Here is a 71,882-nt window from a genome sequence, read left to right as displayed (position 1 = left end):
TGGTGGAGCTTTGTTGAGTCTCTAATATGTTCAACCATGTTTCATCAGTTATTTCAATGTTAAGTTCCTCCTCCCATTTCTTTTTAATATAGTTTGTAGAATGTTTCTTTGAGGATTGAATACCCAAGTAGAGATTTGAAATCGTTTTTTTGTTACTCCCCAAGTTGTATGCGTTAGTGAATACTTGGATTAATTTTGGAGGTGCTCGAGGGTCAGTCACTTTTATCTCCCTTAAGAAATAGTGTCGGACTTGTAGGTATCTGTAAAAATCTTGTTTATCCAAGCCATGTTTTTTTACTTAAGTCCTGGAAGTTATCTGGGTTCCCATTCCTTATAATTGTACTGAATGATGTGATGCCTTTCTGCGTCCATTGTTTAAATCTGCTGTCCTGAGTTGCAGGGATGAAACTGGGGTCGTATGCGGGCCAACTCAGCAGTTTGATCTCTCTGTCTAAATTATTTTGCTTAACTACCCTAAACCATGTCTTCAGAGAGAAATTAATCCACTGATTTTGTCTATTTCTTTTACCATGTCCTTATTTCCCAAAACTGACTGTATGGGTATCCCTGTCAAAGTAGTCTCGATGTCTTTCCATTTGGATTCGTATTCTGAATTGCACCAACAAACCAGGGGTCTCAATTGGGCTGACACATAATAATCTTTTAGGTTTGGTAAGGCCATTTTTGGTAATTGTAATGTTGTATATCTAGTTCTTGGTCTCTTACTGTTCCAGATAAACCTTGATATCCGTTTATCCCATTCCCTAAACTGTTTAGGTGGGATTTCTATGGGCAGTGATTGGAACAAATACAATAACCACGGCAGGATGTTCATTTTGATTGTTTCAATTCTACTACTAAGATCAAAGGGAGGTGAGTTCCACCTGTCTAGGTCATCATATATTTTCTTGTTGATGTGATCGTAATTCATGCAATAGAGTTTGGCTGTATCTTTTGGTAGGTATACTCCAAGATATTTAATGGATCAAGAGGTCCAGGTGAAGTTATACCTATTCTTCAGCTCTTCCTGTGGGGTATAATTATATACTAGGGCTTGGGTCTTGTGTACGTTAAGCACATACCCTGAATATGTTCCAAATGTTTGTAGAACATCCATCAATCTAGGTACGCTTGAGCCTGGGTCTTTAAGGAATAACAGAACGTCATCCGCATACATGCATATCTTATGTTCACTGTCTCTTATTGTTATTCCCTCTAAGGTTGGGTCCTGTCTTATTGCCTGTGCTAATGGTTCGAGGTACAAGGAGAAGAGCGTGGGTGAAAGATTACAGCCTTGTCTTGCCCCTCGCTCTAATTTTATCGTTCGTGTCAAATGTCCATTTATCTTTATTCTAGCGGTCGGACATGAATACAGTGTTTTGATGCACTGTATCACTTCTTTGTTGAAACCAAATCTTTCCATAATTTAGAATAGGTAATCCCATCCCACTGAATCAAATGCTTTTTCTGCATCTAGACTGATTAATATTGCACTTGTCTTATTCTGAGTAATGTGGTCCATGACATGTAGTGTTCTCCTTATATTGTCTTGTGTCTGCCTATTTTGTATGAAACCCGTTTTATCTCCGTCAATCAATTCTGGGATTATGTTCTCCATTCTTTTGGCTATTATTGATGCATATAGTTTATAATCTGTGTTAAGAATTGCGATAGGTCTATATGAACTGCATTCTTTCTTATCTTTACCCTCTTTTGGGATTACAGATATGATGGCCTCTCTCCATGACGGTGGGAGACCACCCTCCCTCAGAGTTCAGTTAAAACAGGCCTTAAGTAGAGGTGTTAGTTGTTCTCTGAAGGTCTTGAACCATTCTGAAGGGAAGCCATCAGTGCCTGGAGACTTGTTAACTTTTTGTTGAGATATTGCTTTATTAATTTCTTCGGTGGATATTTCTAAAGTTAGTCTATCATTTTGCTCTGTCCCAATTGAGGGGATATCAAGTGAGTTCAAAAAGTGCTCTATTGTCTGTGCATCTGCCTTCTCTGGTTGCTTGTACAGATTTGTGTAATATGATTCTAATGCATTCTGTATTTCATCTAATTTGCATGTGATCTTTTTTTGTTTTGGGGTCTTTTATTTTAAAAATGGTATTCTGTGCTTGTTGTTTCCTGAGTCTCCATGCTAGTAATTTGGTTGCCTTTGAGCCTGCTTCATAATATCGTTGTTTCAGGAACCTAAGCTTTTTCTCTACTTCTTCTCTATAAATCTGGTCAATTTCCTGTTTTACCTTTTGAATCTCTCGTAATATAAGAGGGTCTTTGTATTGACTATGAGATCGTTCTAAGTTTCTTAGGGTTTCCTGTAATTTCAGCAGTTTCTGTGCTTTAATCCTTTTCTTGAGAGACGTTGTGGCTATGATTTTTCCTCTAATAACCGCCTTAGCTGCATCCCACAATATAGCAGGAGATACTTCCACATTATCATTATTCTCCAGATAGATGTTCAATTCTGTCTTTATTGATTCCTTGAATGCTGGATCATTCAGCATGCTTGTATTAAGTCTCCATGTAGTATTTCTTGGTTTGCTATCAAGGTGTAGAGTGAGGTAAACTCCATTATGATCTGATAAGTCGCTCTGCCCGATCCTACAATCCTTAAGCCTGTGTCTATCTGCACTGTACATAAAAAAGTAGTCTAACCTAGTAAAAAGTATATTCCTTATCGGTCTTGTGGGTGTCACGCCATACATCGAGCAGTCCTAGATCCTGCAGTATCCTATTGATCTTTTTGTCAACTATGCTCATTTTCCTATTTTGATTTGTGCTGTCCAATTTTGAGTTTAGAATTGTGTTAAAATCCCCTCCACAGATAAGAGTGCCAGTGTGTCACGTTCCTGACCTATTTCTGTTAATTTGTTATATGTGTTAGTTGGTCAGGACGTGAGTTTGGGTGGGCATTCTATGTTTTCTGTTTCTGTGTTGGTTTTGGGTTGCCTGGTATGGCTCTTAATTAGAGGCAGGTGTTTGGCGTTCCTCTAATTAAGAGTCATATTTAGGTAGGCGTTGTCACAGTGTTCGTTGTGGGTGATTGTCTTCCGTGTCTGTGTATATGTAATCACCATGCGGGACTGTTTACGGTTTGTTCGGTTTATGTAGTCTGTTCCCTATTCGTGCGTTCTTCTTGTTTTATGTGAGTTCGTCGTCTAGGTCTGTCTATGTTAAACGTTTGTAGCCTGTGTGTGCACATCGTTTATTTAGCTTCACGATCGTTTATTGTTTTGGTTAGTTCGTAAGTGTGTTTGTTTCGTTTGCCTTCATCAATAAAAAGGAGATGGCTTATTTTCCTAATGCTGCGTTTTGGTCCGTCAATCCTCCAAACGATCGTGACAGAACTACTCACCAATACAGAATCACCCACCAAATCTCCAGAACCAAGCAGTGGAGTAAACGGAGTAAGGGACAGGAAAAGGAGGAATGGACTTGGGACGATATATTGGACGGGAAAGGTTGCTACACATGGGAGGAGATCCTGGCTGGTAGGGATCGCCTTCCATGGGAACAGCTGGAGGCACTGAGGAGAGCAGAGGCTACCGGAGAGAGGAACCGGAGTTATGAGGGAACGAGTCTTGCACGGAAGCCCAAAAAGCCCGTGAGTAACACCCAAAAATTTCTTGGGGGGGGGGCTAAGAGGTAGTGGGCCAAGAGGTAGTGGGCCAAGGGCAGGTAGGAGACCTGCGCCCACTTCCCAGGCTAACCGTGGAGAGCGGGAGTACGGGCAGACGCCGTGTTACGCAGTAGAGCGCACGGTGTCTCCTGTACGAGTGCATAGCCCAGTGCGGGTTATTCCACCTCCCCGCACTGGTAGGGCTAGATTGGGCATTGAGCCAGGTGTCATGAGACCGGCTCAACGTGTCTGGTCTCCAGTGCGTCTCCTCGGGCCGGCATACATGGCACCTGCCTTACGCATGGTTTCCCCGGTTCGCCTACATAGGCCGGTGCGGGTTATTCCACCTCCCAGCACTGGTCTGGCGACCGGGAGCATTCAACCAGGTAAGGTTGGGCAGGCTCGAGCCAGTACGCCTCCGCCTCCACGGTCAGGTATTTCCGGCGCCACCTCCCCGCCCCAGCCTAGTACCTACAGTGCCTACACTACGCACTAGGCTACCAGTGCGTCTCCTGAGCCCAGTTCCTCCTCCACGCACTCTCCCTGTAGTGCGTGTATCCAGTTCGGTGCCTCCAGTTCCGGCACCACGCACTAAGCCTCCTGTGCGTCTCCAGAGCCCTGTACACACTGTTTCTTCTCCCCCTACTAATCCTGATGTGCTTGTCCTCAGCCCGGTGTCACCAGTGCCGGTACCACGCACCAGGTATAGAGTGGGCTTTGAGAGTACAGTGTGCCCTGTCCCTGCTCCCCGCACTAGTATGAAGGTGCGTGTCCTTAGCCCGGTGCCTCCAGTTCCGGCACCACGCACCAGGTCTACAGTGTGCCTTATCCGGCCAGAGCCATCCGTCTCCCCAGCGCCATCTGAGCCATCCGTCTCCCCAGCGCCATCTGAGCCATCCGTCTCCCCAGCGCCATCTGAGCCATCCGTCTCCCCAGCGCCATCTGAGCCATCCGTCTCCCCAGCGCCATCTGAGCCATCCGTCTCCCCAGCGCCGTCTGAGCCATCCGTCTCCCCAGCGCCGTCTGAGCCATCCGTCTGCAATGAGCCTGCAAAGCCGCCCGTCTGCCATGAGCCTGCAAAGCCGCCCGTCTGCCATGAGCCTACAGAGCCGCCCGTCTGCCATGAGCCTACAGAGCCGTCCGCCAGACAGGAGCCGCTAGAGCCGCCCGCCAGACAGGAGCCGCTAGAGCCGCCCGCCAGACAGGATCCGCCAGAGCCGCCAACCAGACAGGATCCGCCAGAGCCGCCAACCAGACAGGATCTGCCAGAGCCGCCAACCAGACAGGATCTGCCAGAGCCGCCAGCCAGACAGGATCTGCCAGAGCCGCCAGCCAGACAGGATCTGCGAGAGCCGCCAGCCAGCCATGAGCGTCGAGAGCCGCCAGCCAGCCATGAGCGTCGAGAGCCGCCAGCCAGCCATGAGCGTCGAGAGCCGCCAGCCAGCCATGAGAGCCGCCAGCCAGCCATGAGCGTCGAGAGCCGCCAGCCAGCCATGAGCGTCGAGAGCCGCCAGCCAGCCATGAGCGTCGAGAGCCGTCAGCCTGCCATGAGCGTCGAGAGCCGTCAGCCTGCCATGAGCGTCGAGAGCCGTGGGGGTATTTTGTGGGGGTAAATTGAGGGTGGACATTTTTAGGGGGAGAGGGAGGTTAGGATTGATTATGGTGGGGTGGGGACCTCGCCCGGAGCCTGAGCCACCACCGTGGTCAGATGCCCACCCAGACCCTCCCCTAGACTTTGTGCTGGTGCGCCCAGAGTTCGCACCTTATGGGGGGGGTTATGTCACGTTCCTGACCTATTTCTGTTAATTTGTTATATGTGTTAGTTGGTCAGGACGTGAGTTTGGGTGGGCATTCTATGTTTTCTGTTTCTGTGTTGGTTTTGGGTTGCCTGGTATGGCTCTTAATTAGAGGCAGGTGTTTGGCGTTCCTCTAATTAAGAGTCATATTTAGGTAGGCGTTGTCACAGTGTTCGTTGTGGGTGATTGTCTTCCGTGTCTGTGTATATGTAATCACCACGCGGGACTGTTTACGGTTTGTTCGGTTTATGTAGTCTGTTCCCTATTCGTGCGTTCTTCTTGTTTTATGTGAGTTCGTCGTCTAGGTCTGTCTACACCGTTTGTTGTTTTGTTAGTTTAGTTAAGTTCGTGTTTTCTTTAATAAATTATGTGTTCAAACTCCGCTGCGCCTTGGTTCGATCAATACTCCTCCTTTTCGGGCGAAGAGGAGGAGGACCGCCGTTACACAGTGGTTTCTGTGGCAATTAAATCAAACACCTTCCTATAGAAGACCATGTCACTCCCTGGGGGTGCGTATACATTAAATAATGTAACTTCCTTGTTATCCAGTTTACATTTAACAAGTATAAATCTACCCTCCTAGCCTTTTATTTCTGACTTAAACTCAAAATTAACTGAATTTGGGATCAAGATTGCAACTCCCCTTCTACCCATTTGTAAGAAGAAAAAAAAGTGTTCCTATATCCCATTTTCTTGAGTTTCTCGTGTTCAGGTGTGGATAAGTGAGTTTCCTGCCAGAATAGTATGTCAACTCTCTCCCGTTTCATCTTTGCTATTACCTTACTTCTCTTGATGGCACTCCCCGGTCCGTTTACATTGAGACTTATGACCTTAAATTCCCGATGATGCATCGATATAAATAAAAAAAGCTGTGCACCATATCTGCCTGCTTATCATGAACCTAACAATGAACGAAAATTCAAGAACGATAATAAAGTAAACCAAAGTGGGAAAGTACTTTGGTATTTGGACTCCCATGTCAGAGGACTATCTCTTGCCTCTGGGGTTTGAGGGGATGAGCCTGTCCGCAGGATGGGCCCCTCGCTCAGATATGAAAATGCGTGACGTAGTCACAAACAAGACCTGGTGGAAGCGAAAATAATAGGGACGCCTATTTCGTCGCTTATACACATCGGTTAATTACAAGTGAAAACTATATCGGTCATGCGTGCATATCATGAATCCTCCCCTTGATATGCCCTTCTGTCGCCCCGTTGTCAATGTGTCATTAATCCTTAGCTAATATATATGTTATTAACGTGACGCTACTTAATGTGTTCATAAAGAACACATGCTTTTTGGTACTCAACCTTGTTCAGCATTGGGGGGAAATAGGGGGGATATTTTATCTATTGCAATGTCAACCGTAACAACCCAAAGTCTTAACAACTGCGGTAACTATTAATTCTGTTAAATCCGATTCAGTGTCTTTCATCTTCCCGTTGGAAATGCCTGAGTCTCTCTCGGATGTGAACGTCCTCTCGCCGAGATGGTTTCCCTCTTTCTCCATGACCTTGCTTGTTGACAACGATCCCTGGGAGAGCCTGCTCGAGTCTTTCCGCTGGTGATGTCGCCTTTCTCCTGGCGGTATACTCCACTGGGAAGCCCCTTGACTTCAGGTCCTCAGCCTGCTCGTATGTAACCGGGCCATTTTTCAGAAATACACGCATTTTTGCCGGGTATGGTGTTTGGAAGCGAATACCCTTCTCTTTAAGTGCTTTCTTAATGGGGGTGTATTCTTTCCTTCTTTTCAGTATCTCTCCCGCATAGTCATGATCAAAGAACACTCGTTGGCCTTGGAAGTTAACAGGTTTTTTCCAGGTAGCATGTAAAACTTTCTCTTTGACTGAGAATTTTAGGAACCGTATTACTATGGATCTTGGTGGGGCGCCGCTGGGGGGTTTTGAGGCCAGAGCTCGGTGTGCTCTCTCGATTCCCAGGTCAGTGTCTTCGTCAAGTATGTCCTTGAATAGACCCTCCACGAAGTTGGGCATAGAGTCTTTTTCTGCGCCCTCTACTACGTTATAAAGTCTAATGTTGTTTCGACGTGAGAAACCTTCGAGTTATGTCACTTTTGCCTGTAGTGCATGTTGGCTTTTCAGTGACTGTTCAAGTATTTCCTTGACTGCGAAGTTCCATGTGTCCGTTTCCCCAATGCGCTGTTCTGCGTCCCCCATTCTTGTAGATATGCTGTGAAGTTCTAATTTGTTTTCTTCCAGTTTCTGGTTAATGTCCTTCTTGAACTCATTTAGTTCTTTTCTTACATCTTCTCGAAGTTCCTCTCGTAAGCCTGTGAGCGCCTCGCGCAATTCCTCCTTCATCACCTCACGGAATGAGGGTTCTTTTGCTGCTGCTATCTTATTTGCGCTAGCATTAGCCATTTCGGGTTCTTCGACGATTATATCTTCTGCTGTCTTGTTACGGGCTGTTGTTGTAGCTCCACGACCTTTTCCTGTTTTCACCTTTTCCATTTTGCGTAAGTTATTATAATGCTCAGAGTAAATACTTGAATTTGGGGGGGAAATTCCCAACCGATGTGCAGTACGAAAAACTAGGCAGCCATTTCCTAAGTTGCGTCACCGGAAGCCTCTACGCTGTATTTCTGATCAATTTGATGTTATAATGGACAAAAAGTGCTTAAACGGTAGTGTATATATTGAACAAAAATACAGTGGCAAGAAAAAGTTTGAACCCTTTGGAATTACCTGGTTTCCTGCATAAATGTGTCATATAATGTGATCTGATCTTCATCTACGTCACAACAACAGACAAACACAGTCTGCTTAAACTAATAACACAAACAACTATACATTTTCATGTCTTTATTGAACACACCATGTAAACAATCACAGTTCAGGTTGGAAAAAGTATGTGAACCCTTGGATTTAATAACTGGTTGACCCTCCTTTGGCAGAAATAACCTCAACCAAACATTTTTTGTAGTTGCAGATCAGACAACGGTCAGGAGGAATTTCGGACCATTCCTTATTACAAAACTGTTTCAGTTCAGCAATATTCTTGGGATGTCTGGTGTGAACCACTCTTGAGGTCTTGCCACAGCATCTCAATCGAGTTGAGGTCAGGACTCTGACTGGGCCACTCCAGAAGGTGTATGTTCTTCTGTTGAAGCCATTCTGTTGTTGATTTACTTCTGTGTTTTGTGTCGTTGTCCTGTTGCATTACCCAATTTCTGTTGAGCATCAATTGGCGGACAGATAGCTTTACATTCTCCTGCAAAATGTCTTGATAAACTTGGGAATTAATTTTTCCATCAATGATAGCAAGCTTGCCAGGCCCTGAGGCAGCAAAGCAGCCCCAAACCATGATACTCCCTCCACCATACTTTACAGTTGGGAAGAGGTTTTGATGTTGGTGTGCTGTGCCTTTTTTTCTACACACATAGTGTTGTGTGTTCCTTCCAAACAACTCAACTTTAGTTTAATCTGTCCACAGAATATTTTGCCAGTAACGCTGTGGAACATCCAGGTGCTCTTTTGCAAACTTCAGATGTGCAGCAATGTTTTTTTTGGACAGCAGTGGCTTCTTCCAGGGTGTCCTCCCATGAACACCATTCTTGTTTAGTGTTTTTAACGTATCGTAGACTTGTCAGAGATTTTAGCATGTTCCGGAGATATCTGTTAGTCTTTAGCTGACACTAGAATTCTTTACCTCATTGAGCGTTCTGCACTGTGCTCTTGCAGTCATCTTTGCAGGACGGCCACACCTAGGGAGAGCAGCAACAGTGCTGAACATCTCTATTTATAGACAATTTGTCTTACCGTGAACTGATGAAGATCAAGGCTTTTAGAGATACTTAGTAACCCTTTCCAGCTTTATGCAAGTCAACAATTCTTAATCGTAGGTCTTCTGAGATCTCTTTTGTTCAAGATATTTGCAGATTGTTCACATCAGGCAATGCTTCTTGTGAATAGCAAACTCAAATTTTGTGAGTGTTTTTTATAGGGCAGGGCAGCTCTAACCAACATCTCCAATCTCGTCTCATTGATTGGACTCCAAGTTAGCTGACTCCTGACTCCAATTAACTTTTGGAGAAGTCATTAGCCTAGGGGTTCACATACCTTTTCCAACCTACACTGTGAATGTTTAAATGATGTATTCAATATAGACAAGAAAAATACAATAATTTGTGTGTTATTAGTTTAGACACACTCTGTTTGTCTATTGTTGTGACGTAGACACAGATCAGATCAAATAGCATGAACAATTTATACAGAAATCCAGGTAATTTCAAAGGGTTCACATACTTTTTCTTGTCCCTTTATATAAACACAACATGCAACAATTTTAAAGATTTAACTGAGTTACAGTTCATTTAAGGAAATCAGTCAATTGAAATAAATGAATTAAGCCATAACCTATGGATTTCACATGACTGGGAATACAGATATGCATTTGCTGGTTACAGATACCTTAAAAAAAAGGTGGGGCGTGGATCAGAAAACCAGTCAGTATCTGGTGTGACCACCATTTGCCTCATGCTGCACGCACATATAGTTGAGGTTGTTGATTGTGGCCTATGGAATGTTGTCCCACTCCTCTTCAATGGCTGTGTGAAGTTGCTGGATATTGGCAGGAATACGTTGATCCAGAGCATCCCAAACATGCTCAATGGGTGGCATGTCTGGTGAATATGCAGGCCATGGAAAAACTGGGACATTTTCAGCTTCCAGGAATTGTGTACATTTCCTTGCAACATGGGGCCATACATTATCATGCTGAAACATGAGGTGATGGTGGCAGATGAATGGCACAACAAATGATCTCAGGGTCTCGTCACGGTATCTCTGTGCATTCAAATTGCCATCGATAAAATGCAATTGTGTTCGTTGTCCGCAGCTTATGCCTGCCAATACCATAACCCCACCGCCACCATGGGGCACTCTGTTCACAACGTTGACATCAGCAAATCGCTCGCCCACACGAATGCCATACACGTGGTCTGCGGTTGTGAGGTCGGTTGGAGTTACTGCAAAATTCTCTAAAGCGACATTGGAGTTGGTTTATGGTAGAGAAATGAACATTCAGTTCTTTGGCAACAGCTCTCGTGGACATTCCTGCAGTCAGTATGGCAATTGCATGCTCCCTCAAAACATGAAACATCTGTGGCATTGTGTTGACAAAACTGCACATTTTAGAGTAGTCTTTTATTGTCCTCAGCACAAGGTGCACCTGTGTAATGATCATGCTGTTTAATCAGCTACTTGATATGCCACAACTGGTGGATGGATTATTTTTGCAAAGGAGAAATGCTCACTAACAGGGATGTAAAAAAAATTGTGCACAAAATTTGAGAGAAATAAGGTTTTTGTGCATATGGAACATTTCTGGGATATTTTATTTCAGCTCATGAAACATGGGACCAACACTTTACATGTTGCGTTTTTATATTTTTGTTCAGTGTATATTTAGTCCCTATTTTGTTTTGAATTTCGTGGATTTCATTTAGAGAAATCCCATAGTTTCACTCAGAAACCTGCAGCCACTAGTTAGCTGGTCATTTGACGTTCAAAGTTAGCGTCGTTCTGCCGCGAAACAGCACCATAGAGTTCTATCACAGATAGACCAATGAGACAACTGTTTCACCAGATGTATAGTGGGAGAAGATGGAGCCAGATCGATTTTGGCTGTCATTCTGCACGTTTTCCCATCAATTAAACATTTGATCTCAATACAGTTTGCTGTTCCCAAAAATATAATCTGTTACGAACAGAGTGGACTATGTTTTGTAAACCTCAGTTTTTTTTAAATGGTGTTGTTTAGGAGTGCAAGGGCAAATTGATTTATTGCAAGCGCACACTTCACAGAGTAGGTGTTCCCTAATGGAAATATGCAAATACATGCTAGAACGTGCCAATAGATCTCGCTAGCTCGTGCTTCGCTGTGCCCACCTCCAGACTTGTTCTGCTCACTATGATTAACCACTATGATTAATTTGCTCCCATTGGAAACGACAGGCTGTGGTCTATCTTGGGTTAGTTATAATCTTGTAATCTTTGGTTCTATTGAGCAGTGACCACTTTTTTAACATGCCCATAATGACCAAATAATGAAAGACAAGCACTGTAGTTTTGAGTTCCACAAAGTGGGTGTGGAAGAGGTGATTTTTTTGTTGTTGCTATCTATAAATAAGGACAAACCACCTGGTGCTGACAATCTGGATGGTAAATTACTGAGGTTGGTCGATGAATACAAGCTTTGCCACATCCTCAATTTAATCTTAGAAGACTGTGTGCCCTCAGACATGTAGGGAGGCAAAGGTCATTCCGCTACCCAAGAATAGCAGAGCACCCTTTAATGGTTCAAACAGCTGACCAATCAGCCTGTTACAAGTGCTTAGCTAAGTTTTGGAAAACATTGTTTGATCAAATACAACGTTTTTTCTTTTTTACAGAAAACAACTTAACAGGCTTTCATCATGCTTATAGGGAAGGGCACTCAACATGCTCGGCATGTCATTGATTATAACCTACTTCTGAAAACACGTAGGTGTTATGGATTTGCATCCGCTGCCTTATTATGGATTTAAAGTCCCCTATCTAATAGAAAACATAGGGTTTTTGTTAATGGACGCGCCTCTCTCATGCAAATTCAGTTGTGTGGTGTACCACAGGGCAGCTGGGTAGGGCCATTAATTGTTGTTACAAAATGATGTTCCACTGACCTTCAATAAAGCCTGTGTACGCTGGTGACTCAACAGTATACATCTCGGCTGCAAGTGTAAATTAAATAACGGAGACACTTAACATAGAGCTCCAGTTAGTTTTAGAATGACTCAAACTAAAAGCATAATTTTTGGGACAAATCATTAGCTCAATGCCAAACCTTGTTTAGATATTGAAGAATGTGGCTATTGAGCAAATTGATGAGACTAAACTGCTGCATGTAACCCTAGATGGCAAGCTTTCATGGTTAAAACATATAGACACAATGGTTGCTTAAATGGGAAGAGGTCTGTCCATGATAACGCGTTGCTGTGCCTTCTTGACATTTCAGTCGACCAGACAGGTCTTAGTTTTGTCGCACCTGAACTACTGCCCAGCAATGTGGTCATGTGCGGCAAAGAATGACATAGGTAAATTGCAGTTGGTCCAGAACAAAGCAGCATGTATCGCACTTAGATGTACACGGAGGGAAGTGTCAGTAACATGCATGTCTCTCCTGGCTCAAAGTTGAGGAGAGATTGACGGCATCACTATGGGTCATTGTGCGATGTATTGATGTGTTGAAGGTAACGAACTGTCTGTTCAAGCAGTTGGTACATAGTTTGGACACTCATCGGTACAACACAAGACATGCAACCAGAGGTATCTTCACAGTCCTCAGGTCCAGAACAGAGGCTGGGAAACAATATTAAATAGAGCTATGACTACATGGAACTCTGTGCCAGCCCAGGTAACACAAGCTAGCAATAATAACAGTTTTTTTTATTATAAAAGAACACCTTCCTGCACAAAGGAGACTGTGAAGAGACACAGATATTTTATGTCTTGTAATTGTAATTTGCACTGTACTATGTACATAAATGTATATATTTCAATCCTTGACTAATAATTTTCTGTTATACAGTTGAAGTCGGAAGTTTATATACACCTTAGCCAAATGCTTTTGAACTAAGTTTTTCACAATTTCTGACATTTAATCCAAGGAAAAATTCCCTGTCTTAGGTCAGTTAGGATCACCACTTTATTGTAAGAATGTGAAATGTCAGAATAATAGTAGAGAGAATGATTTATTACAGCTTTTATTTCTTTCATCACATTCCCAGTGGGTCAGCAGTTTACATACACTCAATTAGTATTTGGTAGCATTGCCTTTAAATTGTTTAACTTGGGTCAAATGTTTCAGGTAGCCTTCCACAAGCTTCCCACAATAAGTTGGGTGAATTTTGGCCCATTCCTCCTGACAGAGGTGGTGTAACTGAGTCAGGTTTTGTAGGCCTCCTTGCTCGTACAAGCTTTTTCAGTTCTGCCCACTATTTTTCTATAGGATTGAGGTCAGGGCTTTGTGACGGCCACTCCAATACCTTGACTTTGTTGTCCTTAAGCCATTTTGCCACAACTTTGGAAGTATGCTTTGGGTCATTTTCCATTTGGAAGACCCATTTGCGACCAAGCTTTAACTTCCTGACTGATGTCTTGAAATGTTGTTTCAATATATCCACATAATTTTCTTTCCTCACGATGCCATCTATTTTGTGACGTGCACCAGTCCCTCCTGCAGCAAAGCACCCCCACAACATGATGCTAGCACCCCCGTGCTTCACAGTTGGGATGCTGTTCTTCGGCTTGCAAGCCTCCGCCTTTTTCCTCCAAACATAACAATGGTCATTATGGCCAAACAGTTCTATTTTTGTTTCATCAGACCAGAGGACATTTCTCCAAAAAGTCCGATCTTTGTCCCCATGTGCAGTTGCAAACCGAAGTCTGACTTTTTTATGGTGGTTTTGGAGCAGTGGCCTCTTCCTTGCTGAGTGGCCTTTCAGGTTATGTCGATATGGGACTCGTTTTACTGTGGATATAGATACTTTTGTACCTGTTTCCTCCAACATCTTCACAAGGTCCTTTGCTGTTGTTCTGGGATTGATTTGCACTTTTCGCACCGAGGTACGTTCATCTCTAGGAGACAGAATGCGTCTCCTTCCTGAGCGGTATGGTGGCTGCGTGGTCCCATGGTGTTTATACTTGCGTACTATTGTTTGTACAGATGAATGTGGTACCTTCAGGTGTTTGGAAATTGCTGCCAAGGATGAGCCAGACTTGTGGAGGTCTACAATTTTTATTTTTTTTGTCTGAGGTCTTGGCTGATTTCTTTGGATTTTCCCATGATGTCAAGCAAAGAGGCCCTGAGGTTGAAGGTAGGCCTTGAAATACATCCACATGTACACCTCCAATTGATTCAAATTATGTAAATTTGCCTATCAGAAGCTTCTAAAGCCATGACATCATTTTCTGGAATTTTCCAAGCTGTTTAAAGGCACAGTCAATTTAGTCAATTTAGTCAATTTAGTCAATTTAGTCAATTTAGTCAATTTAGTCAATTTAGTCAATTTAGTGTATGTAAACTTTTGACCCACTGGAATTGTGATACAGTGAATTATAAGTGAAATAATCTGTCTGTAAACAATTGTTGGAAAAATTACTTGTGTCATGCACAAGGTAGATGTCCTAACCGACTTGCCAAAACTATAGTTTGTTAACAAGAAATTTGTGGAGTGGTTGAAAAACGAGTTTTAATGACTCCAACCTAAGTGTATGTAAACTTCCGAATTCAACTGTATATATTATGTAATGTTTCACGCAATTCTCTATTGAATGGACATATTTGTATAATCCTTGAATTAATTAATTTTATGGGTGAAAGTCCTACACGCAAGCTAGTAAAATGCTAGCTAGCAAACACTTGTTAGTGCCTAACTTCTGGTTCTAAATGTAATTTCAACACCTGTGCTGTTGGTGGCAGTAACACAGCGTCCTCTCTCTGTCACCAATTGACATCTTGTCTCATCTCACAGTGTCTGTGGTGTGAGAAGGTACCTTCTGGAGCCAGACCCTATTGGAAGAAACTAAAAGACTTATTTGCTTATTGGGTGTATTGTACTGTGTATCAAACAAGTTGCATAACCACATGCTTTTAGAACATTAAGTGGCTAATTGCACTTATGCATAGAGTACCACAAAATGAGTCATAATACCCATAGAACCTAGCGGTCAAACAGGGAAATGGTTCCAACGTTTTTTCCACCATTCATTTCTCCCATAGGGGATTTTAGAAAAATTAATGGTGGAAAAACGATTGGAACCATTTCCCTGTTTGACCACTGGGTTTTCTGGGTATTATGACAACTCCACTGTGGGGCTCTATGGATGCCTGTTTTAGATCTTATGTTGGAGAATATGAAAGGACAAAGTTTGTTTTTATAGCGTCTTATTGTGAATGGTTTGTCTGGACTGGTGGACATGTTTTAGTGTCATTATCCCTCTCATTCACAACAACCCTGCTCTCTCTGCTCTGTTTTTATATCCCTAACCCACCAACACATCATTGTCCCCCACGATGAAATCGGGGAGGGGCATGTGAATCTGTCTCTGTCCCCGTACGTTCATTCGTACGTTTGTATCTCAGACAGCACTCGCACGATTTTGACGAAACTCGGGTGAATGATGCATTGAGATCAGGCATTTACAAACGACACTGATTGGCCAGATAGTGGCGCTATAACAAGAGACGGAAAATGCAAACTTTGAAAGTTCACGCAACTCACACTGTTTTACCTAAAGTTATGACATTTTCCTCGATTTAGAATTTTGTGAAAAACAATTAAAATGCTACTCTTTTAGAACCAAGTTTCATGCAGATGACCGATCTGCATGAAACTTGATATCAACGCAATATTTTCCACACCAGTACAACATTGCCGCCATTGACCAATAAACATTAATGGGGGCGTGTTCTGGAACATAAATGCATATGAATCAGTCAAGAATATTAATATTGTAACACAATTTGGTACACATGCTGCAAACACTGTCAAGACTCAACATATGCAAGAACATTCATATCAGTGGCGCCATAACGGGCACATGTTTATATATTTTGATCTGTTTGACTCAGAGTGCTGAAATTGGTCTTGCCATAGTTTTCTTTTTCCTCCATAGTGTCTACCGGAGTGGACAAGTGTCACGTGTGCCCCCTCTCCGGCCTCTAGGTCACCAGGCTGCTCGTTATGGCCCACACCTGTCACACCTGCGTGTCGTCAGACTCACATGGACTCCATCACTTCCTTGATTACCTGTCCTATATTTGTCACTCCCTTTGGTTCCTTCCCCAGATGTCAGTGTTTCTATTTCATTTCTGTGCGTTATTGTTTTCTATTATGGTCTGATTATTTTATTAAATCACACTCCCTGAATTTGCTTCCCGACTCTCAGCGCACATCCAACAGAATGACGTCTCGCATAAGGGAAGCATCATGGAGTGTTTTTGGGGGTTAGGTGGGAATGACGTTGGGTCTGGGAGCTGCTACAGGCTCTCATTCCTCAGCCCGGATCGACAGGCTCCCCTGCCTCAGCCGGCTCGCCGGGCTTTCATGCCTTCACCGGATCGTCAGGCTCTTATGCCTCAACCGGATCGCCAGGCTCCCCTGCCTGTCAGGTTCCCGCATCCCAGCCGGTGACAGGTTCTCGCGCATCATGCTGCTCGTTATGGCGCACACCTGTCACCATCGTTACACGCACCAGCGCATCGTCAGATACCTGGACTCATCACTTCCTTGATTACATGCCCTATGTCACTCCATTTGGTTCCTTCCCCAGGCTTCTTTGTTTCTGTTTCATGTCTGCGTTCTTAGTTTATTAAATCACCCACTCACTCCCTGAATTGCTTCCCGACTCTCAGCGCACATCGTTACAACGTAAGTCCGCCTGCTATCCACTGCTTGTCCACTAAGCCATGTCAGCCCCAGGTAAATATGTTCTACATATCTAATTTAGTTATCATATTATACTGGTTTTGCTGGGGGTTTTTTCTTCATAAATTGCATCTTTGCAGGATAACTGTGTTCATAGGCCCCTTTTCAGTACATGACTGACGTTACACACAGAAGCTCAACTTTTGGCTGTAGAAAGAAAGTCCTCGCCATCTGCTCCCATTCAACCTAGTCTAGAATTACGTTTTGTATTACTTAAACAAAATAACTGTTTTGCGATCTCATACGCGTAAAATAGTTGGTTGGTCTTTGCAAAATAACAATTTCGGATGTAGCGGTTGTTAGCTAGAATGCTAATGTACATTGACAGGCTGTAGCAAAGGCTATCCAAAAAGCCTTTGTACTGGTTAGTGTTTTTTAGTATGATGTAGTTGATTTGCGACAATCAGACATTTTAAGCAGGACACTCGTACGAGCCTTAAAATCCAATTATAATCCAAAGGTAGTCAAATTGACTCATAAACAGCATGTCAATTTAGGCGTTTTTTGCTGGCGTTCTGAGAATTCGTTACATTATCGTACATTTTTACAAATTCGTAACATATAATACGAATTGCTATTCGTAACATATACGAAATGGTGGATGTCCATCACCCAATTATTTAACTAGGTAAATCAGTTCAGAACATTCTTATTTACATGTTCTTACATTTAAATACAATGTAAAAATGTTCTTTGCTTCCAAAACACTATTTTTACATTCAGTGGTTTACAAAAAGGAAAAGTGCAAACATCTGCTGGTCTCAATCTCCCCACTCTTGGTCTAGGTGTCTGTAATCCAGGGGCAATTTTTCAGTAAAAAGCAAGCTAGTCAACTTTTTTGTTTTCCTTCCTTAGAGGTAAGAATATGGAAAGGGGTGGGGAGATAGGGCCACATTTCATAGTGGGTTGCTTTGCTCACATCTGGGTGATTCCATGCCAGCGTAGCCTGGAAATACTTTTGGAGTCTCAGATTGTTCTGGCAAGTTTCACATAGTAAACTTCATTGGGAGGAAGGATGATTGACAGTTTTTATATGTGTATCACAAACTTTTTTTGAGAATCATGATACGTGGCAATTTCAGTCCCTTTTTAGACCTATACATGCCCTCCTGTAAGACCTATGATCTGTGAAATGTGTATATGATAGACATCTTGTAATTATACTCCTTTATAGTGTTTTTAAATATGGAGTCGTCTAGATAATGTCATTTTTCACCATTTATTCAAAATATGAATCTTTAAAGTACCCATTTTGTATGTTTTTAGTCATGATTTGCCATCCAGCCACTGCCTGTTAAGAATAGTAAGCAGTGGTCGAAATGCTTTGACTGGAATTAGATTCTGAGCAGGACAACTGCAGATTCTTGACATGACAAATGTCCCTGTTGCACTGTAATGAAACTCCCCCTGGGTATTTTCCCCATAGGATTTGTGTAATTATTCCTATGTATTGGAGATAAGAAAAAGCTTGCTGTGTAAAAGGCTGACTACGTTGCTGTAAGCTTAGATAATGTGGAAAATTACTTTTGTTCCTTGCAGTTTCCATTAAATGAGTGGTACGGTGTGGGGAGTCTATTGGTGTCCAACAATACGGCCCACTTTTGTTAATGCCATACAATCATTTCTTTAATGCAGAATCTCTAATGCATGAGCTTTAACACAGTTCACACTCCCCACTTTTGCATCCATAACTCCATATTCATGTTTAGCTTTTTATCAATCTAAATACACTGCTCAAAAAAATAAAGGGAACACTTAAACGACACAATGTAACTCTAAGTCAATCACACTTCTGTGAAATCAAACTGTGACCCCTTGTGAGACCATATGCTGACACATGCACATTTGTGGCCTGCTGGAGGTCATTTTGCAGGGCTCTGGCAGTGCACCTCCTTGCACAAAGGCGGAGGTAGCGGTCCTGCTGCTGGGTTGTTGCCCTCCTACAGCCTCCATGTCTCCTGATGTACTGGCCTGTCTCCTGGTAGCGCCTCCATGCTCTGGACACTACGCTGACACACAGCAAACCTTTTTGCCACAGCTCGCATTGATGTGCCATCCTGGATGAACTGCACTACCTGAGCCACTTGTGTGGGTGTAGACTCCGTCTCATGCTACCACTAGAGTGAGAGCACCGCCAGCATTCAAAAGTGACCAAAACATCAGCCAGGAAGGATAGGAACTGAGAAGTGGTCTGTGGTCACCACCTGCAGAACCACTCCTTTATTGGGGGTGTCTTGCTAATTGCCTATAATTTCCACCTTTTGTCTATTCCATTTGCACAACAGCATGTGAAATTTATTGTCAATCAGTGTTTCTTCCTAAGTGGACAGTTTGATTTCACAGAAGTGTGATTGACTTAGTTACATTGTGCTGTTTAAGTGTTCCCTTTATTTTTTTGAGCAGTGTATATTATCAATATGAATCTGACTATTTCCTCAGGTTACCCATCCCCTCACCAGGGTCCTGGAAGTTACTCAACGACCCCCTACCCTGTTCCTCATGGTGGGTATGGTGACCCTAACCATGCTCCCCCACTGGTTGGCTTCCATATGGGCTACAACCACAAACAACACCACCCAGGCCAGCCTGTGATGTACCAGCCTGTGCCCATGCCTGAATGTGGGGTACCTCAAATGGGCCCAGGCTATGGTGGTCCGATGCCTGGGCCTGAATACGGTGCACCTAACTCGGGCCCTCCTGCTGCCATCTCCCCAGCCCCTGCAGCAGTTGTGCCTGTTGGAGTTCCACCTGGTCTGGAGTACCTAACACAGGTAGGTTTGCTTGGGAAGAGTAGCACAACAGGCTGTCAAATACACTTTCACAAACATCTGTTATCACTGTGTAATGTTGTTTTTCTTCCATGCGCTCTCTTTCTCCATATCTCATACTCTGTTCTACATTTCAGATTGACCAGATCCTTATACACCAAAAAGTGGAGTTGCTGGAAGGTGATCTTGCTAGTCTTATTTGAGTACAGAGAGAACAGAAGTAAAGGCCTTGTAAAAATCGATAAATCATGAGGAGGAAAGTGACCACCGTCAAACTACTGTTTTCCTGTTTACGTTCCTGCGTTTGTCCTCTCACCTTCCCCACCATCCCCTCTTCCTTCTCCTCCCTCCGTTCCCCTCTCCTCAGTGTTCATTGGCTTTGAGACCAACAACCAGTACGAGATCAAGAACAGCCTCGGTCAGAAGATCTACAAGGCCAAGGAGAAGAATGACTGCTGCACACGCAACTGCTGCGGCGCCCTGCGTAGCTTCGACATGAAGATCAAGGACAACATGGACCGCGAGGTCATCCGCTTCATACGACCCTTCCGCTGTGCCTCTTGCTGTTGCCCCTGCTGCCTGCAAGAGGTACGATGGGGTGCTGAACCCTGAGACAAATATTTGACTATGTAAACAGGACACAAACCAGGAAAGAAAATGCATAAAATCATCATATTGAGTCTTGATGTGTTAGGAGTAAAGGGACAGGTCACCTAAAATGCAATTGGTTTATTTATCCACAGGTTAGCATTGCTATACAACACTGTATGAATTACAAGTTAACGATGCTAATGCTAAAAAGAAACTGTTTGACTCAAAGCCATTTTGGACTGTCCTACCAAATCCTTAGTGTCTGCTTTGTAAAGATCCATGAATGACGCTGAATGGTCCTTTTGTCAGTCCAAACCCTCTCCCAGACCGTCTTGATCTGGTGCCATCTCTTCACCTTTCAGCTCTGTCTCTAGTGAATCACATTTTCTGGCAGGCTAACTACAGTACATTCTGACCTGTGACAGTATTTAGAACTCTGGATCGGGACCTGCTCGGGTCCCGGATAGGGTCTCTGGTATTCGGGTACAGGTGGAGCCGTGAAGTATAGTACATTCCTAAGGTCCCTTATGACTGCGTTTTCACACATTAGTTCAGTGTCTATGGAGACATAGCCCCACAGTTACCATTTGAAGCATATTACCTCAGTCATGATAGTGATTACTACGCCAATATCAGACACCAATGCACTCATCAAATTAGTGCCATATTACCTGCGGAAGCGAGCTCTGCAGTAACCCAAGCACATGCTATTTAAAGCTACGGTGTACGGACCGAAGCCTGAATTTAAACATGGTCAAATATTTTTCAAATTGTGTGTCCCTCAGCTCGAGGTCCAAGCCCCGCCTGGCACCACCGTAGGCTATGTGTCCCAGGACTGGAACCCCTGCGTGCCCAACTTCTCCATCAAGGGGGCCAGCAAGGAGACCGTAATGAAGCTGGAAGGACCCTGCTTTGCCTGCAACTGCTGCGGGGATGTCAATTTTGAGGTGAAGGGTCATACAGTTTGGGCTTTCTTTCGGTGAAATCAGTTCATTACAGTCCTATTTAACTAGAACAAACCTAATCTTTGACTTTTCTTTTAGACCAGAAAAGATTGGATAAGTTACCCTTTTGTCTACACACTCATCCAATCCTTTCAGAAGTAGGGATGTGATGAGGTGCAGTGGACAAATCTTTGTATCTGACCCATGTGTTTTGCTGCCCCCTCGTAGCTGAGGGGAAAAGATGGAGGCAAGCCCATCGGCCGCATCAGTAAGCAGTGGGGTGGCCTGATAAAGGAGGTCTTCACCTACACGGACAACTTTGGCATCCAGTTCCCCATGGATCTGGACGTCAAGATGAAGGCTGTGCTCATGGGTGCCTGCTTCCTCATCGTAAGTCCATTCGTCTGTTTAAAAAAAAAAAAAAAAAAATCATCACAGAACTTGACATGTGTAAAGCCTATTACTATGCTGATAAGATGAGCAGTTGTTGGAGAATTTTGTTGACATTTCTATCCTCTTTTCTGCTTCACAGGATTTCATGTTCTTCGAGAAGGATTGAGCACTTTCAACTCAAATTGATTTCTTGGTTATCTATGTGCATTTGGGGTTCAGAACAGTATGGAAACTTTACATGTTCTTAAATACTTTATTTCAGTATTTTCTTTTTAGTCACTGCCATGGTAAGCATTTTATCATACCATACAGCTTCAGTTGAAGTGTTAAATTCTAGATTCTTTATTTTGGTATATTCTGTGTTTGTTTAATGATTATATTTTGCATCAACATGTCTTTTGTAAAGCAAATGTACACATTATGACAGAATGCTCTTTCCATGAGACTGACCAGGTGAATCTACAGTAGGTGAAAATTATGATTACTTGGTTGTCACCTGTAAAATCTACTTCAATCAGTGTAGAGGAAAGGGAGGAGACAGGGTTAAGATTTTTAAGCCTTGAGACATTGTGTATTTGTGCCATTCAGAGGGTGAATGGGCAAGAAAAAAGATTTAAGTGCCTTTGAATGGGGTATGGTAGCAGGTGCCAGGCAAACCGGTTTGTGTCAAGAACTGCAATGCTGTTGGTGTATTCACGATCAGCAGTTTCCCTTGTGTATCAAGAATGGTCCGCCACCCATAGGCTAACTTGACACAACTGTGGGCAGCATTGGAGTCAGCATCCCTGTGGAATGCTTGTAGAGTCCATGCTCTGACAAATTGAGACTGTTCTGGGGGTGTAACTTAATATTAGGAAGGTGGACCTAATGTTTTGTACACTTAGTGTATATTTTTCCAGGCCTCAATTGTTCCTTGACAAGCACCATTCATTCACGCTGTCGATCATTTTAATGTTACTACTTCTAATAGTAACTGTATCCAGTGGGGAATTGGGAGTGAGGTGACATCTATTTTTGCAGCAGTGATCGTCAGATACAAGGAGCTATCATCAGCAAGTAACATAATTGATGCGAAGCATTGAATATTTACATTCATGCACTTCAAATTTCATTTTTTTTTACTTTGTCCCAGAAGAATATATCACTGCAGGGCACTCCCACATCATGAAGGAATGTGCTTACCAGACTTAAGGGACACAGTGAAGAGTTGGGGCCAATTTCATGGTAAAATGTGTCCTTGGTGTTAAATAGTGTCATTTTGTTCATGGGGTGAGTATGATGACTCTTTGCACTGTTTAGGGAAAGGGTTGTTAAACTTGTATTAGGCTGTAAGGGTCTGGATTCAATCAGTAGTGCTGAAGTTAAGCGTTATAGCTGATTGAAATTTAAATGCAAGGTTTCTGCATTTGCAGTAAACTCTGCTTATGTCGGCTCAATCGAAAAATGACTTTTTGAATTTCAACCATGCATATTTTCGGCACTGCAGATTGAATCCAGCCCTGAGTCAAACAGTTGTGGTAAATAAAGCAGTTTTGTACTTTTTCGTTCTGCGTGACCTGTGTTTTTACACTAGGATCTTGACTCAATCCGTATCGCTGGAGATCTAAATACATACATTTAAAGCCAATGTTACTGCATGCGCGGAGACTGCATTGACGGTAAAAGCCGCTTATGTCGGCTCAATCGGAAATTACATTCACATTTCATTTGCGCTACAGCATATTAGTGTCACGCATTGAATTGAGTTTAAGGTCTGTGATCCGATCACCACTTTTTGGCTATGCGCCTTTTTAAAGACAATGTTTCCGCATTTGTGGAGATCACATTCAAAATAAACGCAAATGTCGTCTCGGAAATCTTCCGCAGTCCGGAATTAATCCGGAACTAGGTTTTGCAAGTGACAGACACCGGTAGGCCAGTGGCCACTGAGGGTGGTTGGGGTGGAGAGAAGTGTTTATGAAGCCCAGCAAAATAACAGAAATGTTATTAATTGGAGAAACAGATCCTGTGGCCTTACAAGCTTTTCGTCTCCATCCACTTTTTTCCAAGTCAATTACATTATGGCCCCTAGTCTCATTCCATAACTCTTAACCATTCTTAAAAGGGTAGCGGCAATGTGCCAGGAGGGCCTGAAATGTAACCAAGCCCTGTGGTAGAAAGAAAAAGGGCCGGACCACTAAGGGAGAGGTGCTCTCATTAATCTCCCCCCCCCCCCCCCCCCCCCCCCCCCCTGCTGGAAGCATGCTGAGGTGCAGGTTAAAATAAGCTCATGTCCCTCCCTAGTAATGTGGATTCTCCAGCCCTATGTGACCAGCTCCTCCTGTAAAGCTGTAGTTATAGATAGCGTAACGAGAAGCTCACAATTCACCTTCCTCAAATAACGCGGTAAAGGAAGTCAAAGCAGAGAAATGACAAACACATCCTCTGAAAGGATATTACATCACTCTGTAGATCATCTTTTGATTCTTACAACATCCCGACTCTCTTGACAGGGTTTAAATTGAGTGGCATGAGTCACATGTACACATCACTAGCTCATGCACAATTTGTATCAACAATTTATTCAACAAATATAATCAATGCTAATACAACACAGTGCCTTGCAAAAGTGTTCAGACCCCTTGACTTCATTTTATTGGGGTAAAGTTGGATTTAAATGGATTTAGTTGTAATTTCTTTGTCAACAATCTACACAAAATGCTCTTAAATGAGGAAGTAAAATTATATATTTTTAAAGATAAATCAAATATTCAGAACTAAAATACAGTTGTTGCATCTGTATTCAGCCTCTTTGTTTAGGAAAGCCTAAATTAGTTCAGGAGTAAATTTGGCTTAACAAATCACATAAGTTACATGGATTTGTTTTATTACTAACTCTTTCTCTGTCCCCCATACACACATACGTAAAGTCAAGTATTGAATTTCAAGTACAGATTCAACTACAAAGCTTTTCGAAAGAATCAAAGAAGGATAGTGAAAGGGGGTAACAATAACAAATCAGACATTGAATAGCTCTTTAATCATGGTCAAGTTAATTATTATGCTGTGAATTATGTATTAAACCACCCAGACACATAAAAAATTGTCATCCTGAACTGAGCTGCAGGACAGGAATGAAACTGCTGTGTTACCATGAAGCCATTGGCTACAGAGTTCAATGGCTGTGATGGTAGCGACACTATTGTAGTTAAAATAATACAATTATACAAAATTAAAATATTCCCAAAACACGCAGCTTGAATGCAACAAGGCACTGAAGTAACACTGCAAAAAAAACAGAAAAGGAATACACTTTTTGGCTGAAATGCAAAGTCTTATGTTTGGGGCAAATCCAACAACATCACAACTGCCTCATTTACAAGCATGGTGGTGGCTGCATCATGGTGTGGGTAAGCTTCCCTTTAGCAAATATTGGGGATTTCTTCAGGAATATATAACAGGATGGAGCTAAGCACAGGCAAAATCCTAGAGGAAAAGTTGCTTCAGTCTGCTTTACACCAGAGACTATGAGAGGAATTCACTTTTCAGCAGGATAATAACCTAAAACACAAGGCCAAATCTACACTGGAGCTGCTTACCAAGAAGACAGTGAATGTACATGAGTGGCCAAGTTACAGTTTTGACTTAAATCTGCTTGAAAATCGATGTCAATACTTCAATATTGCTGTCTTGCCATGATCACCAACATCTTGACAGAGCTTGAAGAATTTTTTAAATAATAATGGGCAAATATTGCACAATCCGGGTATACGAAGCTCTTATAGACTTATCCAAGAAGACTCACAGATGTAAGCGATGCCAAAATGTGTTTCTAGCATGTATTGAGTCAGGGAGCTGGATACCTCTAACGAGCCTCTACCCCGGATCAGGGAGCACCCCCCACCCCCCCCACACTGATTAGCATCGCTAGCATAGCGTCACAATTAAATAGTAGCATCTAAATATCATTAAATCACAAGTCCAAGACACCTAATGAAAGATACAGATCTTGTGAATAAAGCCACCATTTCAGATTTTTTAAATGTTTTACAGGGAAGACACAATATGTAAATCTATTAGCTAAACACGTTAGCAAAAGACACAATTTTTTTACTCCAACAGTTTTTTTCCTGCGGCAGTAGCTATCACTAATTAGACTAAATAAAAATATATATAGCCACTAACCAAGAAACAACTTCATAAGATGACAGTCTGATAACATATTTATGGTATAGCATAGTTTTTTATTGAAAAATGTGCATTTTTCAGGTATAAATCACAGTTCTACATTGCAGCTGCAATCTGAAATAGTGCCGACGCAGCCAGAACAATTACAGAGACCAATGTCATATAACTAATTACTTATCTTAAAACATTTCAGAAAAATACACAGCGTACAGATATTGAAAGCCCAACATCTGGTGAATCCAAACAATATTTCAGATTTATTAAATGTTTTATAGCGAAAACAAAATGTAGCGCTAAATTAGCATAGCCACGCCAGCCAGAACCAGCTGGGCGCCCACGACCAGTTCACATGCACGACAGATATATGAAATAACATCGTAAATTGGGTCTTACTATTGCTGATCTTTCATCAGAATGTTGATCAAGGTGTCCTTAGTCCTGATGAGTCGTTCAATCCATTCATAATGGCAACTTTCCCTCTTCATTTAGCATAGGTACTGGTCGACTGGCACGGATCTGTCCAAAGTAAAAAAAGTCACAGAACGGAACACGGCAAAACTCCCGAAAAAATTTGAATAATCTGATTAAACTATATTAAAAAAACATACATTACGATGATATGGTCACATGTATCAAACAAACTTCGAGACGGAGATAGTTTTCATCCGTAACGGCAGCAAAACAGTAGACACTCGCACCTCCAAATCGCGCGATTCAGAGAACCGGAAGTTGTCGGTCACGCCAAAGAAATAGGTCTTATTTCACGTCAGTACAAGATAAACAAAAAATTTCTCCTCTGACGTCCTCTTGACACCCAGAGGAAGACGAATGAAGTGTGTTTCGGGTCATAGGTGGCGTGACCATATATAGGCAGAGCGTTGAAGCGAGCATGCACATCTTGCATTCTTCTTCTTGGTCAGGGAAAGTGCTGTCAAATGACTTCTGTTTCACTCAGAGACAAAATTGAAACGGTTTTAGAAACTATAGATTGTTTTCTATCCAATGGTATTAATTATATGCATATAGTAAGAGCAATAATTTAATAAGAGGCAGTTTAATCTGGAGAGAAAATTATGCTAATGCAAAAACAGCACCCCCTGTATTCTCAAGAAGATAACTAACAGTTAAATGCAGATAAATGCAGTTAAACTAACAGTTAAATGCTTCCCAACAATGCAGAGAGAAAAAAAAGAGAAATACTTTACTTTCACTTTCACTTAGCTAGCACATGCAGCTAGCTAGTTTAGCCTACTCAAACTCCCTGCTCAAACAGAGAGGGATGCTATGTTAGCTAGCTGGCTATGACTATCCAACACAACACTGGAACTCTTCCAAGGTAAGCTTTTGGTTTTATTAATTTATTGCCACAGGGGTCCGCCAGTGTAACTGCTAAACTGCTTTCTGACAGTACACTGTACTGCATGATTGTAGCGGGTTTACGAATGCATCAGTTCTAGTAGTTCTAGTTGACTATGACGTGACAAAGATGTAGGCTATATGTAGCAGTTAGCGTCATGATATGAAGGTTTTGCTTGACAGTGGATGTGTTGTTCACTGAAGTCCACAAGTGAAGGGAAAAGGTGAGAGGAGAGTGTGTGGATAGTTGTGAGAAGGAATTATATATACAACAAGCAAAGGGATCATGCTGTTTGTATGTTGTTGCTATGAAAGTGATGGGTAAAGGGAACATTTGAGTATCATGTAGTAGCCTAAACCTATCAATGTTACATTGAGCTGGGTGAATGACATATAAATCAATTCAATTACTATATTTTAGTTTTTAGAAAGTTTACATTTTTGTTCCCATTTGACAGAGTTTTTTGTGTACATTTTTGACAAAAAAGGACAAATCAATCAATTTGAATCCCACTTTGTAACACAATAAAATGTGAAGAAATCCAAGGGGTCTGAATACTTTTGTAAGGCACTGTATTTACAAATTCATCATGATACACAACTACTTTTGAGAACAGAGAGGACGTGGCTGTTTGTCACGTCATTAAAAAAGACTAAACAGAACTGTGAAAAGGGATAAAAATCGTATTTTGGAGGACTGTAATGTCTTTATGGTTCACTTCATATATATTCCATTCCTTTTGAATCAACCATCCCATCTCTTAAATTCCTCAAATAGCTCCTCAGTCCCTCTTCAATTTCGTAAATCTTTATTGTCCTCTGTTTCCAGTATCGCTCCATCCCCGCACCTCTCATACTCCCCGTCTCTCCATGGCAGCAGGGGGTGCCTCTCTCTCTCCGTCCCTCCTCTCCCTTTCTCCTCCTCCTCCAGTCCTCTCCTCCCGTACCATTCTGAACAGGTAGCGGCTGGCCAGCTGTAGATCCCACTGATAGCGGGACAGGATCCTTAGGCAGTCGTCACGAGAACACAGGCTCAGAGAGTGCAGCTGCTCCATCTGAGAAGGAAGGAGGGAATGAGAGAGAGAGAGAGGAGAGAGCACAAGGTTGGTGCATCACATTTATTATTACATAATTTTTGCATTCTTAGTAAACCATGTTGGCTGATGGAGAATACATTTTGAAGTACATGGAAATAATATATGTATTAAGTATGAATTAGAGTAATTCTGTCTAACCTTGAGTTGTTGCTGGGCCCTTATAGGGTTCCATTCATTGCAGTGAAGTGCGTTCCGAACCTCCTCATTGGTCACTCCATGCACTGCTTCCATGACCTGACCAATCAGACTAGAGGACCTTAGAACGTCAGGCCAATCACAAAGCCTGAATTCTGTAATATGTCTAACAACTCAAGAACTAAATATCATACATCCATTCAATACCTGTGCTATGAAGCCTTCCCTGGTGTGTTGTACTTGAGGCGGGTACCTCTCCCTCTCTCGTTCCCTCACCACCCACTCCTTTTCACCATCCCTCTCCTTGTTCCCATAGTCATCCAGTGCTGGTTTGGACCATGCCATGTGGGCCATCTTGCACAGGTCACTGCCCCCCATGGTCTGCTGCAGCTGGGGCTGGGGTGGCTGTAGCATCTGCTGCTGTGGATGCTTTTGAGGTTGTGGAGGCCACAAGGAACCTGGGGATGGATTTACAGGCCTCCGATCTCGGATCAAGGCCACCTGGGGAATCTTGATGCATTTGAGGTTGGGCGGGAGCGGTCGAGGTGGGGGGTTTATGCTGGCCTCGCTGAACCGATGGGGATCCTGCTGCACCACAACGCTGCGGGCAACCATGGCGTTGGCGAGGGGTCCACGACGGGGGTCCACTTTGACCCCTCCTAAGGTCCTGCTCTGGGGACCACTCAGGACAGACTCCAGACTCCTGGTCATACCTGGGGACAGATGGATAGTTCTATTAAACATACAGTACCAGTCAAAAGTTTGGACACACCTACTCATTCAAGGGTTTTTCTTTATTTTACTATTTTATACATTGTGAAATAATAGTGAAGACATCAATACAAAGAAATAACACATATGCAATCATGTAGTAACCAAAAAAGTGTCAAACAAATCTAAATATATTTGAGATTCTTCAAAGTAGCTAACCTTTGCATTGATCACAGCTTTGCACACGCTTGGCATTCTCTCAAGCAGCTTCACCTGGAAAGCTTTTCCAACAGTCTTGAAGGAGTTCCTACATATGCTGAGCACTTGTTGGCTACTTTTCCTTCACTCTGAGGTCCAACTCATCCCAAACCATCTCAATTGGTTTGAGGTCGGGTGATTGTAGAGGCCAGATCAGATGATACAGATGATACTCCACCACTCTCCTTCTTGGTCAAAAAGCCCGTACACAGCTTGGAGGTGTGTTGAAAAACAAATGATAGTCTCACTAAGCGCTAACCAGATGGGATGGTGTATTGCTGCAGAATGCTGTGGTTGCCCTGGTGGTTAAGTGTGCCTTGAATTCCAAATAAATCACTGACAGTGTCACCAGCAAAGCACCCCCACACAATAACTCCTCCTCCTCCATGCTTCACGGTGGGAACCACACATGCAGAGATTTCTACTCATGTTTCTTGGCCAAAGCAAGTCTCTTCTTATTATTGGTGTCCTTTAGTAGTGGTTTCTTCACAGCAATTTGACCACGAAGGCCTGATTCACGCAGTCTCCTCTGAACAGTCGATTTTGAGATGTGTATGTTACATTATTTGGGCCATCTTCTGTATACCACCCCTACCTTGTCACAACACAACTGATTGGCTCAAACGCATTAAGAAAGAAAGAAATTCCACAAATGAACAAGTCACACCTGTTAATTGAAATGTATTCCAGGTGACTACCTCATGAAGCTGGTAGAGAGAATGCCAAGAGTGTGCAAAGTTGTCATCAAGACAAAGGGTGGCTAATTTGAAGAATATCAAATATATGTGTTATTTCTTAGTTTTAATGTCTTCACTATTATTCTACAATGTAGAAACAGTAAAAAATTATAACCATTAAATAGGTTTTGACTGGTATCGTTTTGACTGGTACTGTATACAGTATGTGTATTTTGTACAAAATAACTACAGTGTACAGCATGTTGAGGGTGGTTTTCCTTAGGTGATATCAAACTTGTGACCCTCTGCTCTTGAGGCTAGTACACTACGAAGGGTACCAAAGGTCTAAACAATTAGAAGAGTTGTAATGTGCCCAATTAGCTACAGATTGCTACCCACAAAACAATTATATCTATGGATTGAATATTAGCTAATATTATTTGGAGAACATGTTAGTATCAGTCATATAATAATCAAATAAAGAGTAAATAACTTATTGAAGTTGGTACCTGACATTTTCTGTAAATTGGAGCCGCCCTCTCTCTCTCTATTTGCTGGGCTTCTTCTCCAGTTTACTCTCCTGAAAAGGTCAGAGGTCAGCTAAAAACACAGTATTCAAACAAACATGGGTCATGGTTGTACACTGACAATAACAAAGGTTCAAGGCATTCATCTTACTTACTCTGTAAGATTTGTATACCACCAATAGTGGGCCACCAACAAAGACGCAAACAAATGCAATTTTCACTTGATTTCTATCAATATATGACAACGGATATCTGTAATGCTAAACAAGACAAGGCAACAATGTGGCATTAATGACAGCAAACATAGTCAGGAACACAGGCTAGCATATAGCATGATGATGCTCAACAGCTATATATCAAAGAATCATCAAAAAGTGTAAACTTTACTGACTCGTCGAGGCGTTCCGGCGTGCCCCAGTTACGGTCGGGGTGGGTCTCACTCTGCCCCGTGTGCTGCAGACTGCCCTTCAGGGGGGGCGAGATGAGGCTTGATGCAGCGACGGGGGCTGTGGTGGGAAGAGCAGGGGCGCTGCTGGGGGCGGAGAGGGAGGGTGCAGCCAGGCTCGGGGGGAACCAGCCCACTATCAAGGTCCTTTGGTTCTGGCCCTTCCACTCACACAGCTCCAGACTACAGGAGGAGAACCATACATTCAAATCATATAAGCCACATATAAGCCACATGTAGGTATACAGTAAGCGAAATAAAAAATACATGGATACAATTTAAATGGTCACATTAAGAAAGGGCAATCATACAAGTCCAACAAATGACATAACAGTTTATTGATGATTTATGAACTGCATATTCACAAAAAATGTACTCTATAAACTATTATAAAACTCTTATAAACTGTCTTGACACCCTTTTAAATAGGACTCTCTGAAAATTTTAGCAAACTTGAGTCAGATCTTCAAATCTTTTATTCTTGGCATCTGACTTGAAGGCCTTAGACCACCCCTCTCAAGAATTACTACAAGGTGGCAAGAATGTGAGGATTAGGGTTAACAGTCAATGCAACGGAATTCAGGTTTAAAAGTTTAGCTCTTTGAAGCAATATGTCTAAATTGAACAATTAACCTCTGTTTCTTCCTATCTATTTTTTCCATCTTCCCATCCTTCTTCTCTCTTACCTATGGTCTATGATGGTCAATAGGTCGTTGGACAGGAGGGTGAGTTTTCTAGGTTCCACAAAGTCCCTTACAGCACACACCTCCAAAGGCTGAGCCTGGATAGAGAGGGAAGAGGGGAGAGGAAACCATTTTATGCCACTGTCTCGTAGTCCAACTGCCTTTATTTTGGTCACTGGCCATATTGACTCTTAAATGCTAATGAAAACATGCTTAGGAGCCACTTGATTAGAGTGTATTAAGTGAGTATAATGCAAATGTGAGCATACATTTATACACATATAATAAATGTACAAAAGTTTGGACACACCTACTCATTCAAGGGTTTTTCTTTATTTTTACTATTTTCTACATTGTAGAAAATGAAATAACACATATGGAATCATGTAGTAACCAAAAAAGTGTTAAACAAATCAAAATATATTTTATATATAAGATTATTCAAATAGCCACCTTTTGCCTTGATGACAGCTTTGCACACTCTTGGCATTCTTTCAACCAGCTTCATGAGGTAGTCACCTGGAATGAATTTCAATTAACAGGTGTGCCTTGTTAAAAGTTCATTTGTGGAATTTATTTTCTTCTTCATGCGTTTGGTTTGAGCCAATCAGTTGTGTTGTGACAAGGTAGGGGTGGTATACAGAAGATAACCCTATTTGGTAAAAGACCAAGTCCATATTATGGCAAGAACAGCTCAAATGTGCAAAGAGAAATGACAGTACACTCATTATTTTAAGACATGAATGTCAGTCAATACGGAACATTTCAAGAACTTTGAAAGAGCCTCAGAAATTGCAGCCAAAATAAATTCTTCACAGAGTTCAAGTAACTGACACATCTCAAAATCAACTGTTCAGAGGAGACTGTGTGAATCAGGTCGTCATGGTCGAATTGCTGCAAATAAACAATACAAAAGGACATCAATAAGAAGTAGAGACTTGCTTGGGTGAAGAAACATGAGCAATGGACATTAGACCGGTGGAAATTTGTCCTTTGGTTTGGAGTCCAAATTGGAGATTTTTGGTTCCAATCGCCATGTCTTTGTGAGGTGAACGGATGATCTCCGTGTGTGTATTTCCCACCGTAAAGCATGGAGGAGGAGTTGTTATGGTGTGGGGGTACTTTGATGGTGACACGGTCTGTGATTTATTTAGAATGCGTGCTCAGCATATGTGGGAACTCTTTCAAGACCGTTGGGAAAGCATTCCAGGTGAAGCTGGTTGAGAGAATGTCAAGACTGTGCAAAGCTGTCATCAAGGCAAAGGGTGGCTGATGCAATACTCCATCATTCTCCTTCTTGGTCAAATAGCCCTTACACAGACTGGAGGTGGGTTGGGTCATTGTCCTGTTGAAAAACAAATGATAGTCCCATTAAGCGCAAACCAGATGGGATGGCGTATCGCTGCAGAAGGCTGTGGTTGTCATGCTGGTTAAGTGTGCCTTGAATTCTAAATAAATCACTGATAGTGTCACCAGCTAAACACGCCCACACCATCACACCTCTTCCTCCATGCTTCACAGTGCGAACCACACATGCAGAGCTCATCCGTTCACCTACTCGTCTCACAAAGACATGGCGGTTGGAACCAAAATCTCAAATTCGGACTCATCAGACCAAAGGACAGATTTCCACTGTTCTAATGTCCATTGCTTGTGTTTCTTGGTCCAAGAAAGTCTCTTCTTATTATTGGTGTCCTTTAGTCATGGTTTCTTTCCAGCAATTCGACCATGAAGGCCTGATTCACTCAGTCTCCTCTGAACAGTTTATGTTGAGATGTCTGTTACTTAAACTATGCGAAGCATTTAATTGGGCTGCAATTTCTGAGGTGCTGGTAACTCTAATGAACTTATCCTCTGCAGCAGAGGTAACTCTGGTTCTTCCTTTCCTGTGGTGATCCTCATGAGAGCCAGTTTCATTATAGCGCTTCATGGTTTTTGCGACTGCACTTGAAGAAACTTTCAAAGTTCTTGAAACTTCCCATATTGACTGACCTTCTTGTCTTAAAGTAATAATGGACTGTCATTTCTCTTTGCTTATTTGAGTTGTTCTTGCCATAGTATGGACTTGGTCTTTTACCAAATAGTATACCACCCCTACCTTGTCACACACAACTGATTGGCTCAAACCCATTAAGAAGGAAAGAAATTCCACAAATGAACTTTTACGGCACACCTGTTAATTGAAATGCGTTCCAGGTGACTACCTCATGAAGCTGGCCGAGAGAATGCCAAGCGTGTGCAAAGCTGTCATCAAGACAAAGGGTGGTTACTTTGAAGGATCTAAAATATATTTAGATTTGTTTAACACTTTTTTGGTTACGTGGTTACATGATTGCATATGTGTTATTTCATAGTTTTGATGTCTTCACTATTATTCTACAATGTAGAGAATAGTAAAAATAAAGAAAAACCCTTGAATGAGTAGGTGTGTCCAAACTGTTGACTGGTACTGTACATATATTTACAGTGTTACCTCTGCGACCAGGGTGGTGAGCTGGGAGAAGGTGGGTCGGTTGGAGGGGGTGCAGGCCCAACACTTTCTCATCACAGAGTAGAGTTCCTGAGGACAGTCAGGGGGTCTCTCCATACGCTGTCCCTCCAGCTCCACACGCCAGAGGATCTGAGAGAAAAAAAAGAGTGGGGAACGTTTAATGACAAAGACATTGCATTGTTGTGATATTGAAGATGTTTGTGGACACAAACACACACACACACACACACACACACACACACACACACACACACACACACACACACACACACACACAATATTGAATATTTGATTTGGTACAAAAGGCTCAAATATTTCAGAGGTCGTACAAATGCTTGGAGCCTTGTGTCCTCTTGAGTCATGGTTCAACTTAAAGTGCTCTACCTACAAGGTGTACGTGACAAATCTGACTCATTAGCTCTCGTTACGAACGCTCATTATTTAATTCCCCTTATAAATTGTTTGGCGCGTTCATGTTCCCCATATACTGTATTTAGTATTTAATTTATCCTAAATGTATATATTGTTATTTTCCTCTTTTATCATCTTGTATCATCTCCTAGAAACCAATTCCATGAGCAGCAGCACTTAACAAGAGCTCGTCCTTAAATTGTAATTTTTGTAATAATGTGTATTATATGTTAACAGTTGAGTTATTTTAGTGCATTGCTGTGTTCTGCCCAGCTAGAGGAATTGGAAGATACTTTTGTGGAAATAGTTTGGAGAGGTTTTGAGAGATTGATCGACTTGGTTCTTGCAGGACTCATCTGCTGAATCAACAGGCAACACAAGGAAGGAATGGGATAGGGGGACCATAAACCCAACAAGGACAACAAGAAGAATTAGGACATCGACAAAACAAACACAAAACCAACAGAGGGAGAAAGAGGACGGATTTCTGAGGGACTTCTGGAGGATAGTTCAGGCCTTGAGGGACGCAAGCATTCAGACGAACAAACGAACAAGCAAAAGAACACTCGGAAAGGAGGTGGAAACATTCGGAACACTGAGAGCGTGTCTTCATTTCTGTGTAATGTGTTGTGTCATTGAAAAACACATTTCATATCTTTATTTGTATTATTCATAAAAGTGCGTTGTTTAAAAAGTGCATTTATCTATAGGTGCATTATTTAAACAAGTGCTTTCATCAAGAGACACGTCACATCATTCTAGAGCATAGTGCATTGTTTAGAGGTCACCACGGAGAAGAAGATGGATGCCTTGTCTAAGCATTGTTTCAGACGCCTTGCCATCACGTACCCTGAAAATGTTCCAAGTGAGTCAGAAAAAAAGTAATTCAAATCTACAGAGACTCCGAGGGCAGACTTCATCCTGAAAGTGAATCAAGGAAATAAAAGTAGACCTTCTGTTCTACACGGATGTTCCCAATGCTTGGCACACAGTTAACTCCTCATTGGTTGATTTAATTCTTACTAGTAACCCCCAGAAATATTTGTCTAGTGGAGTATTTGCATATGATCTCAGTGATCATTGTCCCATAGCATGTATTACAGATATGAAACAAAAAAATACTAATCCTCGTTTAATTAAGAAGAAAGATTTTAAAACGATTTCTCTTCAAGGGTTTTTACACGACATGTTGTACTCTGAGTTAGCCACTATCTCCTGTATTCCTGACACTGAGTTGGCTCTAGAAAATGTATCCTCTATATTTATTCCTCTGGCAGATAAACATGCCCCTTTTAAACAATTCAGAGTCAAAGATACACTATATATATAATTATATACATACGTACCGAGTTCCAAACTACCTCTGGAAGCAACATCAGCACAAGAGCTGTTCATTGGGAGCTTCATGAAATGAGTTTCCATGGCCGAGCAGCTGCACACAAGCCTAAGATCACCATGCACAATGCCAAGCGTCGGCTGGAGTGGTGTAAAGCTCACCACCATTGGACTCTGGAGCATTGGAAACGCGTTCTCTGGAGTGATGAATCACGCTTCACCATCTGGCGTGATGCCAAGAGAACCCTACCTGCCTGAATGCATAGTGCCAACTGTAAAGTTTGCTGGAGGAGAAATAATGGTCTGGGGTTGCTTTTCATGGTTCAGGCTAGGCCCCTTAGTTCAAGTGAAGGGAAATCATAACGCTACAGCATACAATGACTTTCTTGACGATTCTGTGGCAACAGTTTGGGGGAAGGGCCTTTCTGTTTCAGCATGACAATGCCCTCGTGCACAAAGCGAGGTCCATACAGAAATGGTTTGTCAGGATCGGTGTGGAAGAACATTTACTGGCCTGCACAGAGCCCTGACCTCAACCCCCTCGAACACCTTTGGGATGAATTGGAACGCCGACTGCGAGCCAGGCCTAATCGCAAAACATCAATGCCTGACCTCACTAATGCTCTTGAGGCTGAAAGGAAGCAAGACCCCGCAGCAATGTTCCAACATCTAGTGGAAAGTCTTCCCAGAAGAGTGGAGGCTATTATAGCAGCAAAGGGGGGACCAACTCCATATTAATGCCCATGATTTTGGAATGAGATGTTCGATGAACAGGTATCCACATACTTTGGTCATGTAGTGTAGATCTACCCCTTGGTTTTCTTCTGAGTTATCTGAGCTCATTCAGATGAGAAATCAGGCCTGGGCCAAAGCAAGGAAAACTGACTGTAGTGGACTGGCAATCTGTCAGCCAATTGAGAATCAGATGTACTCTCTCGATTAAGAAAGCTAAATCAAGCTACTTTTTAAGCTCTATCTCTGACTCTGCTTCTAAATTTGGAAAACAGTAAATGCTTCTAGATTTTGGAAAACCCCAGCGGTGGCTGTGTACAAATTCCTCTTCTTTCCTGCCTAAGCAAGTTCTGTCTGACTCTGGCATCATAACAATGTGTACAGTGTGTCTACACATACCTGTCTGCCAGATAGCCCTCGCCAAGGCTCCTCACAGTAGGTGAACATCTCCCAGAGAATGACCCCAAACATCCACACGTCAGATGAGTGGGTGAAAGAGCCCACACGCAGACTCTCTGGGGCACACCTGGAGGGAGCGTGGGAGGAGAGATATGGAGAAAAAAAAAGAGAGAGAGAGAGAGAGAGATGGAATTACCAAAAACTGCCAATCATTTACCAAAGAAAATTCCATAGTAGTGATATCTCCCTTCTCCACACCGGCTTCCATTTGGTCACACTGTTAAAGAATAAATGACTCATCATTGATATATCCCCCCACAAACACCCTGATGTTCCCCTTCAGCTCACCAGGCGAAGGGGATGCGTCTGTGGGCCGTCATCACGTACTGGTCTGTCTCCTGGCTCAGGCCCCTCATCAGACCAAAGTCCCCAATCTTCACCATCTCCCTGGAGGCCAACAGAATGTTCCGGGCAGCCAGGTCCCTATGGATGAACCTGGGGGAGATATAGCACAGGCCCACTATACCGGCTACAACCAGGAATGGTTCAGCATTTTCATTGGCTAGAAGTGTCTTCCTTCCGCCTCTGCTGAAATTTCATTGGCATTACGGAAATTCCAGTCCATTGTGGAAAAATATATGCATGAAGTTGGTCAGAGGAATTGTTGACGTTTAGGGTTACAGTGAAGTTAGTGGTTAAAATTGCATATTTGGTTGTAGTCTGTCTGTAGAGTGGGACTGTTTCGTGCCTCACCTGCGACCCTCCAGGTACTCCATACCGGCTGCTATCTGGGTGGCGAAGAGCCAGAGACGTGCCAGGGGGTACTCGTGCTGGCGAGAGCGCAGCATGTCATACAGGGACCCCAGACAGGCCAACTCTGTCACCTGGGAGGAGGAGAATAGGGTTTTAAAGTGACTTCTTTACACTACATGTTCCCTCCAATTCCCTGAGTGAATTCTGAGACAGACATAACATCTGAATGACCGTTCAATGTTTATTTAAATTTGAATGCCTGTATTTCAATAGCAATTCTACCAATTAGAATATTAGCATATGCAAAGGCCATGCATGAAAGGATTACAACGCAGAAATAGGAATAATACTAAATATGTTTTGTAGTCCACCTTTAAGAGGATAGAGATAATGGCATTCTCACCATCTTGAGGGGCTGTGTGAGCACCACTCCGTAGAGGCGGATGATGTTGGGGTGGTCTAGAGACTGCATGGTGGTCACCTCCTGGAGAAAGTCTGTCATGGTGTCTGTCTGTCTGGAAAGACTACTTTTCAGAGACTTCACTGCCACCGGCAGCTGTCATGGCAACAGAAAGAAGAGGGGGAAGGATGGAGGAGTTAGGTGCACTGATTAATACCATTTGGTAAAGATTATAATGTAATTTAAATTGATTGGGAATATACAGAGCATTCGGAAAGTATTCAGACCCCTTGACTTTTTCCATGTTATGTTTTGTTACAGCCTTATTGTAAAATGGATTTAAAAAATGTTTTGTACACACAATACCCCATAACGCCAAAGTAAGAACAGGTTTTTAGAAATGTTTGCTAATTTATAAAAGATAAATAAACTGAAATATCACATTTACATTCGTTTTCAGACCCTTTACTCAGTACTTTGTTGAAACACCTTTGACAGCGATTACAGCCTAAAGTCTTCTTGGGTATGACGCTACAAGCTTGGCACACCTGTATTTGGGGAGTTTATCCCATTCTTCTCTGCAGATCCTCTCAAGCTCTGTCAGGTTGGATGGGGAAAGTCGCTGCTCAGCTATCTTCAGGTCTCTCCAGAGATGTTCGATCGGGTTCAAGTCCGGGCTCTGGCTGGGCTACTCAAGGACATTTAGAGACTTGTCACGAAGCCACTCCTGCGTTGTCTTGGTTCTGTGCTTAGGGTCATTGTCCTGTTGGAAGGTAAACCTTCGCCCCAGTCTGAAGTCCTGAGCACTCTGGAGCAGGTTTTCATCAAGGATCTCTCTGTACTATGCTCCGTTCATCTTTCCATTGATTCTGACTAGTCTCCAACTCCCTCCCGCTGAAAAACATCCCCTCAGCATGATGCCACCACCACCATGCTTCACCGTAGTAATGGTGCCACGTTTCCTACAGACGTGACTCTTTGCATTCAGACCAAAGAGCTCAACCTTGGTTTCATCAGACCAGAGAATCTTGTTTCTCATGGACTGAGAGTCCTTTAGGTGCCTTTTGGCAAACTCCAAGTGGGCTGTCATGTTCCTTTTACTGAGGAGTGGCTTCCGTCTGGCCACTCTACCATAAAGGCCTGATTGGTGGAGTGCTGCAGAGATGGTTGTCCTTCTGGAAGGTTCTCCCATCTCCACAGAGGAACTCTGGAGCGGGTTCTTGGTCACCTCCCTGACCAAGGCCCTTCTCCCCAGATTGCTCAGTTTGGCTGTGCGGACAGCTCTAGAAAGAGTGTTAGTGGTTACAAACATCATCCATTTAAGAAGGATGGAGCCAACTGTGCTTTTGGGGACCTTCAATGCTGCAGACAATTTTTGATACCCTTCCCCAGATCTGTGCCTCGACACAATCCTGTCTTGGAGCTCTACGGACAATTCCTTCGACCTCATGGCTTGGTTGTTGCTCTGACATGCACTGTCAACTGTGGAACCTTATATAGACTGGTGTGTGTCTTTCCAAATCATGTCCAAACAACTGAATTTACCACAAGTGGACTCCACTGGAAACAAGATGCACCTGAGCTCAATTTCGAGTCTCATAGCAAAGAGTCTGAATACTTATGTAAAAAAGATATTTTTACATTTATTTTTAATAAAAGTACAAACAATTCTAAAAACCTGTTTTCACTTTGCCATTATGGGGTATTGTGTGTAGATTGATGAGGGGAAAAAGTGTTTAATCCATTTTAGAATAAGGCTGTAACGTAACAAAATGTGGAAAAGGGGGAGGGGTCTGAATACTTCACGAATGCACTGTACTTCAATGTAAATTATTTTTGATTTCTGTTATGCAATTTCTATTGATCCTTTTGAAGGTACAGTATCTTGCCCTGTGGCTTTCTAAACTGTCAACCTAGCTCTGCCTTTTACTGTTGGTGAGTAAAATAAAAGTTAAATACAGTCCCACCAGAAGCAACATACATTTGAACATTTATACATTTAAAACTCCACTCACCACTCTCCCAGTGGGGGTCTGCCACTCTCCTCTCTTCACCACGCCGAAGGAGCCCGTTCCCAGCTTCTCCCCCAGAGTCAGCTCATCGTCCTGGATCAGACAGGTGAGGGCCCGCCCCCCTTTCTCCTGGCCCGACCCCACACTGCCCCATTGGTCACCTCCCTCCGGACCACACCCCCTGAACGCCTGGGGGACCAACAGATCAACATGAGTGACAGGTGAGCATTCCAAATATTATGTTGTGTCAATCAATAATGTCTGGTACTTATTTCAAAGAACTCACCACTACCTTGAAACAAATGGTATACAATAGTAAATTGCATTCTGGAGGGACTTGAGAGATGTTTAACCTTTCTTTAACTAGGCACGTCAGTTAAGATCAAATTCTTATTTACAATGACGGCCTACACCAGCCAAACCCAGACGACACTGGGCCAATTGTTGCTCTATAGGACTCCCAATTAAAGCCGGTTGTGATACAGCCTGGATTCGAACCCGGGTGTCTGTAGTGATGTCTCAAGCACTGAGATGCAGTGCCTGCATCTGCGCCACTGTGCCACTCGGGAGCCCCATGTAAAGGTCTTACCTTGGCCATCCACGATTTGGGCCTCACGCTGATCTTGTAGTTTTTTAAAGCCTCCCATAATCTTCTCTGTCCTACACGTAGACAAATATTCGATATAAAAGATATGGCCATACAACATACAAACAAGGGTTACACTTCACATGAATACCCTCTTCATAAGGGCATTTATAATCCCATGTGAACTATTCATAGTGCATTATAATGCACAACATAGGGGCTTTTCATATGAAGTGTTACCAAAAATAGCTATAGAATCATTTTTTAAAAGGACAACAATAACCACAGTGTACTGACCTGGTTTGCTGATGCCAATCTGTTCGAGGTCAGACTCCTTGACGTAGGTGAAATGCTCTACGCGGGTGATGTTGAGGCTGTCCCGGACACGCGGGTAAAACCTCTCCAACTGGACCTCGGCCAGGAGGTGGTACAGCCACTGAGTGTCCTGTTCCATCAGCATGACCCTGCGGGTCACCACAGCACTAGGGAAACTGGCGAACCAGGGACCCCCATTGTATGTTAGCAAAAACAATTATTTTCACTTTTTGTCTAATGAGGTGAATGATAATGACAAGGAGAAGTAATCATAATTTGAAAATGAATAGATTGGGTACATAGTTTTTCATTATTCTGACTTCCCCACATTGCATTTGGAAGAGGAAGTGTAAACTCTAAGGGCTGATTAGCTAGAAAGTTGTAACTCAAAACACATTTTTGCTTAAAGCAGCAGTTTAGCTGATTTAATTAACAAAGGTTAGCAATGTGTTGGCTAACATTTACAGTTGAAGTCGGAAGTTTACATACACTTAGGTTGGAGTCATTAAAACTCGTTTTTCAACCACTCCACAAATGTATTTTTAACAAACCATAGTTTTGGCAAGTCAGTTAGGACATCTACTTTGTGCATGACACAAGTCATTTTTCCAACAACTGTTTACAGACAGATTATTTCACTTATAATTCACTGCATCACAATTCCAGTGGGCCAGAAGTTTACATACACTAAGTTGACTGTGCCTTTAAACAGCTTGGAAAATTCCAGAAAATGATGTCATGGCTTTAGAAGCTTCTGATAGGCTAATTTACATCATTTGAATCAATTGGAGGTGTACCTGTGGATGTATTTCAAGGCCTACCTTCAAACTCAGTGCCTCTTTGCTTGACATCATGGGAAAATCCAAAGAAATCCGCCAAGACCTTAGAAAAAAAAGTGTAGACCTCCACAAGTCTGGTTCATCCTTGGGAGCAATTTCCAAACACCTGAAGGTACCACATTCATCTGTACAAACAATAGTACGCAAGTATAAACACCATAGGACCATGCAGCCGTCATACCACTCAGGAAGGAGACCCGTTCTGTCTCCTAGAGATGAACGTATTTTGGTGTGAAAAGTGCAAATCAATCCCAGAACAACAGCAAAAGACCTTGTGAAGATGCTGGAGGAAACAGGTACAAAAGTATCTATATCCACAGGAAAACGAGTCCTATATCAACATAACCTGAAAGGCCACTCAGCAAGGAAGAAGCCATTGCTCCAAAATCACCATAAAAAATCTAGACTACGGTTTGCAACAGCACATGGGGACAAAGATCGTACTTTTTGGAGAAATGTCCTCTGGTCTGATGAAACAAAAATAGAACTGTTTGGCCATAAAGACCATTGTTATGTTTGGAGGAAAAAGGGGGAGGCTTGCAAGCCGAAGAACACCATCCCAACCATGAAGCACGGGGGTGGCAGCATCATGTTGTGGGGGTGCTTTGCTGCAGGAGGGACTGGTGCACTTCACAAAATAGATGGCATCATGAGGAAGCAAAAGTATGTGGATATATGGAAACAACCTCTCAAGATATCAGTCAGGAAGTTAAAGCTTGGTCGCAAACGGATCTTCCAAATGAACAATGACCCCAAGCATACTTCCAAAGTTGTGGCAAAATGTCTTAAGGGCAACAAAGTCAAGGTATTGGAGTGGCCATCACAAAGCCCTGACCTCAATCATATAGAACATTTCTGGACAGAACTGAAAAAGCGTGTGCAAGCAAGGAGGCCTACACCCTGATTCAGTTACACCAGTTCTGTCCTCAGGAATGGGCCAAAATTCCCCCAACTTATTGTGGGAAGCTTGTGGAAGGCTACTGGAAACGTTTGACCCAAGTTAAACAATTTAAAGGCAATGCTACCAAATACTAATTGAGTGTATGTAAACTTCTGACCCACTGGGAATGTGATGAAAGAAATAAAAGCTGAAATAAATAATTCTCTCTACTATTATTCTGACATTTCACATTCTCAAAATAAAGTGGTGATCCTAACTGACCTAAGACAGGGAATGTTAACTTGGATTAAATGTCAGGAATTGTGAAAAACTGAGTTTAAATGTATTTGGCTAAGGTGTATGTAAACTTCCGACTTCAACTGTATGTCCAAGTCAAGAAAGCTTACCAGCAGCCAGCGGCTCTGGCACTTTCACCAGTCCAGTCATTACCAGTGATAACCTCAAGGGAGGATGCATTTCAAGCCAATTACAAGAAACAGCTCCATAAGCATTGCCTTGATGCTTTTTCACCAGCAGATGCACCAATTGAATATGCATAATTTAATTGAGAATTCACTCATGTTGTTCAGTGGAGGGACATTAGAGAAAGTCGAAGAGCTGTAACCAAAGGAGGCAGTACCTTTTCTGAGTTGCAATTTAATAACGAGGCAGCCTGTTTTACAGTAACTAGCTATGTTCACAGTTCACACACAGGCCTCTTGTCATCTCATATCATTGTCCGTCTGTGGACTTCCGCTTCAGGGAATTGCAGCCATAAAACAACCAGAGTTATCAGAGAGAAGGGTGAGTCAGAGGCCTACATTCCTGTGTCAAGTACTCTGGCAAACTCTAACCAGTTCTCACATATACAGTTGAAGTCGGAAGTTTACATACACCTTAGCCAAATACATTTAAACTCAGTTTTTCACAATTCCTGACGTTTAATCCCAATTCATTCGACACGCACTGTCAACTGTGGAACCTTATATAGACAGGTGTGTGCCTTTCCAAATCATGTCCAATCAATTGAATTTAACACAGGTGTACTCCAATCAAGTTGTAGAAACATCTCAAGGATGATCAATGGAAACAGGATGCACCTGAGCTCAATTTCGAGTCTCATAGCAAAGGGTCTGAATACTTATGCAAATAAAGTATTTTTTAATTTAATCCATTTCAGAATAAGGCTGTAATGGAACAAAATGTGGGAAAAGTCAAGGGGTCTGAATACTTTCCAAAGGCACTGTACATTGAGTATGTCCACAGACACAGACAGACAATGCGAACCACCACATTTTACCATGGAAAGGTGACTGGGAATATGGCTGAATACAAACAGTGTAGTTATTCCCTCCGCAAGGCAATCAAACAAGCAGAATGTCAGTATAGAACAAAGTGGAGTCGCAATTCAACGGCTCAGACACGAGACGTATGTGGCAGGGTCTACAGACACTCACAAACTAAAAAAGGAAAACCAGCCATGTCACGGACACCGGCGTCTTGCTTCCAGACAAACTAAAAACTTTCTTTGCCTGCTTTGAGGATAATACAGTGCCACCAACGCGGCCCACTACCAAGGACTGTGGGCTCTCCTTCTCCATGACCGACGTGAGTAAGGCATTTAAACGTGTTAACCCTAACAAGGCTGCCGGCCCAGACGGCATCCCTAGCCGCGTCCTCAGAGCATGCGCAGACCAGCTGGCAGGTGTGTTTACGGACATATTCAATCTCTCCCTATCCCAGTCTGCTGTCCCCACATGCTTCAAGATGGCCACCATTGTTCCTGTACCCAATGAAAAGGTAACTGAACTAAATTACTATCGCCCCGTAGCACTCACTTCTGTCGACATGAAGTGCTTTGAGAGACTAGTCAAGGATTATATCACCTCTACCTTATCTGGCACCCTTGACCCACTTCAATTTACTTACCACCCCACTAGGTCCACAGACGTTGCAATTGCCATCACACTGCGCACTGCCCTATCCCATCTGGACAAGAGGAATAACTATGTAAGAATGCTGTTCACGGGCCTCCCGGGTGGCGCAGTGGTCTAGGGCACTGCATCGCAGCGCTAGCTGCACCACCAGAGTCTCTGGGTTCGCAGCCGGCCGCGACCGGGAGGTCCGTGGGGCAACGCACAATTGGCCTAGCGTCGTCCGGGTTAGGGAGGGTTTGGCCGAACAGAATGCTGTTCACTGACTATAGCTCAGCATTCAACACCATTTTACCCTCCAAGCTCATCATTAAGCTTGAGGCCCTGGGTCGCAACCCCACCCTGTGCAACTGGGTCCTGGACTTGCTGATGGGCCGCCCCCAGGTGGTGGTAGTAAACAACATCTCCACTTCGCTGATCTTCAACACTGGGGCCCCACAAGGGTGCGTTCTCAGCCCCCTCCTGTACTCCCACGACTGCGTGGCCATGTACGCCTCCAACTCAATCATCAAGTTTGCAGACGACACAGTAGTAGTAGGCTTGATTACCAACAACGACGAGACAGCCTACAGGAAGGAGGTGAGGGCTCTTGGAGTGTGGTGTCAGGAAAATAACCTGTCCCTCAACGTCAACAAAACAACGGAGATGGTTGTGGACTTAAGGAAACAGCAGAGGGAGCACCACTCTATCCACATCGATGGTACCGCAGTGGAGAAGATGGAAAGCTTCAAGTTCCTCGGTGTACACATCACGGACAAACTGAAATGGTCCACCCACACAGACAGTGTGGTGAAGAAGGCACAACAGCACCTCTTCAACCTCAAGAGGCTGAAGAAATGTGGCTTGTCACCTAAAACCATCACAAACTTTTACAGATGCACAATTGAGAGCATCCTGTCAGGCTGTATCACCGCCTGGTACAGCAACTGACAACCGCAGGGCTCTCCAGAGGGTGGTGCGGGTTGCACAATGCATCACCGGGGGCAAACTACTTGCCTTCCAGGACACCTACAGCACCTGATGTCACAGAAAGGCCAAAAAGATCATCAAGGACAACAAACACCGGAGCTACTGCCCGTTCACCCGCTACCATCCAGAAGGTGACGTCAGTACAGGTGCATCAAAGCTGGGACCGAGAGACTGAAAAAAAGCTTCTATCAGCTTCTAACTCAAGGCCATCAGACTGTTAAACAGACATCATTAGCACAGAGAGGCTGCTGCCTACATACAGACGTGAAATCATTGGCCACTTTAATAAATGGAACACTAGTCACTATAATTAATAATGCCACTTTAATCATGTTTACATATCTTGCATTACTCATCTCATATGTATATACTGTATTTCATACTATCTATTGCATCTTAGCCTATGCCGCTCTGTCATTGCTCATCCATATATTTATATATTCTTATTCCATTCCTTTACTTAGATTTGTGTGTATTAGGTATTTGTTGTGGAATTGTTAGTTATTACTTGTTAGATATTGCTGCACTGTCAGAACTAGAAGCACAAGCATTAAAATCATACACACGCAATAACATCTGCTAACCATGTGTATGTGACCAATACAATGTGATTTGATTCTATTTGAGACAGATACATTGATGCAGCCTGAGGTGCTAGGGGCTAGCCCGGACAAGCACTTTCTCATGTCATAATAGATTCCCAAAGACAACTCCCAAACCCACACCCAAATATCACATCTGAGAAACTCTGTGGAGCAATTCTGCAGTAAAGACACATGTGCAACCAAAAACTGACGTTATTTCTCACACATGTCCCATTGTTTTAAATGCCCAGTACATTCAAAAACTAGATGTTGCTGTGTTTAATATACAGTATATTACCACACTATGAGGTTTGAATAATACTGTGAAATTGTAAAAAAAAATATGATAATGCCCTTTTAGTGTATAATCTGTTTGAAAAGACCGCCTGAAATTTCAACCTGTCACAAGGCGGTAAATTAGTTAATAGACCAATAAGAAAGAGAGTTCCAAACCTCTCTGCCAATAACAGCTAGTTTTCAGTTTTCCCCTCCCCACTCAGACCACTCCCAGAGAGTCCTAACAAAATTCTTGCTTGAGAAATATATCTTTGCTAAGAAGCCTTTTTTGTCTCTTTTTGACCATTTTAACTGAAAACAATCATAGTAAGGTACCCAGAAATTGTTATCCAGAAATGATACACAGAAATGATTTGATATGAGATTTTTTTTAAACTGCTGCACCTTTAAGGTCATTTTGCTTTATGTACACGTGTATAAATCTTTAACACACTCAGCTACTGAATAATTTTGGGTGGTAACTAACCTAATGTAGCAGGCATAAAATAAATGCCTAGATCCACTACATACTGGTTTTGACAAGAAAAACATAAATGTTTTGGTGGAGGTTCATTTTTGCACTGTTCAAACCAATCCAGTAAATGTGGAAGTCACATCAAAAGCTCTCTTTCCATTTCCCCTGAAAACCTGAACACCCGGTTGTTACAGACTCGGCAAAGGGTGTAGGTGGCAACTAATGAGTGTGTGGAGAGGAGAGAGAGGAAGCTGGCCAGTTTTAGTTTGTTGTTGTTACTTAGCAGCCATCTATTAAGCTTGCATGCAGTCAGTATTTAGAAGGTTTGGGCCTATTTGCTCTGTCCATTAAGCATTTTGGAGGCTTTGTGTATATTCAAAGCTACTCAAGATCAAATGGAGATCCTCTAATGGGGTAACTGGAGACGTCTAAAAACCCACTGGACACATTATCCTTGACAAGCAGGGTTTCTAACAAAAACAGTTTGACAAAGAATCATAATGACATAATAAACGTGTATAACGTCTCCTTACAGAGAAAGGCTCTTGTAACAGAGAACACATGGACTGACTGACTGACCCAACCAGTACTGTCACCAATCAGTCAACAAAAAAGTTTCCTGGAAGTTGAATAATTATTTCAGGTATACATGATGTCCTGAACATGCACTGTAACACCAAACTCTCTCAGCTATGACATAACTTTTCCCCTTAGTTAAATAAGTATTTGTTCATAAATCCAAATTCATGCCTAAATTGAGAAGCAAAACACTCAAAAGCTATACACTAATTCTTTGTCAAGAGGAGTTTATCCTGAGCTCGCTGGTACAGATGTAGGATCTTAATTTGATCACGCTGTTGCAGGAGAACTTTCGTGAAATGCAGGAAATGTAAAACTTGTGCTGTATTTGAGGTTTAAAAAGACTTCTGAAGTTTGTAATTCTGCAGTAGCAGTAAAGACACATGAGCAACCAAACACAGACATTTCAGACTTGATTTTCCCTTATGAAAAAGGCATCAAACCTTGGGAATTTCCATGCAAAAGGCCCCATGAGCACTAACACGAAGTTTATGGCAGCACATCAAATTTGGTGTCAAATGAAAGCTAAGAGTATATATTCATGACACGTTAAGGCATGTATCAATTGTTTCAACCATTTTCTATCCTAAAAATGTTGAATAAGCAAAGGCTTTGATTTAATTTCTGGTCAAACAGGTGGAAGAGGGGTCTTAGAAAACATCTAGTAGAGAAAGTGTTAAAAGGTATTATGAATACATCAAAACACAGTAATGTTGACGTAAAGACCCCTGCCAACTAATATCAACATTTATATTTAGTTTTGCAGAAATGATTTGCCTTCTGTAAGTTTAAGAAATATTGCCTAGTGTATTGTCATTCTGTTACCAAAAACTCACATATCTTTAAGACGCAGAATTTTCACATATTTCTCCCACATGAGGAGGATAATGAAAGTTCACAGAACTAACAAGGAACGGTAGACCCACCAAATAGTTATAGTGGTTTTACTGATACAAATTTGTCTTAGGATTTATTAAGTGATTAAAACACTTCATCATTTTACTAAATTAGAATTAGAATAACAGCCACTGTGTAAAATAATAAAACCGAGGGAGATTTTATCCCTTCTGTTACCAAACTTTACATCTGCACTGTTTTTCAAGTAAATGTGTTTTTGTAAAATGTTCAGTGGAAATTGTTAAAATTAGTCCCTGTGCATAGAGTTCTCTGGTTTCTTTAACTTTGTAATAAAAGTATTTTATTTGGCATACTTTTAAAAGAGAAAAATAGGAGTCATTATGTTATCGTGGAATTGCCACCTGTAGGCCTATATAAAATTAAAGTATTGCACAACTGTAATCTATTAGGTCAGCATTAGAATGATTATCCATTTCTCAACTTAGAACAAAAGGCTCTGAATTATCTGGTTCATGCACTGAAAAGTACGCCTTGGAGCTTACTGAAGCACGTTCAAGAACAATGAAGCCTTTCTCCAATATTTTTGTATTTGATTAATTCTTGCCCATCGAAAACTCATTGCCATCTTTTTTTCATATGAGTTAGCTATCCATAAAAGTAACTCTTTCATTTGTTACACAGGATTTTATGTTAAATCAGTAAAAGGGCAGAACAGTCCCCAATAATGAATGAATCAATGAAAGTAGACCTACAGGTGTTGGCCTATGTGTTATTTAATACAATATAGTCTACTGTAGACTTTTAGAACAAAGACTGTGGACTTATTGTATAGGGCAAGGCTGCTGTATGGTGGGGCAAGTTGATACCGAAGTTCAGTCAACGTAGATAAGAGCTAAATACTAACCGTCAATAAAATGACCCACGGTCCACCAGGGCCACCATCTTGCTTATTTATGAACCCAGCTTTTGGATATGCTACAACAAATCAATGTACTCCCAATAGGATCGTTAGACCTAGGCCTACGGATAATCCACATCACGTGCCATACTGTTTTTCTTAATTTCGTGAATAAATGATCATACTTTAGTTTTTCAAAATTTGTCGGTTGTTTAATCTCATAGCAAAATATCCTCTCTTCAACTGGTGTCTCAAAAAACTTTAGCAACAGCATTCAGTGTTTTTTTGGCTACCTGTCCACAGTGCTTTCTCCGCCTCTTCCTAGTATTTTCACTCCACCCCTTTTCAATGTCCACCTGTGCAACAATTGCTTAGCCACCTGCCTACACATAAAATAATTGTCATTTCACAATAATATATTACACATAATGTGGTGCAATCGCACAATAATTAAAATTATATAGGCATTAAAAATCATACATTGTCATATCATGTATGTGGTATAATATTTTCTACTCATTTGACCAAAACTTGAATCTGATTCAACTTCCTTTTTATGTCTGTGTTCACATTATTATATGTCTTGTTTGGATGATGGCGAAATGCACCAGTAGCAATGAGTCTAGTACTATAGAGAAACGACTCTCTTTCTCTCTCTTAACCATACCTGTTTGCTCCATCATAACCAGTCGGACTAGATTTTTGCCTCTCACATGACCTCTGATTTGAATGTAAACCCAGACAGCAACACAGTGGAGTGCCCCCTCCTTGCACCTTGTACTTCCTGGCACTGGTGGTACAGTACCTCCCAGTCACCTCCCTCCCTCTCGCTATACACAACACACTAGAAAGGGCATGGAGATCCATTCAAAAGACCTTTCAAATAGGAGTGCTAATCAAAGAAGCCGTTTCCATTTCAAAAACAGTGTTAACTGGTTTTATTTCATGCCAATAACATATGGATATAGGCCAAGATGATATTGTATGATTATATTCAAATCAAATCAAAGTTTATTTGTCACGTGCGCCGAATACAACAGGTGTAGACCTTACAATGAAATGCTTACTTACGGGCTCTAACCAAAAAAGGTATTAGGTGAACAATAGGTATGTAAAGAAAAAAACAACAGTAAAAAGACAGGCTATATATAGTGGCGAGGCTATAAAGTAGCGAGGCTACATACAGACACCGGTTAGTCAGGCTGATTGAGGTAGTATGTACATGTAGATATGGTTAAAGTGACTCTGCACATATGATGAACAGAGAGTAGCAGTAGCGTAAAAGAGGGGTTGGCGGGTGGTGTGTGGCGGGTGGCGGGACACAATTCAGATAGCCCGGTTAGCCAATGTGCGGGAGCACTGGTTGGTCGACCCAATTGAGGTAGTATGTACATGAATGTATAGTTTAAGTGACTATGCATATCTGATAAACAGAGCGTAAAAAATAGGGGTTGGGGGGGGCACACAATGCAAATAGTGTGTAGAGGTCCTGAATGGCAGGCAGCTTAGCCCCAGTGATGTACTGGGCCGTATGCACTACCCTCTTGCGGTCAGAGGACGAGCAATTGCCGTAACAGGCAGTGATGCAACCAGTCAGGATGCTCTCGATGTTGCAGCTGTAGAACCTTTTGAGGATCAAAGGACCCATGACAAATCTTTTTCGTTTCCTGAGGGGGGAATAGGCTATGTCGTGCCCTCTTCATGACTGTCTTGGTGTGTTTGGACCATTCTAGTTTGTTGTTGATGTGGACACCAAGGAACTTGAAGCTCTCAACCTGCTCCACTACAGCCCAGTCGATGAGAATGGGAGCGTGCTCGATCCTCCTTTTCCTGTAGTCCACAATCATCTCCTTAGTCTTGGTTATGTTGAGGGATAGGTTGTTATTCTGGCACCACCCGGCCAGGTCTTCTCCTCCCTATAGGCTGTCTCATCGTTGTCAGTGATCAGGCCTACCACTGTTGTGTCGTCTGCAAACTTAATGATGGTGTTGGAGTCGTGCCTGGCCATGCAATCGTGGGTGAACAGGGAGTACAGGAGGGGACTGAGCACGCACCCTCGGGGAGCTCCAGTGTTGAGGATCACAATGGTGTTGATGTGAGCCATTACCAACCTTTCAAAGCACTTCATGGCTACGGACGTGAGTGCTACGGGCCTGTAGTCATTTAGGCAGGTTTCCGTTGTGTTCTTGGGCATGTTGGTTTTACATACTCAATCAGGGACGTTGAAAATATCAATGAAGACACCTGCCAGTTGGTCAGCACATGCCCGGAGCACACGGCCTGGTAATCCGTCTGGTCCCGCAGCCTTGTGTATGTTGACCTGTTTAAAGGTCTTACTCACGTCGGCTACGGGGAGCATCCAGAACAGCTGATGCTCTCCTACATGCCTCAGTGTTGCTTGCCTCAAAGCGAGCATAGAAGTGGTTTAGCTCGTCTGGTAGGCTCGTGTCACTGGGCAGCTCGCGGCTGTGCTTCCCTTTGTAGTCTGTAATAGTTTGCAAGCCCTGCCACATAAGACGAGCGTCGGAGCCGGTGTAGTACGATTCAATCTTAGCCCTGTATTGACGCTTGCCTGTTTGATGGTTCGTCGCAGGGCATAGCAGGATTTCTTGTAAGCTTAGGATATTTTGTAATTTAAAATGAATTGTTATGGTGAAAATAAATAATTGCAATATCAGATTTTGAGTAATTGCTTTTGTAGGAGTAATGCATTACTAATTTACTATTAATTCACCAAGTGGATTGAGAAAGATAATGACCCAATAATAGTGTACCAAGTTGCGATGGGATATTTTGTTTATGAATCTAGAGGATGAGTATGTGGAAGTGAGACCGAGACAGTCCAGCCAAGAGTTTAAAAAAAACGTGTAATTATCAGGCTCTGTTCAGTCAACGCATAAAACCAACCTTTATTTTGACAGGTAGTCCTGCTGAGACCATGGTCTCTTTCACAAATGAGTCCTGTATCAAACATACACATCAATACATATCAATACACAAAATGTAAAACACAATCATATAAAACAAACACATTTTTCAGTAAAAGGGTCCTCTATCAGCCTTCTGCCATAGGAGGCATTTACCTAAATCAGTGGAGATCGATGGGATCTCCAGAGTTAGCCATCCCTAATGCTCTTAGACCAGCTTCCGGTAGCTGGTACATCTGTGGAAGTTTATGCAAGAGGGCTTTATAAACAAAAAACTATGATCTACAAGACTTCAAAGAGTGCCAGCCTACATTCTGATACAGAAAGCAATGACGTGTGCTGAACCCTTTGCCCATAATTAAGCATAGGCCTAGGCAAAATAGAAAAAGGTTATAACCCAGATTAGTCATTGGTGTGAGAGCACACTTGTGTTGTTTTTTTTGCATTCTGATTTCACATCTTTTCCAAAGCACACTACATGGCCAAAAGTATGTGGAAACCTGCTCGTCAAACATCTCATTGCAAAATCAAGGGCATTAATATGGAGTTAGTTCTCCTTTTGCTGCTATAACAGCCTCCACTCTTCTGGGAAGGCTTTCCACTAGCTGTTGGATTATTGCTGCAGGGACTTGCTTCCATTCAGCGACAAGAGCATTAGTGAGGTTGGGCACTGATGTTGGGCGATTAGGCCTGGCTTGCAGCTGGCGATCCAATTCATCCCAAAGATGTCCGATGGGGTTGAGGTCAAGGCTCTGTGCAGGCCAGTCAAGTTCTTCCACACCAATCTCGACAAACCATTTCTGTATGGACCTTGCTTTGAACGGAGGCATTGCATGCTGAAACAGGAAAGGGCCTTCCCCAAACTGTTGCCACAAAGTTGGAAGCACGGAAACGTCTAGAATGTCATTCTATGCTGTAGCGTTAAGATTTCTCTTCACTGGAACTAAGGGGCCTAGCCCGAACCATGAAAAACAGCCCCAGAATATTATTCCTCCTCCACCTAACTTTGCAGTTGGCACTATGCATTGCAGCATTCTTCTGGCATCCGCCAAACCCAGATTCATCTGTCGGACTGCCAGATGGTGAAGCGTGATTAATCACTAAAGACAACCCGTGTCCACTGCTCCAGAGCTTTACACCACTCCAGCCAATGCTTGACATTGCGTGTGGTGATCTTAGGCTTGTGTGTGGCTGCTTGGCCATGGAAACCCATTTCATGAAGCTCCCAACGAACAGTTCTTGTGCTGACGTTGCTTCCAGAGGGCGTTTGTAACGCGGTAATGAGTGTTGCAACCGAGGACAGACGATTTGTACGTGCTACGCGCTTCGGCACTCACCGGTCCCGTTCTGTGAGCCTGTGTGGCCTACCACTTTGCAGCTGAGCCATTGTTGCTCCTAGACGTTTCCACTTCACAATAACAGCATTTACAGTTGACCGGGGCAGTTCTGCTGGGCAGAAATTTGACAAAATTACTTGTTGGAAAGGTGGCATTCTATGACGGTGCCACGTTGAAAGTCACTGAGCTATTCGCTATGGGCCATTCTACTGACAATGTTTGTCTATGGAGATTGCATGGCGGTGTGCTCGATTTTATACACCTGTCAGCAACGGGTGTGACTGAAATAGCCGAATACACACATTTAGGGGGTGTCCACATACTTATGGCCATGTAGTGTATGTCCAATTGAATGGTGCTGGACAGCAGAACCATGATTTGATAAAAAAATATATATAATAATAAGAACCAGTACAGTGTCGTTCAATATGTTGGGATTAAATATACAACACCACCCTCTGCTGCCTCTTTTTCGAACAACCATATTTTCTTTCATGCGCGCCATCATGGTGTCATCAACGAGCGACAAAATCCATTGAACGTAAAAGTTCCCGGAAGTAATTTTGGTAAACACACGTTTGCATTTTGTTATGCTGTTGTGGCATGCAAGTTACTATTTTCTAAACTATGCCGAAACTCTTTGCGATAACATTTACAGACAAATCTAATACGGGAGGATTTTGGTCTGCCATTGATGTTTGGATAAAGAAACCACACGTTGTGAACAAACGTCTTTGTGGAGTCAAAGAGACACAGAGTAAGAATGTTGGCTTTGAAGAACTTTTAAACATTCTGCTAACTCATGGAAGTGATACTTCAGAGTCCAAGGATGTTCTTACTTTCTTGAATAGTGGCGTTGAACTCGAACATGACAAGGAGAGACTGTGGTCTTTTTGTGTGAGGACATTCATTCCTAAAGTAAACTGTTATGGCACGACTGTACATAAAGATATTATACTCAAAGGTAAGCGTTAATGACATTCAGCTGATGTTTAAGCTGCTTATCATTGAGTTCTGGCTGACTTTACAACATGTACGCAACACAGGTATTTGAATACAGTCTGATGTGTGAAAGTGTCCTGTGTGTTATTTTTTACTCAACATTTTCAGACTTTAACACTCAAAGAGTAAGCTTCTTACCAGTTGAAGAGAGTGAGGAAGGGACTGCCTCTTTACGGAAGAACAACATCTATCAGATACATCTCCTGGCTGAGAAGAGTGATGAATGGTGAGTGTTTCCATGTTTAACCTCAGTGTCTGCTTCTTCACCCATCCTTCCGTTGATCCAGTAAAGCATGGACGCATTGGATAGTGTCTGCATTGATTTGCTCTGTAAATCTAATCTCCAGGACACTAGAGTTACATCTCATGCGGCCTGATGACTGGTTCAGTGACGGGGTGGCCTACCCCAAACTGCCCTGGCTTGGTGGGGAGCTCCTGCCCAAACTGGTGCGCTGGGCCACGGAGAGTAAGACCAGTGAGTTCAAGAGCACGCTGTCTCTCCTGCCTGTAGAGAAGTACAGCATCATGTACCAACAGCTGAAAGACAAGTACAAGGAGATGGTCAAGGTATGGTCAATGTATGATTAATATGGTCAAGGTATGGTCAATGCATGGCCAGTGTATGGTTAATAGTTCATGGTCAAGGTCTTGTCTTTTACGGTATAGATTTGTCACAACAGTTCCTGGACGCATTAATATATTTGTCTTTGCGTAGGTATGGCCTGAAGTGACGGATCCAGAGAAGTTTGTCTTTGAAGATGTTGCCATCGCTACCTATCTTTTGGTAGGTCTCCTCTATACATGGACAGTAACTACAACAATGTATTTGACGGAATGCTAATATGAGTAAAATGCCAACTCTAATGACAATAACACCATTGTCTATTAATGCACAGGTCCTATGGGGCGAGGAGCGAGCAGTGAAGGGTCTGACCGTCAAACAGTCCTTTGTGGATCTTGGTTGTGGAAATGGTCTCCTGGTTCACATTCTAAGCAATGAAGGGGTATGTGTGATAAACACTACACTAGGTTCACCAGAACACAGTTACATAATATAACCTGATATGCCCTGGTACTGAATAGTAACACCAGGATTACGGGCTGAAATACTCCATGTGGAAAACTGACCTCTCCAGCAGATCTCCTTTAATTTACAAATGTCCACTGGATGCTTAATCAATGACAGGGTAGCCGTCGAGTCGTAAGTAGCACTTTATTCCCTATATAGTGCACTACTTTTGAACAGGGCCCATAGTACACCATATATGGAATAGGGTCCCATTTGGGACGCAGACTTAATCTGTGCCAATTCCAGGCCAATGTTCCATTTAATCAGTGGTGATTTAACGTCCAATCAAAACGCTGGATATCCGTAATTGAAATTACACACGGGGTAGGTGGAAAGTGTGTTACTATACCCACCGTTCATTTGATGAAGTGATTAAGGACTGACCGTCATGCCTACTTGTGTTTCAGCACCCTGGAAAGGGCATTGACGTGAGGAAAAGGAAGATCTGGGATATGTACGGTCCCCAAACACATCTAGAGGTGAGGATGGGCTATGTGGAACTCTGTTTTAGGATAGTGGGGTTTTTTCAGCCTAGTTCAACTACTTGATTTAGGGGTGTATATACTGCACAAGAACAACAGTTCACCTGACACAAGACTGAATCCAAACATTACACTGGACAATACTCTGGATACATTCAGTAACATAATAAGAATATTCCTATACATTTTAGGTGCAAGAAAAAACGATTACAAGGGTTTGAGTGACAGGTCTAACATGTGTCTCTAAGTGACCACACACCTCCAAACTGTGCACAGTTCCTAATGAATCTCAATTACCTTTTGTGACTCGAGGAAAGAGCTTTCAACTATATGGTCGTTTTTTTTGCTCTCCTTGCTTTGCCATTATGGAACTGAGGCAAGCACACATGTCGTTTTTTGTTTGGAACACAGCCTTGCGTCCCCACCATCACACAATTACTGTTGTTGTTTTACGTAATCCAAAAAACGTTCCATTATAAATCGCAATGTGCGTCAGATGGGCATTATTTGAACGCTTATTCTTTTGCCAACATGGCTAGCTAAGTTATAAAATACAAAGTACAATGTTTGGGTTTCAAAAGGTACTTGAGACAAACATTGTTATTTTGGTGAGTCATGAGTCCATTCAAGTCCGTGCTCTGCGGCAAATTTTCTTAATAATATGACAAACAGGCTCATTCTGTTCAGGACAACCCAGGGAATAACACATGTCATCCTTGTTTTAATGTCACATGCACAAGTACAGTGAAATGCCTTTCTTGCAAGCTCCAAACCCAACAATGCAGTAATCAATGTCAATGTAGTACAAAAATTATATAAGTTAGAACAAAAACACAGGAGAAATAGAAACAAGAAGAACACAAGAAAGTAAGAAGCTGTATACAGGGTCAGTTCCAATACCATATTTACAATGTGCAGGGATACTGGAGTGATAGAGGTAGATACAGTGCCTTCAGAAAGTACTCAAGCCCCTTGGCTTTTGGAAAGGCACACACCTGTCTATATGAGGTCCCACAGTTGACAGTGCATGTCAGAGCAAAAACCAAGCCATGAGGTCAAAGGAATTGTCCGTAGAGCTCCGAGACAGGATTGTGTCGAGGCACTAAAAAATATCTACAGCGTTGAAGGTCCCCAAGAACACAATGGCCTCCATCATTCTTAAATGGAAGAAGTTTAGAACCACCAAGACTCATCATAGAGCAGGCCTCCCAGCCAGACTGAACAATCGGGGGAGAAGGGCCTTGGTCAGGGAGGTGACAAAGAACCCAAAGGTCACTCTGACAGAGCTCTAGAGTTCATCTGTGGAGATGGGAGAACCTTCCAGAAGGACAACCATCTCTCATGGTGGTGGCAGCATCATGCTGTAGGGATGTTTTTCAGAGGCAGGGACTGTGATCGAGGCAAAGATGAACAGAGTAAAGTACAGAGAGATCCTTGATGAAAACCTGCTCCAGAGCGCTCAGGACCTCAGACTGGGGCGAAGGTTCACCTTCCAACAGGACAACGACCCTAAGCACACGGCCAAGACAATGCAGGAGTGGCTTCGGGACAAGTCTCTGAATTTCCTTGAGTGGCCCAGCCAGAGCCCGGACTTGAACCCTATCGAACATATCTGGAGAGACCTGCAAATAGCTGTGCAGAGACGCTCCCCATCCAACTTGACAGAGCTTGAGAGGATCTACAGAGATGAACGGGAGAAACTCCCCAAATACAGGTGTGCCAAGCTTGTAGCGTCATACCCAAGAAGACTCTATGCTGTAATCGCTGCCAAAGGTGCTTCAACAAAGTACTGAGTAAAGGGTCTGAATACTTACTGCACTTAATGTACATCCACTGCATTCCAATCAATGACAATCTACCATTTTCAACCCGTTTACAGGGACTCTTAGTGGAAAGGGTTCATAGCAACTCATATCAACTTAATTTTGAGGGCTTTGTGGATATTTTGTGTTCCCATTTTTTGAAAGCAAATAAAACTACCGCAGTATTTGAAATATTTATGAATACCAGATTAATTCACAAGATATGTAGGTATTATAATGAACTATTTCGTTCACCTTTTCAAATGAAGTAAAATGACAATCACATATAGTCTAAACCACAATAGATACACATTGATTTGCACATGGGGTTGCGGGGAACCCCACACGTTGTTAGACACGCTCTGCTGTGCTGTACTTTCCCGTTGCCGCACGGCTTCAATGTTTCATCAGAAGACAAGCTGCTGAATGTTCCCTTGCATCTATTATTCACTGTGTGTAGACCAGGCAGGAAGTAGCTAGGCGAGGTAGTTGTTCCCATAGGGACACAATGTACTTTTAGCTAACGGCTCAGGGTTCTTTCTGGTATCCTTATTGTCGGTGATGGGATATGATGGGTGTATAGAACATGGAAGTGGCCTCCAACACCGAAAGGGGTTTTCCTTGTTGTCATTTTTTGTGTTTTCCTTTCAACTAGTTTCCTTATTTGTTCCTTAGTTTTTGCCTGAAATCACTTATTTACTTTTATTGTTTTGTTTTTTTTAAAGTATAAAAACAGTTATTTCTCTAGTCCATACATGGCAAGAGGCACAAAATGTTGCTTTGAAAAGTATTTTTCTGAATTTGTAACCTCATTCGACTTTGTATTTCAGACCACCCTTCTTCATACCCACTCAGACACTAAATGAGCTGAGATAACAATCACATGAAACATTATCCTCCTTCAATATTAAAAGTTGGTAACAGAGTTGTTATTTCGCGACAGAAAGCGGCTGGGGGTGTCATAAGCCATTTGTAATTCAAAAATGATTAATGAAAAAAAATCTAATTACTGTCGGCGGTGCTTCTCTCTGATCTAAAGAAGCCTGTTGTGCTTTTGGTCGGGGGCCTTTTTTTCTATTCCAGGAAACGGCAATCACTCCCAGTGATGGCTTCTTATTCCCGGGCACAGACTGGCTGATTGGAAACCACTCGGACGAGCTCACACCGTGGATCCCCGTTATAGCGGCCAGGCAAGTCATCAGCAGAAACAATTTGGCTTAGCCGCCTCAAGTGGCAACTGATCTCTTGAATTTGAAATCATGTTTTTTTCATGAGTTGGGAATGGAGGTGGGTGAAGTGTCGTGTCTGATGCGGCAGCCACCTGGTGGCAATGTTGAGCTTGGCTCTAACTTTGCATTGACTCTCCTGTTCTGGTTTGAATGCTCCACCAACCTCCATAGATTTGAAATTGTCCTCATCTCCTGCCTTAATCTCATATTTTTCTCACCTCACATTGAGTCAGTTGTACTTACATCCGTTGTACTTGTGGTATTTTCTCACCTCTATGCTGCCTGCTATCTGTGGTTAGGGCTCCCTTAAAAAAGAGGTTCCATCATATCTCATTTAAACTCACCTGGATGAATTAAGGATGAATAGACAATTATAAAGTACATTGATAACTGTGACCAAACCACGTGGTTTTGATGTGTAATTTCGGTCACTTTCCTCCCACTTTAGGTCATCTTTCTCCTGCCGGTATTTTGTCCTGCCGTGCTGCTTCTTTGACTTCTATGGGAAGTACCAGCGGAGACACTGTAAGAAGTCCCAGTATAAGGAATACATTGACTTCATCTCTGAGGTCAGCACAGCCTGTGGGTTCAACACAGAGGAGGACTGCCTGAGAATCCCCTCCACAAAGCGGGTATGCTAATGCTAACAATGATACTTGTACACGCTAACATGTTAATGCAAACCACTCATGTTGTTTTAATCTAACCCCTTGCTTTACAGGTGTGTCTGGTAGGAAAGTCGAGGAGCTACCAGCTGTCGGATGAGCCGCAGGCAGAGGAGTGTAGAGACAAGTATATACAGGGTCGTCAGACCTGCTCCGGGGTCACAGTTCGAGAGTCAAACGCCGAGGGTGAAGCCGAGCACCACCACGACCACTCAGAGACTGACAGGATCCACGGCACCAACTGGGGAGCTGGATTCCAGCCCCGAGAGAGGATCGAGACAGTGCGGAACTGTGCCGCCCTTCCCCGGGACTTTGTAGATGGTATAGTCCTACGTGTGGCCACCTCTCTGCTGGGGTTGACCAAGGACGAAGGTGGGGATGTCCCCGGCAGCTGGAACACGGGAGGTAAGAGAATGGGCCTTTAATAGCTAAACTGTCAATCAAATCACAAGGTAATCTCTCCCTCAAAATACAATAAAGTCTCACTCAGTCTGCATTTACATGAGCTGTAATTGAGGTCATAACAGGTTTAGGAAAACAGAACATGAAGTACATATCTGATCTTGGATTTATTACTATTATGGAGTGTATTGGATTTGTGTACTGTGTACTACATGGTGTATTGTTGATTCAGTGAAATTCGGGATGATCGGGTGTGTGCAGGAACTCAATGTTGGTGGGCCATCATGCCCTTAACCCACCCCACCTCTTTCTGTATCTCTACCTCTTCCTGTCTATCGCTCCCTCTCAGCACCAATAGGAAAGCCCCTGGTGGCGCAGCACAACCCTGCTTTGAACCCTGTCAGCGTTTCATCCTCCGCCATTCGGCACCACATTCACACACTGCCCCCATCTCTCTTTTATCAACCTTTTCTGGACTTTCCCCTCATCCTTCACACACACACACACACACACACACACACACACACTCCCCCTGTACGATGGATGAGATAAGAAGATGAAGTCTTAGTCAGAGAGAAAAAGGGAGGGAATGAAAAAGGGAGGGAGAGAAAAAGAGGGGAAGAGACAGAGCCTGTAATCCAGGATGGAGATGACTGAATGAATAATGCACTCTGGCCCATCTTTTATGCATGAGTCTGTATTTGTGTTGAGGTATTTCTACCGGTTACTTTATGGCGCTGCTCTGAAAAGAGGGAGGGCTAGCGGGGGTTAAGCCGGGGCAGCTTGCATGGACAGTGGCTAGCTCCCGAGTTTCAATGTGCCATTTTAGATGGCAAAGCAAAGTGCTACTATTAAAGTGGAACTGACAGCGTTTTAACTACTTTGCAAATATTAAACAAACAGACAATCATAATATCAGTAACAAATATCATATTCCCAGTTTATGCTTCAAAACCATTTGACTCAAAATTCCATGACAGACAATAAGACATTGTTGACATAATCAATGTATGCAGTTCAATGCATGATTAATATAATTCACCAATACATTTCTTGGTAGTCCCAAATATATTGGTATCAGGTTGTAAATCACAGCTGGCCTGGTACGTTGTTTGCTGCCTCCACCCATTTGGGATGCGCTGTTTCAGTTTCCATGACTCAATATTTTGAACAAAAATGGAAGACAAACTAAGGCTGGAAATGTCAAAACAATTCAACTAGAAAGGGCAATGATCACAAGTCAGTCGTAACGTGGCTAATAGGTTAGCGCACATGTGTCAAACATAAGGCCTGCGGGCCGAATAGGACACAGAAGCGAATATAAATGAGTCAACAGTTGAGTCATCTACTAATTATAGCCTGATGTGCTCGCATCGGTGAATTCAACTTCAACATATTATGCACATATGCAAGCAAAGGCTGGACAAATGTTATTTATCTCTTTTGGCCGAGGGGGTGTGGTATATGGCCAACATAACACGTCTAAGGGCTGTTCTTATGCACAGCTCAACGGGGAGTGCCTGGATACAACCCTTAGTTGTGGTATATTGGCCATATATCACAAACCCCCGAGGTGCCTTACTGCTATTATAAACTGCTTACCAACGTAATTAGAGCAGTGAAAATAAGTATTTTGTCATACCCATGGTATACGGTCTGATATACCACGGCTTTCAGCCAATCAGCATTCAGGGCTCGAACCACCCAGTTTATAACAGACCATATACCACATGTATGACAAAACATTTATTTTTACTGCTCTAATTACGTTGGTAACCAGTTTATAATAGCAATAAGGCACCTTGGGTGTTTGTGGTATATTGCCAATATACCACAGCTGAGGGCTGTAGCCAGGCACTCCGCGTTGCGCCATGAATAAGCACAGCCCTTAGACGTGTTATATTGGCCGTATATCACACCCACTCGAACCTTATTGCTTACATATATCATCCTATGTACACAAGTGGACATTATAAAGGCCCATGTTTTTTCAAATAAAATAATCGGCTGCTGATTTTGTATTTTTTTTTACAATATGGCCCGTGAGCTGATTGAGTTTGACACCCCTGTGCTCTCGTTTCTATTTATGTAGCTAGCTATTTATTTAGCAGCTAAAAACACGGAGCCTAATGTTAGCTAGCTAGCTGCTGGGAGGAGTGGCTGAGTGACCAACTTTTCCCCCATAATGTTTTTAGGTGGCTACAGCTAAAGATTCAGGTGTCATTTGGTTAGCTAGTAAGACATGTGAATTGCTTTGTTAGCTAACTACGCTGAAATTGAACGACGTATCTACAGTTGGTATATATCTTCGTTGTCAATCAAATGTATTTAGCATCAATCAAATTGTGCGGGCTGGCAGGCAAGTTCCTAATCAGTTGTCAAAATGTGGGTTGGGGCAAGCTGCAGAAGGACGAGCAGGTTACTATTCCCTATCGTTTATCAGTTCAATTTTGACGGCCAACTAACTGAAAAAGTTAGAGGGTTTATCTAATGTTCCCTCGTTAGATTTTAGCTCATCTCGCACTGGCTAGCATTAGTTGTTGGTCTTGTTAATGTGCATAAGCAACTGAGGGAGAGAGAACCATGAAAAGGGTAGGCTGTTTGATCAATAGGATTGTGAAGTTCCTAAATGTAAGAGGACTCGCTTGGTATTTAAATATTTGTAGAAATCCATTCAGGTGTATTTTATGGCCTTTGGCGAATGTGTTTAAATTATCTAAAGTCACGCTGTTGCTACTGCCTGTAAACACAGTTCAGTTCAAAGTGAATGATGGCAGGCCAGTGTGTAGCTCTGATTGACTATGGTGCACCAGGCTGCGTAGACTCCGGTCTGGACAAGTAAGATGTTTTTTTAAGGTTATATTTACTACAGTGCCTATTAATTGGACAAACGCACGGCCGCTTTCCCACTCTATATTGCAATAGAATTTTCACAAATGCCCTAATATTCTATGAATTTACGTGAAAATGACCATATCTAACTGCTCGCTTGTCAGAATTTTTTTTTTTTTTTAAGGTTTAATTCCTCCAGTGGGTGTATTTGAAAAGATTTTGCAAAGATTTCATGTTGCTAAAACGCTGTGGGTTCCACTTTAAGTATTCACTATTGTAGCATACAGGATTAAATGCAGCATTTCTCTTTCCACTTATACAATATCACTAAATAAATACTTGCTAACCCGCAATCAATGTTATGTTAGCTGAGCTTCTAGCTATGAGCCATTTAATACACTCAGTAATACGATGTCACCTTGCTGACTGTACCTTTTAAGCCCACAGCATTACACAAACACACTATCTATGGACAATCCATTAATAACGGTTTGGGAGGCCAGTCCATGTCCAAACTGAATCCACATTGTCAATAGCCCCACTTATCCCATTAATCTCTATTAGCATTGTAGGCTCTAGTCTCTTAAGGGCAGCTGTAAACGTAGTATTAATCTTATATTAAGGCCCTGGGCCCCCTGGCGTCTCTGCTCTGACTGCTCTTTGCTGCCCTCTGTTCACACATACGTTGGAATACTATTCCTAGCTGCAAACAAAACTCGAGTGTCTTGAATTGTTACGTAATGTGGTACAGTACTAAAACAATGATCTCTATGTAATCTAAGTAGTTTATGTATAATGTCTTTGTATACAAAACCAACAGAACTGTTTTGAAGTTGATAATCAAGAGTGGAGGGGTCTTGATTGGCAAGTATTGCGCTGTAATTTGTTAGTAAGGCTTTGCCACAGCAGAAAAATTACAATGGGTGCCACGACAACTCGTTCTGATATAATATGATGTAGCAAAAATAAAATAACAAGGAGCATGAGGGAAGGGAACCAAAGGTAGAAGTGCAGTCCCGTATGCCAAAGAGAGAAGATTGTCATTTATATCAACCAAAGGTCAACACAGATTGAATTATCCATGGAGAAGGGGAAAGCAAAGACAGAAATACCTTCATTTCCATGAAATGGAACTTAAAGATTGGCTAGCTGCTCTGCTGCAAGCTAAAATGTGAATTTATATCTCGGATTACAAATATTGTGGAAACACGTAGACTTTTTGGCCATGTATATGCATTATCTAAGACCCATGGGGAATGGGTTCATTTTAATATCTCCCTCAGTGGGGAAATGGTGGTGGTGGGAAATAACAGACAACAATGTCTCAGGATTTATTTTAAAATGGCCGCTGGGAACTGTGCTGGCAAAAATGTCCTCTGTTATTATGATTTTAATTGACTTCACAGCTCTGACGGTCTGACACCTTAGACAAACTGTCTGAGAGAATAAGTTATTTTCTGAGGTTCTAATTTATCACAACTCCCTTGTCTCGGTCTGCTTTCCAAATGGGACCCTATTCCTTTTGTAGTGTACTGATTTTTAGCAGTGCACTATTAACAGAATAGGGTGCCATTTGGAAACCACCTTGGTTTCATCCCAAAAGTCACTCCTACCCACCCAAGTCCTTTTCTTACAACGCCAATGTCATGTTCATCACAACACTTTCACCTCCTATGGCTTTCTCATCCCTTTTGTCCTAGTCCTCCATTATTGAACCCTTAACCACCCTCCTCTTCTCCTTTTTCATTCCAAATTGCACTCTTGGCTCTCTCCTCTCCAGGAAGGCTGTCCGTGAGAGAGGTGGCTGAGTTGTTGGAGCAGGAGACTCTGCAGGTCCTGAAGAAAGAATGTGGCGGTCTGCAGACCCTGCTCAAGAACAACCACCAGGTCTTCAGAGGTACGTGCAGTACAAACTCCGCATCCACACACTCCTCTCAAAGAAGATTGAGCCCCAAATGTGTCTAACCAGAGCGATGGCACCTATTCCCTATATAGTGCTCTACTTTTGGACCAGGGCCCAAAGGGTAAGGGTAGGGATGTTTGGGATGCTGCCATAGATGTATATACAGTAGATACTATGTGGAGATCTGCTGTGTCTATTTTGGCACCAAACATCACATGAAAATAGCGTTCTTATTTGCATGCTCACTATAAGGTTGATTATTTTGGAACTTTTGGTGCTAACATGATGGCTATTAAGTTTGCTGAACTGTATATCATTGGCTCTGGGTCTGCATACATTAATCATACTGAAGCAATCCAGGGCTTATTGGAATGCTACATACAGATATGAAATGCTTGGAAAAGTCGATGGAATCATTCCCATTCTCAGCTTGAAGGAATTTGCACTCAGCATGAAGGAATTTGCATTTTGCAATCTCTCTTAAGGCTTGCTTCTTTAACCTGATTACAGGCCTGGAAAATACCTAGTCAGTGCAAGAAAAACGTTTTTTACTAAATTCCCCCCTCTCAACTCTTCTCTCCCTCAGTGGAAGGTGGTATGGTCCATATCCGGGACTGGCGGGTACAGGCCCAGAGGCCTAGAGGGCTGCAGGGTACCAGAGATGTTTCTAAGCGGAAGCACCTAATCTCTGGTGCCCTGAAGACCCGGGCCTGCTGGTTCCACGTCCACCACCCTCACGGATGCCCACTGCAGGCCGAGGAGTGTGCCTTCGCCCATGGCCCAGACGATCTCCGACCTTCCACCAGACCACTCAAGAAAATGAAGTACTCCAACTGAATGCTCAATTCAGTTTGGACCATTATTGCAATGTTTTATTTCAATTGTACTATTTTTTTTTGTATTTTTATTTTTAGATGTGGAGTTGATGCTGTGATATGATGCTACAAGAATAGCTGTGACTATCAGTCATACATACATACATACATACATACATACATACATACAGTGCGGTCCAAAATTATTGACACCCTTAATAAGGATAATTAAAATACCCAGCTATATTGTAAGTGAAAAAAATGAGGAAAGCGATTTTGTTTAACAGTAATACTTTATTTTCTCAAAAGGTAGGGGTTGAAATGATTGACATCTCTAAAGATTCTTATAAATAAAGTAGGCAAAAGTTTAGTATTTGGTCCCATAATCCTAGCACGCAATGACTACATCAAGCTTGTGACTCTACAAACGTGTTGGAATGCGTTTACAGTTAGTTTTGGTTGTGTTTCAGATTATTTTGTGGCCAATAGAAATGAATGTTAATTAATGTATTGTGTCATTTTGGAGTCACTTTTATTGTAAATAAGAATCAAATATGGGACCAAAAACTAAACATTTGACTACTTTATTGATCAGAATCTTTTGGGGGTTTCAATTTTGACCCCTACCTTTTTTCTCTGAGCAATTGTATTAGTATAAAATAATATAATTTCCCATTTTTTTAGGATAAAATACAGCTCAGTATTTTAATTATTTATTTTCCACAGTCATTATTGCTCATCTTTATCAGCAGGTGTCAATAATTTCAGACCCCACTGTAGATACATACTTGCGCTTGTAATTAATTCCACATATCGGAATTTTGAGACCTAAATCTGGTTAGATAAGTACATTTTAGTTTTTAGTAGTGGAGCTACTCTGCTATTTGCTTTGCAGATCTCAAATATAACATCTCAAATATAAAAAATACTGTCATATTGTTCTTACTACCACACCTTCATTACTCAACTACATACACAGAGGTGCTTTAAGGTCCAAAACGGAAGGACATATTGGCTTAAAACTGTAAATGTCAGGGCCATGAATTATTTGTTGCATAGTGTTCATGGGGTGTCCCGTGTGTTGCCCTCTGTGTCCCTGTTTTCCCTCCTGTGTTCCTTTATCACCTGGGATCGTGACCCTGTGGCTCAAAGGTCACGTAGAGGCAGTAGAGGGCCGCTCAGAGACCATCATAGGGTCAGGAGCTGGGTCTACTGCAGAGGGGTCTCGGGGGGGCTGTCAGTGCACCCTCTCCATAGACGTCTACCTGTATGTCAGTTATGTCCTAAAACATACAACACATTTGTTTATTTGTATGTCAGCCAGAGGGCCAGTCTCTTTTTTAACTTTAGCTATCCTTGGTTTGGCTACCGCCTCGTACCTATGGCTGCATCACAATGAAGCACAATTCCTAAGGTATTATTTGCTTAAAAAACAGTTTGCCATGACAAGTTGTTTTTGGGTGTGAGAGATTATGCATCAGCGCTGCAAGCTGACAACGAGCGTGAAGAGGCTTTGCATCTACTTGACTTTCCAACACCGTCCTATGGGAGGACACGTTAGTATATCTGTGAACCCACCCCCACCCTGTGTTATTTTCCCTGCCATTGTATCGATAGCACACAGAACTGAGCTTTGTCCTATTTACTCTTCCTGGTCTGAAGGTGATGAATCCATAACATTCTGAGGTTTGTTCTATGTTAGCAGGCCGACTGTTCCCGAACCGCCTGAGGCCTTTGGCTGTGTCTGAATAGTAATGAAGATATACGATTCAGTTTAAGAATAGGATGGGTTGTCCCTAATGGGCCTGATCTAAGGTCTGTTTTTCTGGAGCCGCGTGGACCGACGTGAACAATACTGAAGGCCAATGGCTGTGTATTTTGATAAAGATGCACTCTAGCTAAGCATAGGAAGATGGAGAAACTCTATCGACAGTTAAAGCTTTGACTCTGACATTCTCCCTGTAGGTGAAGGAGCTCTCAGGAGAATTAACTTCCTGGAAAGCCAGAGGGAGGGAGTTATGCTGAATTACGCTTCGTGGCCTAAATCCAATAGACATGACGGACATTGTATTGGACTTGGGGGTGGATGTGTGAAAGCTTATAGCACTCAAGACCGATGACTGTTTACAGTTCTACACCGACGAGTGTGCTTTAATGACCTGAGCAAGCTACTAAGCCATAGTGTCTCTTTCTCCATCCATCCCTCCCTTCCTCATTTCCTCCCTGCACCTGGGAGAAATCAAACCTTTAAGAGCCCTGCCTGCGTTTCCACGTCTGCTAAGATCCAAACAGCCAATCGACCCGCTGCCCCACATTTCACCTGGCAATGAGCGTGAAATTATCCAGGAAGTGACACACGCATGGGGCAGCAAGTAGTCTAGTGTTTAGAGCGTTGGACTAGTAACCGAAAGGTTGCAAGCTCGAATCCCCGAGCTGACAAGGTCAAAGTCTGTCGTTCTTCCCCTGAACAAGGCAGTTAACTCACTATTCCTAGGCCATCATTGAAAATAAGAATTTGTTCTTAACTGACTTGCCTAGTTAAATAAAGGTCAAATAAAAAAATACACCCCCTTCTTGCTCTCTCTGTGACCCATTGACCCCCATCGCCAACCACAACAATAGCAAAGAATTAACGCTCTGTATTCGGCCAGAGACCACGTGTGTGTGTGTGACGTCTTGCCACGCAGCTTTGAGGAAGTCCAGAGACTCTCTCCATCTGAGAAGAGAGAATTAGAGAGAATGATAGCATTAGAAAAAGAGGTAGAGAGAAAGAGAAAACAATGAGTACCGAGGTCTAAAAGTAGGTCAGGGAAAAGTGGTTATTTTCTCTGGCAGAAAGAGAGCAAACAACTTTCACCTTGTTTCTCTTATGTGATATTTGTCAGGATTTTTTCCGGCAGCGGTGGCAAAGGTAGTGTGGGGGGGATGTGGTAGTGGGCGGGGCCAACGGCGCATTCTCCGGCCAAACATTTTAGAGCCCATCCTCTTGGCTGCAGACAAAATGTTGCTGTTTTAAAGCTAATTTCCTGCAATTGTACACGTTGCCAAGGGGTGGAGAGAAAATGTAATAGTTTTAAAGCTAGTTACCTGCAAGTTTACACATTTTGTCATGGGCTGAGAGAAAATGTGCCGTTTTAAAGCACATTTCCTGCAATTCTACACATTTTGCAATGGCTTTTGCCGTGTTCTTATGCTACTGTATTTGAGTCACTCAAACATTCGAAAAAAATCAATAGGGGCCTCATGGCATGACATTTTTTACATTTTAGATGTTCCCTGACTTTCTAGTTTTTATTTGGGTGATTGTTAGTTTTACCACCCTGAAAACACTGTTCATTGTGTTGCCATGGGGCTGAATGCAACAATTCCAGCCCTGTTGTGGACACACAAAAATGTCTCTTGTTCAGAGGCATAAACTGTCAAACCGCGTCAACATCTGTTGTAGGGTTTGATTACTTTTATTTGGTGGGTAGCAAGCAAGAAACAAAGTTCAACTTTGGGTTCAGTTTACGAAGTTCTCTCAAAAGGGAAGAAAAGGGTCTTGTCTGCAGTATCTTTTAAAAGGGTTCATAGTAAATCATGTGGTATTTAAGACACAACTTTTCCTCAATGCAGCGACAAGTTCAAAGTTCACCCAACTCCATACACTGATTCACTGTTCCTCCCCACATAATTGTCTTCTCGTAGACATACACATTTGTACAGTATCTGTTCCCTGTATATAATTTGTGCGTGCGTGCGGGCGTGCTGTGTGTAGAGGAGGAAGTCTCTCCAGCTGGAGAAGGTCTGAGCTCACTCCCTGGCTGGGCCGGACAGGCGGGTGGAACGCACAGCGAACCCATGTGGTCAGACTGAGGTCATTGGCACCGAGTGGGTTCACTGAGCGGTAAACATCACACACCAGAAAGACCCCAAGATTTACGGCTGTGTTTTTGTGGGGAATTTTTTTATGACTGGGGTTTGGCTCGTGAGTGGCAGATTTCGTTGTGCGTGTGTGTTGTCACTCATACAGATAAACCTTCCTCAAAAAGTTCTAGAAAAGACAAATCCAATCGTTAAAAGATCAATGAAATATTTATATATATTTATTTTAGTTGCTTGACAGGACTTTAGTTGGCCTGTCATCACTATAAAACGATCAATTCCCTCCATAACACTTATCTGATTCCAATTTCCAGATTTTTTCTCAAGAAAATAATGATAGAATTCATTCTTCCACCACTCCCTAACGAGAGTAGCCACATCTTATGTTACAGCAGCAAAACCTTGTAAATATCGAATGTGACATGAGTAATTCAATTGGCTTATAGGCTAGCTCCACAATGGAGATCCAGGGTCAGATCCAAAGCAACAAGATAAAAGTACAAAATGTAAATGAGTCATTAGTTAATTAGGAATTAGAGTGAAATAAACACGGACATCCATTTTGTGTGACACAGATGCACGAGAGATAGAGTAGGAGGTTCAGAGAACAACACAGCCTCTTGTGGGTCTTCGTGAAGGGTGTTCAGAGTCTACTAGGCCCCTTTCCAAAAACAAAAAGAATTTGAACATGGCCCTACAATATGTTAAATATATGCAAATGTTTTTTATTAATTTGACTCAGACTATGTACAACCTGAAGGGATAATTAGTAATTGTGCAGTAATATCAAAGCCTGTTTCTTTAATTTCCCAGTAAATGTATAATTATTCCCTAACGAGCTAAACAGGCAAAGTCATCAGCATTATGTGTAAACGGTCACTGAGCCTACAATGCCATTTTATTACCATAGACAGCTGGACGACAACTTACTGATCTCATTTGAATGGGATTTTTCTCTTTTCTTCATGGTCAGACAAAACCACCAGACACTCTCCTTCAGACTCTAAGGGTTTAACACAAGATAGTGTGCAACAAGATAGCCCTTGTGGTTTCTTTTCACGAGCCAATCAAGAACAATTAACCAAAACAGTCACTTGTGGCTCAGCGTACAGGTTACTCAATATGAGACACACTCCGACTCCGGGGAGAAGTCTGTGTAGCCCCCATCCATCTTGGAGTCTGTGTTTAAAACCGATGTCACTCTGGTCAGCAATGTAAACAAAATCCGCTCCGGGAAACATTCCTGGGAACTCACCAGACCAGGAAAATCAAGCAAGGATTGGACAATGTATATAACAGTCTAACAGAGTATGAAAAAGACCAGGCACAAAAGAAAAGAAAAATATTTTGAACATGAACCACTCTCATGACAACTTTGATGACATTGTGGTTGCTATTTTCAAATCAGGCACTACTCGGTCAACAATCCCTATTACAGGGAAAGGTAATAATAGGGGGCTTTCTTGGTGCTCTAGGATTTCAGACTCACTATAACCTATGACTCACAAAGGACTACTTGCCACTTTCTAATTTGCCCCTATTTTCCTCCACACATCTCTGACACACAGCGATAAGAGGGATGAAAGCTGTCATCTCTGGTGCACCTTTCCCCTGTCCCCACCTCTATCACTCCTGTTCCCACGCGATGATGTTGTGTGAGCTGTCCACGACCCCCATGCCCTTTCATCTGCTCGGATACCTGACGATCTGCCACTGGAAACCGAGGGATTACCACCTCTACAGAGAGAGCGAAAGAGAGAGGGTGTCATGCTGAGTGACACTCCTCCATTCAAATCCATGTTATGTTAATTCTTGTTATCACAAAGTTCTGCCTCAGGCTCCAGTGTCTATGCTATGTTTAGAATATACCATGTATAGAATTGAAAGTGTCAAGTGTGACTGCATCATGTCATTGGTACAGTATGGTACAGACACACTTCTTCTCCATGTTTTAATGTTGGTGAGTAATTACACCTCAAGATTAGCCTGGTTTGTTTGTTCTATCAGGCCAATTCATTTTCACTAATTGTCATGACAAACATGTTTGGCTTGACAATGAGCAATAGAGTTGGTAAGAGCACAAACAGCATCACAGCACAGTTGAAAAATATATGGCAAATAAAAATCCGAAATGGATGATGTTGGAAGATAGATGGGAAAGGTTGA

General features: G+C 42.5%; 3 protein-coding genes across 6 annotated transcripts; 2 read left to right on the top strand and 1 right to left on the bottom strand.

Moving 5' to 3' along the window:
• The first annotated feature begins 16,258 nt into the window (after positions 1-16,258).
• On the top strand, positions 16,259-23,148 carry LOC129835163 (phospholipid scramblase 2-like). 4 transcript variants are annotated; one of them, XM_055900586.1, is made up of 7 exons: positions 16,259-16,903; positions 19,349-19,680; positions 19,815-19,857; positions 20,045-20,265; positions 21,054-21,215; positions 21,441-21,602; positions 21,745-23,148. In XM_055900586.1, exons 1-7 carry the CDS (start codon positions 16,891-16,893, stop codon positions 21,769-21,771), a joined length of 960 nt encoding a protein of 319 aa, XP_055756561.1. In that variant the 5' UTR covers positions 16,259-16,890; the 3' UTR covers positions 21,772-23,148. The 4 variants fall into 4 exon arrangements, with proteins under 4 accessions (XP_055756561.1, XP_055756563.1, XP_055756564.1 ...); XM_055900588.1 differs by having other exon boundaries at positions 16,260-16,852; XM_055900589.1 differs by lacking the exon at positions 16,259-16,903 and adding an exon at positions 16,912-18,997.
• Positions 23,149-27,935: 4,787 nt separating this feature from the next.
• LOC129835162 (activated CDC42 kinase 1-like) lies at positions 27,936-41,380 on the bottom strand. The gene is made up of 14 exons (XM_055900585.1): positions 41,078-41,380; positions 40,784-40,854; positions 40,198-40,383; positions 38,186-38,338; positions 37,783-37,913; positions 37,378-37,524; positions 37,030-37,156; positions 34,135-34,281; positions 31,665-31,759; positions 30,925-31,161; positions 30,516-30,586; positions 28,568-29,073; positions 28,364-28,459; positions 27,936-28,183 (listed from the first exon to the last, which is right to left on the bottom strand). The coding sequence occupies exons 1-14, from the start codon at positions 41,238-41,240 to the stop codon at positions 27,980-27,982; spliced, it is 2,334 nt and encodes a 777-aa protein (XP_055756560.1). The 5' UTR covers positions 41,241-41,380; the 3' UTR covers positions 27,936-27,979.
• Positions 41,381-54,175: 12,795 nt separating this feature from the next.
• trmt44 (tRNA methyltransferase 44 homolog) lies at positions 54,176-68,423 on the top strand. The gene is made up of 11 exons (XM_055900584.1): positions 54,176-54,615; positions 54,762-54,879; positions 55,001-55,220; positions 55,369-55,437; positions 55,550-55,657; positions 56,130-56,201; positions 59,090-59,196; positions 59,684-59,867; positions 59,957-60,305; positions 64,915-65,031; positions 65,624-68,423. The coding sequence occupies exons 1-11, from the start codon at positions 54,279-54,281 to the stop codon at positions 65,872-65,874; spliced, it is 1,932 nt and encodes a 643-aa protein (XP_055756559.1). The 5' UTR covers positions 54,176-54,278; the 3' UTR covers positions 65,875-68,423.
• Positions 68,424-71,882: the final 3,459 nt, after the last annotated feature.

The sequence above is a fragment of the Salvelinus fontinalis genome, chromosome 36 (assembly GCF_029448725.1).
Source record: "Salvelinus fontinalis isolate EN_2023a chromosome 36, ASM2944872v1, whole genome shotgun sequence".
Taxonomy (NCBI): domain Eukaryota; kingdom Metazoa; phylum Chordata; class Actinopteri; order Salmoniformes; family Salmonidae; genus Salvelinus; species Salvelinus fontinalis.
The sequence above is the reverse complement of the archived record's forward strand: the minus strand, read 5'-3'. Positions and strand labels throughout refer to the sequence as shown.

Bases quoted from the DNA above. Each gene is read 5' to 3' on its own strand.
- LOC129835163 (XM_055900586.1), top strand. The intron at 19,681-19,814 runs GTAGGTTTGCTT...TCTACATTTCAG, and splicing joins GTCTGGAGTACCTAACACAG to ATTGACCAGATCCTTATACA. The intron at 20,266-21,053 runs GTACGATGGGGT...TGTGTCCCTCAG, and splicing joins GCCCCTGCTGCCTGCAAGAG to CTCGAGGTCCAAGCCCCGCC.
- LOC129835162 (XM_055900585.1), bottom strand. From the start codon at position 41,240: ATGCTGATGGAACAGGACACTCAGTGGCTGTACCACCTCCTGGCCGAG. The intron at 40,384-40,783 runs GTAAGACCTTTA...TTGGTCCCCCAG, and splicing joins CCAAATCGTGGATGGCCAAG to GCGTTCAGGGGGTGTGGTCC. The intron at 37,914-38,185 runs GTGAGAATGCCA...TCCTCCTCCCAG, and splicing joins TCACACAGCCCCTCAAGATG to GTGACAGAGTTGGCCTGTCT.
- trmt44 (XM_055900584.1), top strand. From the start codon at position 54,279: ATGCCGAAACTCTTTGCGATAACATTTACAGACAAATCTAATACGGGA. The intron at 54,880-55,000 runs GTGAGTGTTTCC...TCTAATCTCCAG, and splicing joins GCTGAGAAGAGTGATGAATG to GACACTAGAGTTACATCTCA. The intron at 55,438-55,549 runs GTAGGTCTCCTC...ATTAATGCACAG, and splicing joins CCATCGCTACCTATCTTTTG to GTCCTATGGGGCGAGGAGCG.